Source organism: Pagrus pagrus, assembly GCF_965226575.1.
Source record: "Pagrus pagrus genome assembly, chromosome: 11".
Lineage (NCBI taxonomy): Eukaryota > Metazoa > Chordata > Actinopteri > Spariformes > Sparidae > Pagrus > Pagrus pagrus.
Genome location: NC_140195.1, coordinates 32,496,532 through 32,568,620, shown reverse-complemented (window position 1 = coordinate 32,568,620; position 72,089 = coordinate 32,496,532). Strand labels below are relative to the sequence as shown.

At 39.2% G+C, this 72,089-nt stretch overlaps 2 protein-coding genes across 4 annotated transcripts in view; both read right to left on the bottom strand.

Annotated features, from left to right (window-relative positions):
- LOC311264661 (serine/threonine-protein kinase 38) overlaps window positions 1-10,897 on the bottom strand; it is a 20,232-nt gene extending 9,335 nt beyond the window's left edge. Inside the window, exons 1-7 of one of the 2 annotated variants that reach the window (XM_084365718.1) lie at window positions 10,651-10,897; window positions 3,863-4,000; window positions 3,243-3,294; window positions 743-865; window positions 501-584; window positions 249-372; window positions 1-41 (exon numbers count right to left, since the gene is read on the bottom strand). The exon at window positions 1-41 is cut by the window's left edge and continues 114 nt beyond it. In XM_084365718.1, the coding sequence (XP_084221844.1) occupies window positions 1-41; window positions 249-372; window positions 501-584; window positions 743-865; window positions 3,243-3,294; window positions 3,863-3,993 (555 nt within the window). In that variant the 5' untranslated portion in view covers window positions 3,994-4,000; window positions 10,651-10,897. The remainder of the gene's footprint in view (window positions 42-248; window positions 373-500; window positions 585-742; window positions 866-3,242; window positions 3,295-3,862; window positions 4,001-10,650) is intronic. The other variant, XM_084365717.1, reaches the window with a different exon arrangement.
- Window positions 10,898-15,979: 5,082 nt separating this feature from the next.
- On the bottom strand, window positions 15,980-62,915 carry dennd2da (DENN/MADD domain containing 2Da). 2 transcript variants are annotated; one of them, XM_084366981.1, is made up of 18 exons: window positions 62,741-62,915; window positions 54,447-54,513; window positions 54,235-54,321; window positions 53,967-54,044; window positions 34,045-34,092; window positions 33,517-33,609; window positions 31,021-31,050; window positions 30,609-30,784; window positions 27,825-27,937; window positions 27,657-27,726; window positions 27,485-27,562; window positions 22,198-22,338; window positions 20,764-20,912; window positions 19,562-19,733; window positions 17,685-17,735; window positions 17,463-17,544; window positions 17,126-17,371; window positions 15,980-16,304 (listed from the first exon to the last, which is right to left on the bottom strand). In XM_084366981.1, exons 1-18 carry the CDS (start codon window positions 62,768-62,770, stop codon window positions 16,237-16,239), a joined length of 1,779 nt encoding a protein of 592 aa, XP_084223107.1. In that variant the 5' UTR covers window positions 62,771-62,915; the 3' UTR covers window positions 15,980-16,236. The 2 variants fall into 2 exon arrangements, with proteins under 2 accessions (XP_084223107.1, XP_084223108.1); XM_084366982.1 differs by lacking the exon at window positions 31,021-31,050 and having other exon boundaries at window positions 62,741-62,914.
- Between the last annotated feature and the right edge of the window lie 9,174 nt (window positions 62,916-72,089).

The following is a 72,089-nucleotide window of genomic DNA, read 5'->3' as shown; positions in this document are numbered from 1 at the left end:
TGTCAGAGTGTCCTTCTTCATCAGCAGAGTCATCATATCTCCTGTGCCACAACAGCAGAAACCACAGTCACACTGGCACTCATCATGTTGTAGAAAAAAACCCCTGCTCTGGAGTAAAATCTGCCTGATAGCTAAGGAACCTTAGGGGAAGTTTTGCAGGGCTGACCATCACTGACTGGTCAAACACAGAAGCCCTAGCTGCTTCAACTTTCCCCTTAGTATTGTGTTGTAGGGTTAGAGGGTCATACCTCCAGGCAGAAACTCCATGATGAGGTAGAGGTTCATCTTGTCCTGGAAGCTGTAGAACATTTTGACCACCCACAGGCTATCTGCCTCTACCAGAATGTCCCGCTCAGCACGGATATGACCAACCTAAAAGACAGGCAGGCAGGCAGGCAGGCAGGCAGGCAGACAGACACACCAGCCAACACAAATAGTTTGAAAGATGTCCAACAGATGCAACGGCAACATTTCAGTGTGTGTATGTTTTGCTGTCTAACCTGCTCTTTCTCCAGCATGTCAGCTTTGCGGAGGATCTTCATCGCATAGACATGACCGGTGTCTTTCTTCTGAACCAGACGAACCTAAAGGCAAACACAGCAACGTTCACACCAACCTGACAGAGTCCCGATCAATGGGGACAAACGACTTTTTAAATACTACTGAAAAACAGTCATATAAATTCTATAACAAAAAAGCATGTAGGAATCATGTTCCAAACAGTTATTTGTAAGGATTTTACCTCTCCAAAGGCCCCTCTGCCAATCACCTTCAGGGACTCAAAGTCCTCCAGGCCCAGTCGAGTGCGCTTTAGGCGCAGAAACTCTGTCTCTTTCCTTGCATGCTGAGAACGGCGCATACGTTTCTGCAGAGCACAGACAAGGAGGTGACTTTTTCATTTCTTTTCCATTCTGTGTGATTCACATCTGCCACTAATAATTCATAACTGTGTATTTCTAAATGAATAACTCTAAGCCACAATTATATAGTTCCCTTCAAGATTTTATGATCATGTGACAGCAGAGCAATAAGAGTTCTGTCCCATGTGTCAGTGACATTGGATCAAACACCTGTGAAGACAATCATTAAAAATGCTTACTGTTCACTCAAAGGAAATTAACATCAAGTTCTTTACAGCACTTTACTAGCAGATCTTAAGACGCCGTATAGTCTTTTTTTCCTTAAGTTCTTAACTGAGTTAAAAATAATACTAAAAGTTTTTATCCACATTTTTACTTCAACATGATGCGCAGCTATATATTCCAGTCTTACACATTATGCCTATCTTGCATAAATGCAACAATTATGTTCAAACAATCATGATGATCTGCCACTGTTAACTGTAAAGTAACATTAGGCTTCATGATTACAAATGTTTACAAACTCTGTCTTCTGCTGTGATACCCGGAGCTCTTTCACCAGAGAGGAGCTCATGAATATCAGGGGAACAACTTCAGCAGACTTGTTTCCCACTTTTTTTCTGTTCAACAGTGGAATTATTGGACATTCTGGTCAAAGGTGCGCTCACCTTTGTTAATGCAGTTAAACGCCGTAGGAGAGGAAGACTTGCTGGAGTGCTTGTACGTCTACGCAAGCTCGGACATCGGATTTTACTACCTGGAATAATCCTATCCAACGTATGCTCTCAGTGCAATAAACTGGACAAAGCGAAAGTTGGGGGGAATCTGTTTTTATATCAACACTGGCTGGTGCAATGATGTGACAGTGATCGTACAGCACTGTTCTCCTGTTCTGGAATCATTTTTCATCAACTGCAAACCCTTCTTCTCCCCCAGCAAGTTCACTTCATTCTCTCTGTTTGTGTTTACATTCCACCGCAAGCCACCGTGCAAGAGGCATAGCGCGTGCTCGCCGACCAGATACTGTGCATGGAGTGGACATACCTGGACTCTTTTGTTATTGTCCTCGGTAACTTTAACAAAAGGACACCTCAACCACAAACTTCCCAAATACAAACAGTTTATTAAATGTCCAACCAGAGAGAGGAATTTTTTGGATGACTGTTACACCACGGTCAGTGGTGCATATCATGCCATCCCCGCGCTGCACTGGGCCACTCTGACCACATCATGGTCCATCTGATTCCTGCATACAGACAGAAATTAAAACTCTGCAGACCCGTTGTGAGGACATCTAAGAAGTGGACCAGCAAGGTCGTGAAGGATCTTCAGGCATGCTTGGACTGTACTGACTTGGATGCTTTCAGGTCTGCATAAACAGTCTGGATGAGTACATGGAGGCTGTGATGTCATTCATCAGCTTCTGTCACTTTTGTGTACCATTATGCACCAGGGTGAGTTAGAACAATGACAAGCCTTGGCTCACAGCCAAACTCAGACAGTTAAGGTTAAAGAAGGAGGAAGCATTTAGGAGTGGGTACAGGGACAGTTTTAAAGACTCAAAGTACAAATTTAGCAAGGCGGTGAGAGAAGCTAAATGCCAGTACTCTGAGAAACTCCAACATCAGTTCTCAGCCAATGACTCTGCTACTGCTGTCTGGAGTGGGCTCAGGAAGATTACAAACTATAAACTTACAGCTGCAAAAAATGACCTGCAACTGGCCAACGAACTGAATGAGTTCTACTGCCGATTTGAAAGACAATGGAGCAGACTTGACACCATCCCCCGTGACACCCTTCATGAGCCCCAGCCCAGGACCTCACTGAAGACATGCCGCGTGCCAGCCAAGTCAATTCAAGTCCTCTACCATCATTCCCGTCCCCAAAAAACCAAGGACCACAGGACTTAATGACTACAGACCTGTCGCCCTGACCTCTGTGGTGATGAAGTCCTTTGATCGCCTTGATCTGTCCCACCTCAAAACAATCACCACCCACTGTTGGACCCCCTACATTTTGCCTACAGAGCCAACAGTTCCAGACCTGCCAACGTTGAAGAAATTTTATGCACACATTTTTTGCACTACTGGATAAATCTGGACATTCTTCCCCTACTTTAAAATCGGTCACACTCTGTTTATATACTATTATTATGTCTTTTAAGTATTTTTAGGCATGTTTGTTGTTTTGCACCTTCTGTTCACATTCACAATCCCTCTCTGTCGCTTGTCCACACTTCTCTGTCTCTCTTATTGTCTTGAGGTCAAGGAAATGTGGTTAGGAAAGGACATAGGATGTGACTATTGAACCCACTGAGTGAATTCTCCCTTACTATCACAAAGCATCCTGGGAAAACACTGTAGGTCTGTGTTTGTCACTCACCTCTTCATCAGCCAAGCCTTCCTGATCCATCACTTTCTCCAGCTTCTGCTGCCTGAAAAGACAATATGGCTGTTACCACTGTCTTATAGTAATAAAGTAGTGGATGCACATCCCGCCATGACAATAATGTTGGCAAGAAGGGAAAAACATGATCAAGAAAAAGGCACTTGCACACTTTACGTCTTCATCCAGGACAGTCCTACCATCAGTTAAATAAACATGTATCCATCTAGTTACTTACAATGTTGACGACATGCATCAAACTCAGATATCAGCTACATATCAAGCAAAAGGATCAAAGTGCTGAACCATTTTTTGTAGGAAGAAAAAAGAAAGAAAGAAAGAAAGAAAGAAAGCCAATCTCCTATCCTCCATACTAAACCAAACAGGAGTACACTGATGTAATTTGTCACAACAGGAAGTGTCCTTGCCTCAGCTTAATTTTGACATAAGCCACACAATGAAAAAAGTAAAATGTTCATAATGTTTAAATGTGTGTATCAAGTTACAAGCAGAAGCACTAATCAATTTTAAGTTTTACTAAGAATTAAATAGTCTGTAATGAAAACACGGTGGTCATCAAAAATCAGTGTGCAGCTACTCAAACATTTGGGTGTTACCTCATCTCTCTTTCCTCATGCTGGGCAATGAGATTACTATAAAAGTTTTCCAGGGTCACTTTAGCCATGGTGACCCGCTCCTTGGTGTGGTTACTCATGGAGGAGCACGAGCTCTGGCCAGTCATTGCCATGCTTTACCTGGAAAGACACAGTCACATAACAGAGCATACCTTGTTGTTACGATAAGGTTCAATGTAAGAACACTGAGATGAGTTCTTAAAAATTAAAACGATGCACGTAGATGACTGTTGGCCTAGAAAAGAAGGAAGGAAAGCTGCAAGCCCTGCTGTCTTCAGAGCAATGTTGATAACATTGTGTAAGTGCAGTTATGAAGAAATGATGAAGAAATCTCATTTGTGCAAGCACAAATCCATTGGAGATGGATGGGTTTGAGTTCCAAGTTTCTAGATTTACTTAAGGGTAGAGAAACAACATAGTCATGACACAAAGTCCTTCAGACAAATGGATTGTCTCACTTCATCAATTATTACCAGTGCTCAACAGTTGCAATGTCCCAGTTGTCTCAGGCAAGTAAAATGCCACATTGGGCTAGTGGAAATCTCCTCAAAATGCTGGTACTAGGCGACAGAATCAAATAGGGTTGCACAACATCAGACCGCTAAATTATCATAAGATATTGGGAAATTTATTAGGTATTTGTCGTATCTGTAAAATTCTAGCTAATAAATCGAGCCAATAATACAAGGCTAAATTGCTTTAATTTACAAACTCTGATACAGTAGGTGGCTGTTAGTTCCTTGAAAGTCGGCTTGTGATAAATAGAACAAATCTTTGCTCATTACATCTCAGCCTTTCTTACCCTCAGGTGTGCATAAACTTTTTTCAAATAAATTATTAATTACCTTAACAGTATTGCCATGAGAAACAAGTAATAATCGGTTATCTGCATCGGCTGAAAAAAATCCATATGGTACATCCCTAGAATCAAATAGCCTTGATGTCGATATTGTGACAATATTGTAGGGATTTCTATTGGTACTTTCACAAAATATTAAAACAATGACATTTTTGATTAATAATCACCACTAAATATGGGTATAATGACTAAGTGGGTAAGGGTAATCACTAGAACAAGTAGAACATCTATTAAGTTCAGAAAATTACATCACTTTACTTTAATGCAGTTTTTAAAACCAGGAAGAGACAACACTTTTGTCATATCACCATAACAATATTTAAAATCTAAGACGATATATAGTCTCATATCATAATATCGATATATTGCCCTGATCTACAGCCAGCTAGTAAATCTAGCAACTCATTTGCCTATCAGGTAAGTGGTAAAAAAGAATCATTTCATTAATGCCATCGTTTCTCTTGAGGTGATCAAGGAGTGAGCCATCTCACTTCCCTCTCATCTCTGTTGACAGTTGCACATGCACAGTACTGACTGGAAACAGGAGTTAACATTTTCAATATGCAAGAATGTTTGTTGCTTGTATCCATGACACACTGTATCCTTGTTCTGCATCATTTACTGAAATAAAGATTAAACGTGAAATTTATCTGTTGCCTTAGATTTTCTCATTGTCATTTTGACAGACAGTGTCGTAAAAAAATCAGGTATTACCCGCCATTTTAATTGTTTATGTTTTAAAAGTTTGAGACATTGCCTGTTTAATATGTGAGGGTGCTCTGACTGATCAGGCACCGACTGTTATCAGCCTCTTTAAAGCCTGATTAGAAGAACCGATCAGATAAACACGAAACAGCGCTGCTGAAAGGCCACACTGAAAGGACATCTGTTGTTCACTGGCTGCTAACAGCTACCTAGCTCCCCTCCTGTCAACATCTATACGGAATTAAAGTACCCACTTGATTTAAAAAGCACAACATATTTGCAATGTCCTACCAAGCAAGCCATCTGACTGTGGGCATACATGTACTGGTACTGCAGAACAATTCTTGTAACATTATATCTCGTACTGAGAAGCCAGCCCGTGACTGTAACTAATGCGAACACAGAGCTGTGAAGAGAGGTAACAGGAGTTATGATGGCAAGTATGGCTCTGTGAATTCCTGGATAAACTGATGCTGTGTTCAAACCAAACGTGAATTATTTGCACGACTACATTACATACAAATCAATGATAAGATGTGATAACGCGTCTAATCGCTCCAAGCAACAATCGCGTGAGTTGAAAACATTGAACTCAAGAGAAATTTTAACATGACGCTGTGTCGCGAAAGCCTATCGCCGCTGACATTCACACTGATGTCATGATGTTTACACTGCTGATGTCCGGACATTGAACAACAATGGAGGAGAGGATCGTAATCACTAATCATGGCCGTTGGACACCCAGAGCTGTACGATAATACATCTACTCGTACCGGGACAGGACAAATAAGGAGCTGCCATGGAGGGAAATGAGCAAGATGGACAGACTATCTGGCTAGTCTTGGAAATATGTCAGCACAGCATAGCTCTGATCGAGCCAAACTCCATTCAGGAAACAAGCATTTTAAAAGTTGATTGCTTGTCGTCTGGCTAACAGACCTGACGAAGCATGAATTCAGGCTTTTTAAAAGATGGCATTATGATGTTTTTATTTTAGTGTCCTTCTTATCCATTTATTGCAGTCAGGTCACAGAGAAATCTCTTTGTTTTGGGTTCATACCAATGTGCTGCATGTTCGCGTTATTTTAAAATCGAGCCACATGAGTCGATGCAATTAAAAATTAATAACCCTGCGATCAAACTCGTGCTAGTAACGCGACGTGAATGTTTTCTTCGTGTTTGGTCTGAACGCAGCATAAGAGGATATGTCTCGTCTCCATCCCCACTATAAATACCTACATCCGGCCTCTCAGAATCTTCTCACTCTGAAAGGTTCCGTGTGACCAGCATGATTGGCAGTCATCCAGGAATTCACAGAACCATAGTTACCTTTGTAACTTCTGTTCTGTTTCATTCCTTCCCAACTGCCCGTGGATAACTCATACCAGCAGTGTCTTCAGCAACCGACACCCACCTACTGGTCACTTGTAGAAGCTAATGGCAGAGTGGCCACATTAAGGCGATAGACCCTCAAGAATGTACAAGGCGCTGTCCAGGATGCTGCTGAACAGATTACGAATAGGGATGTCCCGATCAGGTTTTTTTTTACCCTGATCTCAATCCGAGTCATTTAATATTTAGTTTCTGCCGATACCGAGTCCCGATCCGATACTTAGCCCTAACTAATGTTTTCCTAGAAAATACAGCTGCATAAAGAAAAAATTACCTGCATCCAAGCTGTTCCTCAAAAGGTTTTTTTATTTTGTTGAAACAAAGTAAATACTTTCATGTGGTTCTTTCTTATTCTGCATATGCTATTGCAACATTGGTTTTCATTTGTTTGTTTTTTTTCAACAAAGTCAGTAACTAAACCCTGATCCTCTACCACGGAGATGGGCTCGTTATCCAGAGCGATGAATTCAATGACCTTCTCTGTAATATTTGTGTCCACGTCGCTGTCTCGAGGATATTCTCTTTCCTTTTGAAAGTATCCGCGAGTGTTTGTTGCTTCGGTGCCTTTGCCTGTATTGCTTGAGTGAACTTGTTGTGTTGCTTTGAGTGTTTGTTTTTTATGCACCGTATCATATGTATAGTATAAAATGCAGCTCTTTTGTTACCAGCTCGCGAAACGGTCGTACTGCAGATGTTACATGTTGCCGTTGGACCTCTTTCGCTTTCCAATTTAAAATATTTCCACACTGCAGATAATTTATCCACAGGGTTGCCAGACTAACGTTTCGCGCGTCCTTCCACAAATTGTGCTCCGTTTACAGCTGACGTAAAAATAATTGGGCTTGGGTCCACGTTCAAAATTGCTGATCCCGATCAGTGAAACAATGCCCATATCGACCCTGATCCTGATCCCGCAGATCGACTCGGGACATCCCTAATTACGAACACCCCTCTCTTTGCTTCCCAGGATGTGACCACACCCCTGATAGAATGGCAAATGACATGCCATCTCATAAGCCTGTTTGATTGCCTCAACAACCCAGTGGCTTAGTCAGTGCCCTTGTTCTTCCAGCTCTGTGGCCCTCTCCTCCAGCTCGGATCCAAATAGGGGAGGATGGTATACCCCAAGTTCTATAGCCTGATTAACATGGTTGGGGAATAGGGAGATTTTTTTGGTTACATTGTTGCCCCAGAGCCACCTGCCTTCGAAGGCACACAAGACTGATCAAAAGTGCGAGGATTACAATCACATATTTGGTTGTTGTAACTGCCAAAAGAAACAAAGTTTTCAGTGACATCTCTCTTTAAATACCCCTTTTTACTGGTCAAAAATCCCACTTAAACCCGCTAAGATCAGGCTTTTGTGTGCAATGGGAATGTGTAAACTCTACATTTACACCCGGGTCAATTGACTCTGCAGTAGACACGGGATTTTCTCACCTCGGCTCAGCTTTGATCTAAATGTAATACTCGGGTGAACACGCTAAATTCCCCTGCACAAAGTGATGATGTGTTATCAACATTGGGTGGTGGCGCATAAATAAGGAAGGGGTGGGATGCAGTCTACACGAAGATGTTTTATTACTGGACACAGTGTTGGAGGCAGAGCCCCGTTCATCAACACTCGAATTCCCAGCTATATCGGGATCGCTGACCAAGCCGGCCAACTTCTGGTTTAGCACCCGGCTAACTTGAAGGGGGATAAAATAATTTGATCGTGTGGGTCTTCTAGACTTTCAAGGTGTTACTGGACCGAAAGACTCAGATTTTGACAGTCAAATAAGTCATTTTGCGGGGGTCATGACACTCAAAATAATGTATCCACCCTTTACAGATGCTTCTTTCACACTGGGTCTATTGTTGTTTTCTCTTTTTTTACAGCTGTTTCTGGAGCATTTGTTACGTGAAACGTGACATACAACATAATGCTTCAGATAAAAATCACAGATGGGCTGCCTTGCCTGCGGGAAGTGGGAATGGGGTCAATAGGCGATTTTTAGCGGGTTGACCCGCGTTTAAAAAACCCATGAAGACCCACTAATTTTGGTGGAAAAGCAGTATTACAAACCATTGATGTTTGTGCATATTCCTCAGGCAAGGAGGAAGTGTGCAAGTTAAATTCATGAATGGATGGATAGTTACGTGGCTGGATTATTTGGAAGAGAGAACGGCACATTGGTAAGTACAGTATGAAGTAACGTAACATTAACAGAATGGTTTCTGTTCCTGCCTGCCTGGCTGCCTTCAGTGTCCTGTCCCTACCGTGGACAAGGTGATGTTGCTGCATTATATAACCAAGACTAGATAAACTGAAAACAGGTCAGATGAGAGGTCTGGCTATGGGAGACTAAATATGACTTGAATGCCACACTTGTCAGCCTCCGATAAAATCAGCTGTTCTAACGTTACAATGGGACCACAAAGATTAAACATTAGCCCATATTTTCTAACGCTATCGCCAGAGTAATGCATGGAAGGTATGTCATGGAGTGGAGAAATACTTTATGAAAAAAATATCTCTGACATAACGTCACCTCCATGCAAAATGGTGAGGTACTCCCCCAGGTGGTTGGTGGAAGCTGTGCAGCCAAGTTCAGCCAATAACAATAGTTTGTAAAAGGTCCTATTGGCGCCGATCAATCGGCCAAACCAATTAATCAGTCAACCTCTACGCTAAACTAAGCCACTATGCACTTTTTATATATTGTTTCATCTCAGTTCATGCCAGAATCTGTGAAAATGGCATCACAATGCCACAAATAAATCATTTCTAGACTTTGCCTTTTCAGGGGGAATTTCGTACTTCAGTTTGACAGATATCCTGATGCATCTTTAGATGATTGTCTTGCAATGTATCAGTTATCACAGAATGGCTGTATTGTCATACTGTCATTATTGTGGGCAGTGTATTGTAAATGATGTCCTATTAAGAGTTTAAGAGCTTTTCATCTTTCTCAGTGTACATTTAAACATAAGATACACATTTTAAAAAAAATAACCTTTGTATAACACTCGCATGCCTACGCTACATTTGTAGCTGCTATTGAATTTAAAGGAGAGCTCATCTGACGCCTTCCATTAAAAAGTAACATTTTATACAGTAACGTTGGCGATTCATAAAAAGTGAATGGTGAAATTTAGCTAACCCAGTTTAGTTCAGTCCTGGAAAAAACAGTCTGACCCAGCCTGAATCAACAACACGTAGCTTAGCTACCAAAGTTGTTAGTTTCAGCTACAACGCACCATACGTGCCACAAACTACCTAGAGTAAAGAGTAAAGGATTAAGACAGAGTAATTTAAATCAGTGTAATTAAATGTAACCTTGGTGTAAATTTCGATGGCGTGGTAAGTTAGCCAATAGCCTCATAAACAAATGCTTTAACCTGCTAACATTAGTTAGCTAGCAAGTTAGCCATTAAAGTTCCTGCCTTCGTCAAGTCAGCCAGCGAAAGCATGCGGGACATTGCATACGTCCTTTAAAATAAAGCTGTCGCGTTTATACAATCACTGTTTCATACCCTGTTCGTCATTCTGAATTTTATTCTGAAGGTTTTCACGGGAAACTACCCACTTCCTTTCCCAGCACTTAACAACTCGAAGTTACCCAAAGCGAATAGCTAAGGGAAAGTTAGCTAGTAAACGTTAGCTACTTATCTGCTAAATTGGTTAAGTCGCCTGTTCTGAAATAGAACATCGTAAGGTAGAAGATGCACACGATTCACTTAGTAGGACAATTAACTAAAGAAAATGTTCAGTATATTTCCTTCTAGGTCTTTCATTCTATATTTTTATAGTTGGTCTTTGTTCCCTTACCTTGGTCGAAGGTGCGGTAGCTGCCGTCTCTTCCTCTGCTTTACCGAGCGTTGCGTCACCATCGACTTGAACTCATCATGACACCTAGTGGCCAAACCTTCTTCGTCCTCCTACTCGGTTGAGTCCGCATGCCTCGACATCTATTATTAGAGCTTTCTGAGAGGAGTAAGCTTAAAACATGTGATAACGCCATTCAGTCGACTTATCTAGAAACATAGAAGTCTTCTGTACATAAAAGAGACATACGTTAACATATTATTTTGAATCTGATAACTTCTTCGAGTGGAACATTTCTCAAAACCGTTGATAGGCCTATTTAAAATGATATCGAGTGTCAAATAGGAGCACTGGAAAGCGCATACACGCATGCATACTGGAGTCGGTCTGTGAAAGGGCAGAGGCAGATCAGATCAGGTATGTGGCCAAAGAAACTACTAAAAAAAAGGCTACCGTCCACCCAGTTTTTATATTGCTGCGCTTTATGTTTAGGAAATGTATGTAAACAAAGTGACAAGCTAGTTAAAGGGGAGGAAAACAGTAACACAAGAAGTCATTAACAAGACTGTCAAATAGTTTTCAATTTTAAGCACTTTTTTCAGGTTTTTTAAAATGTATTTTTTTGCATGGAGGGAGGAAGAGATAAAGGAATGTTAATTGTTGAAATCTTTATCTTAAACCAGTTAAAAACATAAACCAGTGTCTTATATATGCGTTGTATCCTTAAGTGTTGCTTTTTAGAATTGTGGCTAAAATGCATGATGCACTTCTAAGTCTCTGCCTCATGATATAATATATGAATTATATTAAAACAATTTGTTGGCACAGACAATACCAGCATCTTCATATAGCCCATTATTACTGAGGCAGTTTATCTCAGCATTTAGACATACCACAACCTGCATGACTGAAAATCTTCCCCAACATACTGAGGCAGTTATGCCTCCTATGTAGAGGTGGTAAGAGATAAATAAGGAGGCAAGAGAGGCAGGCATATAACTAGAGGAAGTGTATCTTTGTCAGCAGCATTATGCTGAGCTTCTGCAAGTGAGAGGTCAGTCAGAGACCTCGGAAAGAGTTGGGCTACTTAACAAGGAGAATTTAAAGGTAACATTTTATTGTATTTGTTATTTTCAGTGGTAGAAAGAGTACTGAAAACCAAGTACAGGTATGGTTACATTACTGAAATATTACTCAGTTACAAGCAAAACTACTGGTATCAAAATAATACTTAAGTAAAAGTACAAAGTATTCTTCTCAAGTGCTACTCAGAGTATAGGTTACTTTTAAAATGTTGACGTTTAATGAGTTATCAATAGCAGACATTTAGTCATCTTTTGGGAATTGCCTCTGCCCCTCTTACATCCTCTGCATGCCCCTGTTAGAACGCACAGCACATTGACATTGACACATGCACACTATAAAGGACTGACACTGCCAAAATTAGTATGTCATTAAATTAGTGTGTGGGCCAGATGATTCTATGACATTAGCATGTAGATGTATTCAGGCCAGGATGCTTGTTAAACATGTGAAATTTGGGGCAGATTGGACGGTGTCCACCCAAATCACAATGACTCTGTTTCACAGTGAAACATTGAAATCTGCCGCATCGCCACTGACAGTTAAAGACAACCCCAAAAGTTTCTCAATTTAGCATTGCAAAGGTCTTTCTATTGCACTGACTCATTTTGAAGTTGATCTTGTTTACTCTCTTGGAGGAGTTTGTCATTTTGAATTGTTAATTTATTGTCATTTGCAGGTGCTGTACTTCAGACTTCCTGTTTTGTTAAGCTTATCGCCCCAAGAGGCTTTTTTAAGATCTAGAAGTGATACACGTGCCTTCCAGTTTTTGAAAATCTACGTGAAATGTACAAGTACTGTGTACTTGTAGTTAAACAAGGTCTTTTGCAGTTTAGCATCACAAGGATATCTAGATTTCACTGACCCAATTTGAAGTCGAAAATACAGCACTTGTATCCAAAATGGCCGACTTCCTTTTGGATTCAGGTCATGACACCAGGAGGCTTTTTGGGAGGTCTTGATTTAAGACACATATAGCACGAGGGCTACTTCATTTACATTTTGTAGGGTGCATATTGACACACCCAATCCAAAAAATCCCATCACATGTCGTCTGCTCGGGACTCTCACCAGCTATATGAAGTTTTGGGCAAATCTGACTGTGTATACTCAAATAACAACATCTTCCAGCTTCACAGCAAAACATGGAAATCCAACTCCAAGCGACAGATAATGACAACTGAAGGGTTTAGCATTTGGAGCTCAATGCTCTAAAAACAGTGGAGATGACTGCGGACTGCCACACCCACCACCATAACCCTGGGTGGTTCCATCGTCAACACAGTGGAGTCCTACCGCTTCCTGGGCACCATCATTTCCCAGGATCTGAAATAGGAGCTGAACATCAGCTCTCTCATCAAAAAAGCCCAGCAGGGGATGTACTTCCTGTGGCAGTTGAAGAAATTCAGCCTGCCAAAGACGATGATGGTGCACTTCCTCTATCACCATCTGGTATGCTGCTGCCAATGCCAGGGTCAAGGGCAGACTGCAGTGTATCATTTGCTCTGCTGAGAAGGTGATCGGCTGCAATCTGTCATCCCTCCAGGACCTGCACGCCTCAAGGACCCTGAGACGTGCAGGTAAAATTGCTGCCGACCCCTCCCATCCTGGACACAAACAGACCCCCACTGACACTGACCCCCCTCCCTCCCCGTTCACTTACATTACATTAATGTAAGTTTTAGTCACCAGACACTCTTATTTTGCACATTGCAATATCCACATCTACTGCGACCTTGCACAATCCAGGTCAAAGTTTTTGCACTACTGGATAAATCTGGACATTCTTCACCTACTATAAAATCACACTCTATTTATATTTATATTCACACTCTATTTATATACTACTATTATGTCTTTTAAGTGATGGACTGACAACATTTAAAGTAAATTGGGATAAATATGCCAGAGTTTGTTAAAGTACAATGCTTGTACATAGCAAAAAATGAGCACTAAATACCAAACCATGAATTTTGTCAACCATTACACTCCTACCTCCACCTGGTGCCCTGGTCATAGGGCACTGAGGTGGGTCTTCAGTGGGGTGAGCCAATACCTAAATCCATCAAATGGTTCCAGTGGCTCACAGAATGGAATACACTGTGATGAAGCACCAGCTCCCTCACTATTTGCTAAACCCTTTTTGTTCAGAAAGGTGGACATACACTCACAGTTTTGTTTTCTTTATTTAAATTATAGTTCCAGTATTTATTGATAAATTCAAATAATTGTACTCAGCATTAGAATTTAGGAAGGGGGGAGTTATATATATATCAAACTATATTAAAAGACATGCTGTAATCAAAGCAATAACCTGTCAAAGTTTGAGTCCTTTGTGGTGGCCATATTGTGCTGGTGCATAAAGAGGAAGCGCACCTCAACAGTAGCCTTTTTATGTGGTGGATGAGTAGGCATGTTCTCAGGTTTGATTGGATAGTGGATGTGTGATGTAATGACAGCTAATTAAGTTAAATACTGAATGATGTACAAATTATTTGTTTATAATGAATGTACAGTAGTTATCTTAACATATTGAAGAATGAATTAAGACCTTGTTGGTATGAATAAGTTAAGAACGATGTATATTTGTTATTAACCTTGTCAACTCTCCATTATAGAGATCTGCCCTGATAGGCCAGTTTGAACTGGAAAGGCGGACTCTTGTGCTATATATGTGAGTGGAAGGGGAGAGAATGGGCAGGTGGTTTTTTGAAGAGTAGTACCTGATCTGTCTTGAGCTGTGTGAAGAATATTTTTCTTTGTATCACTACAAATAAAAGTCTGCCTATTTTTTCTGCACAACTCCCTGCCAGTGTGATGTTTTATCTTCCACCATTCTATACTGCACCTCACCTTACGATACACACTATATGAATGTTACAATGTAAAAATGTTATTTTCCTCAACATGAAGTAGCAGCTCTCACCGAAAAATCACCAGTTTGCTCATTATTTAGAGTAATTGGATTCCCATTAGCTGAATCCTAAAAGTATGCTAACATATACTAGCTCACAGAAAAGTTTCATGCCATTTTTCTGACAGCCCATTTTACTGAGACCCCAATAGTTTGAAAAGTGTCCCAGCCTGTTATCCAAAAATGCAGCAAGAGCCTCACACCCTAACCCTTTTATAAAAATGTTTTTTGTTAACAAGCTTCAAGAGTGTCAGCTGCCAGTGTTTTCACCTTGTGAGTCATCATGGCAAAATGTGGTCCTGGGAACACCTATTTTAGTGGGAGCTACCGCAGAGGCAGTTTTGAGTAATCTGCCAGGTATTTATATGTCCGTCTGTCTGTCAATCAAATCTGTCCGTCTTGTCAGTCACATCAAAATCAAAATGAAGGCTGAGTTCGAAGATAGCCGCGCCTCATGTAATAACAGACTTTCTGAGTAGTCATAGGTCAGAGCATAACCATGTTGATTGGAGTTGCAGCTGGTGGGATCCCATTGCAAGGTGGTCTCTAGTCTTAAATTGTTGTTCTCCAATAGGCTTGATTTGATCAACTTTTCCATCAGTGTTTGTGATATTGCTGTTTTAGAACAGCCTACATCTAACATCATTATACCACAGTTTGGCCAAATTAAAGCACTCCCATATCCCTTGCTATTTGATCACATGTCCAACCAAAGCTTGTTGGTTGTGTCCTTTCCTTATCCCAACATGTTTGCAAAACACTTCTTGTCCGATGACTGATCTCCATGCCCCTTCAAATTGATCCATTAGTTGACTTTTCATTAATGACTAAAAGTCAACCTGAAGTACACTTCCTGATGTTCTTTCTACTATAAGATGTTGCCCCTGATCCATAGACAATTGTCTAATAAAATAACTTCAGTTTGATTAGTGGCCAAAACCTGTATCGTCCTGTGCCTTTAAAGATCATACTAGCCACACAAAGTTTTTTACAGCGGTGTCTCTTTCGCTATCGCCGTTGCTGTGGACAACACCCACCACATCCCACCACAACAGTATATCATTTGAACTTTATTTTGCCCTTTCATATTTGTATTGTTAAGTCTTTTGGCAATACATACCCAGTTAGAACGGAGACTCAGATACAGTTCTTGTACATCTTTTGAGAGAGATCTAGAGTTGATTACTCAGCTACATATGCTGCATTTTTGTTCATGGAAAGGAAGGTCGTCAGTCACAAGTAGAGCAATAGACAGATATACTGTAGCTAGATAGAAATAAACGCAAAAGGCTTCAAGCCACTGGGGCCAAGTTGCCTAAAATCACTGTTGGTATGTGGAGTTAAAAAAGTAGTCTTTATTTGAAATGATTTTCCTGCTCATCAGTGAAAGACTAGAACCAACACATAGAACTGTAGTCTCTCATTCTGCCAGTGTTTCACAGGGTAGCAGCAACATACAGCCATACAGTAATTCACACATTAGTACATAATGATTTAAAACGAAACTGACACAGGGAACAAAACACACAGCACAACATTCACATCATTTCCTATGTACTCCTTTATATACACCCAGGGTCCCACGCTCAGAGCTAGTGTTTCCTTGCCTTGTCCCTTTTCTTCTTCTCTTGGTATTCAAGGATCTTTGTGTGAAATATTCCTGCAGGACAAGGGACAGGACATTGAATCAGTGCACTGTGAAAAACATGAAGTTGTTTCAACATGAGCTCAAGTTAAAAGACTCAGCAACGAATCACAAATGCTGCACCAAATATTTTAGCATCAACATCACAATGTACACATGCGTCATAATTACATCATCACAAGGACATGCAATGTCAAGTAAGGCTAATTAGCTCAGCTTTTTCACAATTCAGATATTTAATCTGTGTTTTCGTGGCATTTCGTGGAGTTCAGCATAAATATTTTTTAACTTAAACTTGTTCTTTCTACAGGTGAGGTAGAGAAATAAAGAATGCATATGGTGTTAGTGGGTGTGGAGCTAGATGAACAAACAAGGGAGAATTTTAAACATACAGTCTGTTTATTTCTAACAGAGCTGTGTGAAAATTCAGTGTTATTTTTCACTGACTTTCAGGAATATCATATAGACATTGATTTACAAATGGGCCATTCCATGCCAACTCACTCAGAATTCTGAACTTTTCGGTCTCTTCCTCTAGTTTGAACATTGTCGGAAATATTTGAGATAATGCAAGTATACAATTCAACAAAACATATAACAATAAGATCTAGTTGTTTCTAGACATTTTAATGCAAAAATCGTACATATTATATCTTTAAATCTAAAAAAAGGAGCTCTCACAGATGATTCTGTGCGAAGCCAATTTACAGAAGTCACATCGCTGCACACATACCTCACAGCAGTCAATAAATCTGGAGCTGAATCATATCTTTTAAATTGGGCTTTGTGTGTGTATGTGTGTGTGTGTGTGTGTGTGTGTGATTCCTTATCCTCACCTTGCTGCGGCCCAGGATGCTGTTGCTCTACCTCCTGGATAAACAGGTCAAACATCTGCGTCTGGATAAATTTCTTGACAAAGTGCCGAGTGGTCTTGGACTCAATGGCCTTGTAGAAACTTCTCTTTTCAAACACTCCCTGCTCTCCAGCACGGCCGTATTTCACATACGAGGCATAGTGGCCGACCGTTTTCACAAAGAAATGCAGGAAAGCTTCCGACACTACCCGGTTCAGCTCCTCTGATGCTGAAAAGACAGGACAGAAAACATTTGTGATGGCAGAGCATTAGTTTTGTTTCTGACACTCCTGTGTTTACCATAGTTGTAGTTTACTTACATGGTGCTTCTTGTCTGTGACTTAGTGCCTCAAGTATTTCACTTTGGAGCTTCGGGGGCAGGATAGAGCTTTCATCACCAATCTGGAAAAGGAAGATTTTATAATTCATGTAAACACAAATGTTTTAACTTTGATAAAAATGTTATTTCATGTGAATTTCAAAATGGTTACTGATAACCAAAAGATTATTTACTCAAGCACTTTTGTTGATACATCACTTACGGACACAATGAAGGTTTCCTTCTTATCCACAGACAAGTCGACCACCAGCAGCTGTGTTATAGAAACAACAAGAGGACAGAGTAAGGAGGTCACTCCAATGTGCTTTAAAAGATGTTTTGTCTGTTCTCCATGATCCCAGTGAGCACCCACTGAGATTCCTGGGATCAATTTCATGATTTGTGAGATGATATTTATTCATGTGAAGCTATTTCTCCATAGTCATATCACACTGTATGTTGAAATGTGGTCAGCACAAAGATGGAAGTTCAACACATATAAAATGTCATAAATATGGAATTATATAGGCTGTAAGGTGCCAAGGATAAGCTTCCAGGACATTGTAATGGAAACAGTTTCATACATAAATATAAAATAGGAGATAACATTTAAATAAAGCTGTAAAGTAGCTCCACACTTCCCAAACTGGGAAGTGTGGAGGGCATAAGTGCATAAGCTGAAACTATGCTTCACGTTATTTAATACATGTGAAGGTATGTGGCTCAAAAGGGAAAACTGCTGTCCATCAACTGGAATTTTGGGCGCTTGACCCCTGATCCCTGTAGTCAAATTTATGATTACAGGTTTTTCTATGAAGACACATTTTATCAGTGCTTAATTTGTAAATCAAAAGGTCCTGGACCACAGATTGCATGCTGCGACTGAGGTCAGGAGGAGCAACAAAGTGAGAGAACACATCAAAAATTCATGTTGCCTAACGCACATTCGACAACACCTGGGGGCTAGCAGTTACCCAACCAAAAATTATTGTTAAAAACTGAGCATTATTTATTTTATCTTATTAATAAGGGCATTCAAAATCATTACTCAAAATCAGCAGGGAGAAGTGTGTAGTAACAGCTGAGTAACATTACTGTTTGCAAGAGCTCTCTCCCCCTTTTACTCTCTCTCCTTGACTGTCCCTACACCTCCCTGTCAACCCATCACCCCTTTGTTTGTGGACTGCAATGGACTGCACTCATTTTCATCCTTTCACATCACAAACATCGACTTAATTGTAGGGTTTACACATGCCAAAATATTTACTAAAAAGCATTAAACCACATGCAAGCTTAGCTCTTGTTTAATGCACAAAACTTATTACACTTCACGCGTCACTGTGTAATGTGACTGCTTTCTCTATCTCTTTTTAAAAATCATATTTAAAATGGCTGCAAAATTGACAAACAAGTGATTTTGGGAAACTTCAGTGGGAAATAAAAGGACAGGATAGATAACTAAATATTACACAAAATGTATCCGATAGCAACAAAGGAGGTGCTGGGTCCTATCAAATATATGCCGGTCCCAGTCTGGGAGGTCCTGGATCCTGTTCCGGCAGTATCACATCCAAATTTCTCAGTCGAATACCAGTGTTGCAGATCCTGGTGAGATATGGTCTAAATGTGAATTGTTTATTCATGTCTTCAAATAGAAACTGGTTTTGGAGGTCTTTTCCCCATGACCATAGCCATTTTTTAAATGTCTTTTCACATTTCCATTATGTGCATTTCATTATTATTGCTGTAATACCTCTTTATGTACTTTCATTCCTGTCAACCATCCATTATAATTGTATACATTGTGATCTCGTTGATCTGCTCTGTACATGCGACATCTATTGCACGTCTGTCCGTCCTGGGAGAGAGATCCCTCCTCTGTGGCTCTTCCGCATTTTTTTTTCCCTGTTAAAAGGGCTTTTTTTGGGGCAAGTTTTTCCTCACTCGAATCGAGGGTCGAAGGACAGAGGGTGTCGTCTCTGTACAGATTGTAAAGCCCTCTGAGGCAAACTGTGATTTGTGAATTTGGGCTATACAAATAAAATTTGATTTGAATTTGATTTGATTTGAACTGAAAAAATGCTCACTGGGATCACTTACATCACTCTGGTCAGTGACCAGGTCCAGCAGGCGTTTCTGAACTCCTAGCAGGTAGGGTGTGGGTGCCATCACTACATCGATCAGGATCTCTGGAACAATGGAGATGAAGGTGTGCTGCCAGGTGAAGGGGTAAAGGAGGGCTGCCACTGCATGAATGACCTGGGATAACGTGCTGTAGAGAGACAAGAGAGCTCAGATCAGAGCTGACCATAAACTAATTGTCCAGGTTTAGTTAAGTTACTGTCAACTAAGCTGAATACTTAGAGCCTACTAGGAAAGAGAGGGATTATGCCCTTTTATGAGCTGGATGGCTTTTGATGTGAAACATGCACAAACTGTGTCATCGTTTGAATTTCAAACATGAATGAAGTGAGTTTGCATTAAAGAGAAAATTAGTGTCTCCATCATAAGCCATAAAAATAAATGCCTTGTTCTTTCTGCTGTTGAGGTAGAGAAATAAAGAATGGATATGGAGTTAGTGGTTGTAGAGCTAGATGAACAAACAAGGGAGAATTTGAACCATACAGCCACATGACTCCACTTCACTCAACTTCTGTTTATTTGTAACAGAGCAGTGTGATAATTCAGTGTTATTTTTTACTGACTTTCAGGAATATCATATAGACATTGATTTACAAATGGGTCATTTTAATGCCAACTCACTCAGAATTCCGAACTTTTCCCAGTTCAATTCATGGATTTTCTCGGAAAAAAATCATGTTAAATTTCTATTAAATTCATGGGACCTTGCAAAAACTAAAACTTTACTCTAATACTTTTAAAATTATGACTGTGAAGTTTGGCCCTCTGAGCTAAACTTCATAATTATTGTGATTGTTAGTATATGTATTGTAATTCTCATTCATTGATTATTTTTTAATGGATTGGTCTGAAATTTGTCTCGAACATCCCTAAGGAAAATGTATAATGTGTATTCATTGAAATAGTTGCAACTAATCAAGCCACTACAGGCTGCAGCTCAAAAGGCTTAAAAGGTATCAAACAAAGATAGAAAACCTATCTACATATAATATAAAACCAAATAATTTCCTGATGGTTTTAGCGTGAGAATGACAACATCATCATCAATGATTTTGATGTTCTCATGTGTAATTTCTTGTATTAATTACTATATTTATTCACTGTTATATGATTTCTCTTTGTGTTTTGTAAATTATAATGTACAGGTTTGCGTATAGTACCCCAGTTCATCAGCAATGAAAATGATCCGCCTCTCCAGGACAGCGGCAGCAAACACCAGTAACACCTCCTCGTCTTTCAGGCAGCTGAAGAGTGTGGCAAAGTTAACGTGTTCCAGCCAGGAATCCAATGGCCGGGTCAGACTGATGATCTAGTGGAGAGTCACCACTGTCACTAATATGTCAACACTGGGGGCAGCATGTCATTATTAAACTGACAAGTGATTGACTTTCAACTCTCACCACACTGTCAGATTGTGAAGGCACTAAAGTTTTATTTAGCACTGAAGAAAGGCATGAGAAGCAGGTTTGTTTTAGTGTTTTCCAGGATTTATTTCCTCCATGTTACATTGTTGCACATATTTAAAACATCACCCTTACTGCCTCTTTTCATGGCCAAAGAACCATGTCTTTGTCCCTCCTTCACCCTGAGGGCTGGTCACAGTGACTGTAGCACAAACAATGGCCTGTGAATACTTGCGATGACTATGAGCTGTGCAAACATGGTAAGTGGCCTGATGGGACAAGTGTGATGGAGGCTGGGTAATACAGGACAGGTTCAGACACAACTCCACCAAAACACACCCACATGTTTGATCACGCTATATAAAGTCACCCTGTTACACTATAGTCATGCTGTGTGTGGGAGCAATATTTTTTAATTCTTTCAGTCTGTTTATTACATTCTTGTTCACCCTTTTCAGAGGAATAGAAGATTGTAAGTTCTAATGCATTTGTGTTTATCAATTCTGAAGAACTGGTTGTGGTTGGGGGGGTTTGTTGTATCACAGGATTTATTTCGACCAAACCAGAGGTGATTGTTGAAAGACAAACCAGGACTGTTTTGGTGAGTTTTTATTTTTTTATAGAGTTTGAATGAAGTACGTTTACGATGAGTTAACGAGGCAATTAAGCTCTTTGTTTGGTAAAATAGAGGAACTTGAATTCAGAAGGCAACAGTTGTGTTTGTCTGTTAAGTAAGGAAAGTAGATGTAAAAACATTTCCTTTCTTGACACATTGTGGGTATATTTTGTTTACTTATTAGACTAAGTAGTGAACTCACTGCTCTTATATTTCCCAGCTGAAACTACAGGGGCTATCAGATCATCGCCACCTAAGAAAAAAGTGATATTACGAGACAGGACGGGCCGGGGCTAGCTGGTTACCATGCTAACTTCACACTTCACTTGCTTTTTCACACATTGTTAATAAACTCTCATAATGTTAGTTCATTTTAAAATGTTTTACACTAAAATTCAGGCCAAATCTTAAAAGAACTACTCCTTTAAACTCTGATTCAAGTCATCACATTTCATGATAAGACAAGAATAGAGACTACTCTGTGGATCTTTGTTTATATAACCTGGACTTTTAATATCTGTATCATCAAACTTTAAGTGAACTCTTGTGAGCAGAAGACAGGGCTTTGGTCTGACCTCAGTGCCCGACTCAGGAATGAAGCTCTTAATCTCCACAGTGTTTCCGGGAGCTGGGAATGGAGCCTCCCTCAGCTTCTGCATGAATGGGTAGATCATGGCCATGGAGATCTGCCGCCGCTTCTCCACTTCATCAAATATCTGCACACACATGGGAGAACAACATATGTTCATAATACAGCACCAATAAATATCAATATAACCCAATTAATTCTTTAGAAATTGTCAAACTTAAAAAAAAAAAAGAAATTCCTTTTTATGATGTATTATACAGGTCACCAGTGGACTCTCTAAAGCAGTGAGTCCTTTTTTTTTTTTTTAAATGCCATACAAACCAATCTGCTGAGAACACTTTCACCCCATAAGCCACTAAAATGCTTTGCATGCATTGAGTTTCAGTGATGCTAATTACAGTGGCTGAAAAAGTGGAAATAAATGAATATAAACCTCAAACCAGCAGAGTGGTGAGTATGACATCATCTGTTGTACTGACAGAACAAGTGCTGTGAAATGTATATTATACTTACCCAGACAACAGGAAAACGTGTTGAATTTATAAAAAGATGTAGATCAGAAAACAAGGTGATGTCTTATTATAATACGATCAAATGTTCTTAGAAAATGGGGTAAAAAGCCATTTCCTCTGGGTTAAAAGGTTTCAACTTAAACTAATATTTTGCGGTTAAGAAAAGGGAGATTGTTTCATTGTCATCAAAAGTGCAACGGACAGCAGTTGTGAAGTCTGCCCTTCGAACAGAAAACTGCAATTTTAACTCAAAGTATGGCCTTTGTCAGAGAAGGAACGCAGTAACAATACCTTATTGTTCTTATTGCTATTGATTAAGTGTCTATCACAGGTATGTAAATGTTTGACCATTGACATCCATTTCTGTTTAATGACATTAAAGAATAAGGGCAAGGCAATAGCACACACTGTTATTGTTTCTCAATGTCTGTAGTCCACATTTCATATATTTACTGTACCAAGACACCATTTTCTGATGCCCTACTAGCCAAGTATGGAGTCAGATTAGTCTCATAAATAACAAATGCACAGAGAAAGACTCACAAATGTGTTTTGTGATTTATATATAAATGACTCTCCACACACAAATATATTTCAATGCACACACAAAAAGTTTTCAATATATATAAATGTAAAAAAGTTTCACAAATATTTTTCTGATCCACACATAAATGTTTCATGATTAAAAATGCAATATAAATCCACATATATATGTATTTAAAAGTATTTGTAATTTTCGTAAAAAATATATTTATATGTTGTTACATTCATATACAAACTGTTGAACTTGCATTTAAAAATCGTTTTTCATTTGTAAACTTGTCTCTATTTGTGTGTGAAGATTTTTGAGACTCCCCTGACCTCAGCTGATGCACAAATGCATTTTTTTTCAGATGGAACTGCCTTCAGCCAATGAGCTGTCGCCCTCATTTTCAGCCAATCACATGAGCTTAGCCACACGATGGGACGGTTATGCCCATTACATTTCATCTGCGCATTTTGCGGAGTCTGGACCACGTGACCATAGACCAGTGGCAGTCCTTCCTACAGGCGACATACGCGCTTGCCTAGGGCGCCACCTAGTGGAAGCATACCCGTCTGCAGCCTGCAGAAAGGGGTGGAACTAAAGGTTGATTTGTGATTGACTCTAATTCAATGGTGGGCGTGGCTAAAGGTTGCCAGTGATTGGCTGAAATTCGAATATTCCATCCATACCGGAACTCCCAACCGGAAGTTGCTCTTCTTCGTGTATATTATTCGCCGTTCCATACCGGTAGGCTTATATCCGAGACTCAACAAAATACAAAAGTTTTATTCTGTGCAAAGTGTCAGTCAAGTATGTTTAATGGTCCCATGAAAAACAATGAAGGGTTTCATTGAATTTCATGAATTTCATGAATTTATAAAACCTGCCCGGACGCCCCGGACAGGATGTAAAAAGTGGACATGTCCGGGGGGCAAAAGAGGACGTTGGTCACCTAGATGTTAGCACATTAGCATCCACCAGCTTGTTTACATTTAGGGACTGACCGCATAAAAGAGAAAGAAAAAGAAGAAATAGAAGAGATTTGCTGCTGTTGAAGTGTACTAAGAGGACATGTGAAACAGAAGTGTCACATTATGTTTTGTTCATATATTTTATCTTAGTTAAATTACGGCGGTTGGACGTGCAGGCTATATCACGGTGAGTCCCTAAATGTAAACAAGTTCCTCATTCCTCCTTCCTTTAGCCACGTCCACATTTGAATTTCAGTCAATCACTGGCGACCATTAGCCATGCCCACAATAGAATTCCAGCCAATCACAAATCGACCTTTAGTCCCGCCCCTTTCTGCAGGCTGCAGACGGGACCTAGTGAGGGGCACCAAATATGCGGTGAGAAAAAATTATAATTAAAATTATAATGTCAATTTATTTTTCAACAGTTTTTGCCATCCCTCTATCTACAACAATACTTTGACATGAAAAATAAATTAAACTTAAAGCTGGGGTCGGTAAGTTGGAAAACCGTCAAGCCCAGGCCAGATTTGAAAGTATCCAGCCAGTAAACTCCGCCCCCGCACACCGTCGGAGTCCGAGTCCTCACGAGCGGTGAGGAGGAGAGTATCAGTGCATCGTTTTCATCATAACCTCTAACGACAAGTAGCTACCTCATGTCTCATTCACCTGTAAGTAGACACCTAATATTATCATATTAAACGTAAACAACAAACATGGCCATTGCTAGCACTGATAGCTGTCAATCTAGCTTTGTTAGCATTCAGACATTGTTTTGAAAGTGTGTTTTGATGTTGTAACTCATTGCTGGTTAGCTAGCAGCAGCTGGTTATGGTAACATTAGATATGGAAAAGCTAAAACATCAAGATTAGTGGTGGGCCTGCTACATCATCATTTTTTCCTGATAAACACCACCTACAACTATTTGTGTTTGTACAGTATATTGACCAGGCATGTAACTTGGACACACAATAATCAGAATCACATTTTTTGCCAAGTAGCTTTTCACCATTTGAATTTGTGTTTTGGTGCATAACAATAAACACAGTAAGTAGAAACATGTAAAGAAAGATAAAGAGCTGGTGCTTCAAAAAATGTTATCTAAACTGGGACATCTGTACAGTTTTGTCCAGGAATGTCTAAAGTACTGACCATTGAAAGTGTATATGTTCACAGTATGCTGAGGACAGTCAAGCTCTGTTCCATAAAAATATCTAATCATGTTTCTCATCTGTTGCTTTAGAGGCCAGAAATCAATGACTACGTTTGGAGCAATCGCATCAAGTGCTGGAACTCTGCCTGACACCTATTTATTTGCTGTTCTGTATTTACTCGTTTTGCATTATCTCTAACTTGTTTGAATAAAGTCTTGAAAATGATAAATGCCTTTTCTTTACACTTCCAGCATACACAATTTTTTGTTTTGATTCTTTAGTGTGCACTTTTTGTTCTCAGATGTTGCACTACTGTTAAAAATATGTTTATTTTTTGTGTATTTATTATTGAACAGGTTTATTAATTTGCACATATTGTTTGGATTATCATTGTTTAAATAAATGTGCAATTCTTTGGACATGAGGTCTTTTCTTGTGGGGATGGGGCGCTATCAGTAAAGCTCGCCTAGGGCACCAAATGGTCTAGGACTGCCCCTGCCATGGACATATAAACTGACAAGTGACGGGTCAGAGGTCAGCTTCAAGATGGCGTCAGGAAGCAATTCTGCAGATTCAAGTGTAAGTAAAGGCATCTTGGCGTGCTTGATTAAATATATTTTGATTTATGAAACACTGATAAGTTCGTGATGTGGCACCATGTGTGTATTATACATTATGTGCCTTTTTTCTACTATCATTTGCTAACTAGTTAGCCATACAATGCTAAGAGACAGCCAAAGATCAAACCATAATGAGTAAATAGTAGCTCACAAAATTGGATTCAAAGATGTATGTCTATTACAGTCAGTACTGTACTGGCTAAGGTTTGATGGAGTCTTGTGACAATACATCATTGAATCCAATTTCGTGAGCTACTATTTACTCATGGTTTGCTAGCAACCTATTTGTATTGGATGTTTAAACAGGCAAGATATTAGCAAGCAAATTACCGATACCGTTATGTCGTCAATGTCTTATGTTACTTTCTAGTGTTATATTGCGGCAGATAAATTCGCTAATGATCCTTGGTTGTCTATTAGCATTGTATGGCTAACTAGTTAGCAAATGACAGTATAAAAATGCCACATAATGTATAATACACACATGATGCCACATCACGAACTTATCAATGTTTCATAACTCAAAAAAATATTTAATCAAGCACGCCAAGACGCCTTTACTTACAGTTGAATCTGCAGAATTGCTTCCTGGCGCCATCTTGAAGCTGACCTCTGACCCGTCACTTGTCAGTTTATATGTCCATGGTCACGTGGTCCAGACTCCGCAAAATGCGCAGATGAAATGTAATGGGCGTAACTGTCCCCTCGTGGGGCTAAGCTCATGTGATTGGCTGAAAATGAGGGCGACAGCTCATTGGCTGCAGACAGTTCCATCTGGAAAAAAAAATGTATTCGTGCATCGGCTGAGGTCAGGGGAGTCTCAAAAATCTTCACACACAAATAGAGACAAGTTTACAAATGAAAAACGATTTTTAAATGCAAGTTCAACAGTTTGTATATGAATGTAACAACATATAAATATATTTTTATTTATACTTTTAAATACATATATATGTGGATTTATATTACATTTTTAATCATGAAACATTTATGTGTGGATCAGAAAAATATTTGTGAAACTTTTTTACATTTATATATATTGAAAACGTTTTGTGTGTTCATTGAAATATATTTGTGTGTGGAGAGTCATTTATATATTAATCACAAAACACATTTGTGAGTCTTTCTCTGTGCATTTGTTATTTATGAGACTGATCTGACTCCATTAGCCAAGTACTGTACCAAGTATTGAACCTGTGAAGTAAAATATCATTGGTGATCAAGGACAGACTCCATATTTGGAAACGCACTGTCCAGAACGATTGAATCAGGTGATACATAAAGAAAGAGAGGCGGAGAACTGAATGGCTGAAAGGCATTTCTTGGAGTCAAGGTCAGCCCACAAACAACTTACACCTATTTGATATAATTCACAATTTGATATTTTGGAAATCCATATGTTTGTAGAGAAAGACAGCTAATTTGAGCTGCATTAAAAAAAGGACACTCAAAAAGATTCACTCTTTAGCAAATGTTCAGTTGAACTCACCTTGGAGAAGAGGCCGAAACAAGCCAGCGAGCTGATGATACAGTAAGCCTCAGGCGGTCGGGCTCCTTTCCCTCCAGGCTGCAGATTGGAGATTGTAAGGAGAGAATATTTAATAAACATAAGAAAATGAGATCAAATAATGACACAGTAAAGACACCTTCAGCCTACTGACCAGTAACCTCCTGCAGTATCCATTTCGTCTGCTGCCATCAATCTCAGTCAGAACAAAGGAGAAGGTCTCACTGGAATTAGACAAGTCAAACTCACAACGAGATGTATAGTGATGTACAATACACTGAACCCTAAATACAGGAACATTAAAGTGATAAACCAGCTGTACCTGTGGTATTCTGTAAGAGGAGCCCAGTTGATGCCCTCTGGGAAACAAAAGAGAGTGATTGCCTTAAGCGTCTTCTCCTCCTCCTCCTTCTGAAATCTCGCCATCCCATCTCTCTGAAGGTTAACAAACACACACCTCTGTTCTTTAAAATAATCAGTGTTTTCACACACACAGGCTCTCTCTCTCTCTCTCTCTCTCTCTCTCTCGGAAATCCAGTCCAAGTGGCTGTATCTTATTTTACACTTTTGGACAAATTATTTACTGAATGACAAGTTGATATCTTGTATAATTGTTTTTGGACTTGGTAATGACAAAAGTAAGAGCCAATAATGCTATGTCAATAGCTCTCAAATTCTGTGTCCTGTAGTATCAATGTCAGCTTGCAGTCTTCATTTGTTGCACTCATGCAGCACTACATGCAGTCAAAATCTCCACACTGTATTTTTACAGCAATGCTGTGAAACACTGTGAAAACCAGGTTGCAACAGTAGTAATGGTGTTCAGAAAACCTATACCTGTATGGGAAATGCCTCTGATGCAGCCTAAAATGTGTGTATGGGCTTGTATGTACATACATGCACCAATCTGAGGATGCTGTTACTTCCCAGCAGCTACTGTACATGCAACTTAACAGTTTTTTTTACTGCACAAATAGCCAATACACATAAATGTCAAGCGAGGCAATTTCAAGCAAATTTGCTGATATTTGTGATCTATTTCAGTTAGGACTGACGGTCAAATTGGATAAAAAAATAAAGTTCTATTCATATTTTCTATGTATTCATTTTTGAAATGGTATGTCTGTAAATATAAATCTCAACCTTGAATAAATCTGTAAATAGGACTGTAACGCCCGCCAATTTAATAATGTCCACAAACGTAATAAACCACAAACATAATAAATATCTGCAGCATTTAATGTAACAATGTAATACATTTTCCACAAACGTTATAGCCGCTGCCTACTACAAATGTAACGTGATTTCCCACAAATGTAATAATTATTACGTTTGCAGGGATTTATTACATTTGTGGGGACGTGAACATTTTTATTGTAATAACTTCCCACAAATGTAATAATACAATGAATAATGGTCGTTGTGGTTGTTGTTTGTTTGTTTGTTTGCCTATACACCTACTAAAACTACTGACCGTGGGTGCAAAATCCAGCTGCTGACTCTCCGCTCCGCTATCACATGTGTGTTTTTTTATGCGTAGTTATAATAATAATAATAATAATAATGATAATAATAATACTAACTTTGAACATTATCACAATTAAGTTATCAATTTGTGATGTAAATAAATAACAAAATGCAATCATTAAAGACTCCTTCTAGACATGTTTCAAGGTGTAGTCTATAAATACTTTTCTTTGAATAATAATGTGACTGATATAGTTTTTCACACACAAAAACTTAAAGTAGGCCCCTATCTTGTTAAAATCCTTTTCCCTCATTAAAACTTCTAGAATCAAGAAATATGCAAATATATGGCATCCCAAAAGCTTACATTTGTGGGAAATAGCGTGTTACGTTTGTAGTAGGCAGCGGCTATTACGTTTGTGGAAAATGTATTACATTTGTGGGTTTACCACATTAAATGCTGCAGATTTTTATTACGTTTGTGGTTTATTACGTTTGTGGACATGGCGGGCGTTACAAGGACTTTTTTCCAGTCATCAACAATGAAATTTCGCATTTCTGAGCCCAGACCAAGTGTTTAACCTTGTTTCTCCTCAAGAGAAGTGGTTTAGAAACTGCTACTCAGCCTCTAAGACACATGACAGCCTTCTGCTGACAAGACTGTTCCTGAGTAAAGTCTGCTGTTTTCTTAGTATTTAGTAAATTATATATCTGTGACGAAGTCATGGGTATGATTTGGGCATAACATTAATTAATTAAACAAATTAAACCAATCAGTGTCATCACCCATTCCCTTTGAGAGCCAGGTGTGCCAGGACCTGGTGCATTGCTATCAAACAGTGGCAAACCGCTCTGCCCCTGCTGTTTCACAATTATCTATCCCTTTAACAAGTGTTTGACTGCATATGAGAAACACACTGATATTTAGCTGAGGAGGAGGAGAAGGAGGAGACCAGTGTTAGCGACTGGAGCAGAGGGGAAAGTTTAGCAGAGAAGTTGTTTAGTTGCAGTAAATGTACAGTACAGGTCACAGTTTGACCATGAATAAACTCTGCAGTTACTCAATAACCATGGAAAACTATCTCTAATCCATGCCAATGATGTTGACCTTGCCAGTACAGCAGTTGATGGTAACAATTATGTATGACTATTATCCATACCCCAAAAAGTTTGAGGAGGAACATTGACCGTTAGACAGGAAGAAAAAGTGCCTGGAGGGGTGATTTAATGAGGAAAATATTAATGACATTACCTTCTGCAATCCTCCAGCAGCAGAAACGATATGTGTATCTCTTCATTGATTATTTAACTCCAGACTCACTGACAGGATCTGTGTTTCATGTTCATGTTCTGTGTTCTTCTAATACGTCAAAAGGTCACATAGAGTTTACATTTATACAGTACAATAGTTAGGCCTGAAGTCTGCCTTCTGTCATGCATTCCATTTTAATGTTGTTTATAGTAGTTTAAACTACCATTTCCTCCAACATCAATCAACCTGTGTAACTGTGGCAATAAACGTATATTAGACTAACAAGTGTATGTGCATAACTGTCATCTGTCTCACTCAAAAAACACTCCAGGTTTACTTTGTAAGGCTGACCTACTGAATATGTTTGCAGTCTATCATGAAACTGACCTTGGGAAACTGGTAGGTGATCTGAGGTTCGTAGCTGCTGGTGCCCTTGGCCTTCTTGAGACTGACCACCACCAGATACTCAAAGAAGTACTGACCGCTGACGTAGCGGTGCTGTCTGGATGTCTCGTTTGCCACGATTGGGCCTAGCGGCTCTGTTGGCTCAGTGTCTTTGACTCCTACACCAAGATGTAGAAATACATTATGCTTTAGCATGCAGGGTTAACCCTTGGATCCAGATGGAAAGGTTTACAGGCCTCATTAGATCAGCAATTGGTCCCTGAACTGTGATGGCTCACATCACAGTAGTGCAATGCCTTTCCACCTTGCCTGGTTACAGGCCTGTGACTTTACACTCACTGCTGTAGAGACCAGAAAGGTAAATAAATATGGTCTGAAAGACAGAAAATCTTACCTGGAGGCGAGAAAAAGTACTGCATGGGTACTGGATGAGAAGGTGGACAGAGCAATGTGACATTCAGATGTGTTGAATCATTGTCAAGAATACCCTCAATAAAAGGGAAACAAACAAATTTTTTCTGCTTGCTTTTTCAAGGAATGGTTTAACTCTTTCTTTCAGAGAGTGATATGTTCAGGTGGATCTCCATCTCATGCCTGTGTGTTAAGAACAGAGCTGGAGTTGCAACATTGCTAGCGTAGCTTAGCACAAGCTAAGCATTTACCAAATGTTGAACATTTTCTCAACTGTAACATAATTTCTCCTGCCCAGACATATGTTGATGACAGTCACAACTCAAATAAAAACAATCAAATACTTTTAAAATGTTCTGAGAATGATGGGCAGCAACCTGAGCAGAAAGCAAACAATTAGAATGAATGAAGACGATACACTCTATGATTTTAACTCCTGACTGTCAACATCCACTGATCTTGACTGGAATTGCTGTTATTAAACACAGCACAGCAGTTTGTAACTATGTTACAGTGTGGTTAGTAAGTTGAAGCAATTTTTGCAATGAGGTTACTATCATATAATATTTGTCTACGTTCCAGATAATAATTATGCTGTTTCTGATATTGAAAACTGTTGGGAAGACACTGACTCTTAAATATAATTATATTTATCTCCTCTTTGGACTGAACATGTTATTCTACTAAAATAATTATTTATTTTGTCTGCAACAAATGTTTGCCCACAGACATTGCCCTGATGCGACCTACAAAGCCATGTCTCCTGTTGACTGTACTGCTCTGTTCAGAGTCCATCATTCACTTCCATACAAACAGCCCTGTCTCCTTCACAGGCTGCCAGCCTGCTCATGTGTTCTCTGCTGCATTCCTCCCTTTTTGTCTCAAATAAAAGCACCCCAGCAAGAGGTTCTCAATGCTCAGGTTGACAGCCTTGTCTCTGTGTGTTTAAGGCCTGATGGTTCAAACCCAACTCCTAACCCTTAAAGCAAAAGTTCACCTAAAAAATTAAAACTGCTTTTAGCTTAGTTGCTACAGTGAAGATTTCATCTTAAAATCAATTTGAGATCTTGGGGCCTCCAAAAACTTAGGAAACTCAGTTGTGTTTTTAGGTTTTAAGTAGTCCCCATGCACTTCAGTTGTTCAGGAGAAGGCTGCAATCATAGGCGCCATCCATGGGTGGGCGTTGGTATATATCCCCCCAGTAGTCAGGTCAAAGTTTAGCCTGTCATAGCACATATCATTCTTAACAATAATTTTCTTTTTTGGGTAAACTGTTCCTTTAATACCTGAATAAATATTCATTAAGCTTAATTCGCCTTACAAAGGGTTTGGGATATGCAGATATATAGTAGGTTCAACCTGCAAAAACTTGTTCCTTCATTAATCCATGAAGTAGGGAGCTGATGCTCAGCTGCTCTTGAGATTGCTGCCACACTGACTAGAGATTGGTATTGCCACTGATTTCCTGAATTGATTGAATGATTGGGACAGCAGATGTAAATTAGCTTTTAGATAACTCTGGTACAGCTAAGAAGCTGTGCACTGTCCCTGTCAAATAAACAAATAAATATATAAACGGAAAAAATAATTTTTAATCAAACTACTGTGCAACAACAGAAAATCTACCCACATTTGGTGCTTGGAGGATTGGAGTTAATTTATAATTCATATTTTTTTAAAGGGCATATATTGAAAGATGAATTGAGATTTTATGAATCAATATTGGATCATTGAAATGAAGAAAGACTTCAATGGAAAAAAATGCTCTTTAAAACACAACCCTAACACTGACACAGCTGTTTGTGTACTCTGAGGAAAATACAAACAAAACATGCCGGGGGTCTTTCAGTGTAGAACAAATGACATCCATCATAATCCATATTTGAAACAGCTGCATATCTACTCATCAATCACTTTATTAGTACACCAGTTCAACTGCTTGCTCAGGCAAATATATTATCAACAAATCATCTGGCAGCAACACATTTGCAATGCAATTTACAGTAGGAATGTAGACATGGTCAAGATTATCTGCTGAAGTTGTGATGGACATCAGTGATAATGATATCTAATCCGAAAGCCCAGGTCACACTGAATCGAAAAATGTGTGTATCATGGCTATGTCATGTCTCTGAGAAGGAGTGAGATTTTGTGGTCTGCATTAGTACTCTTATCACAACAACCTACAGCAGCTCAATACAGTTTTGAAGGTCTGTTCAGTATGACTGCAGAACAGCAATTCTACACCCCCCTTGTGACTAGAAAATATCAGAAGTCGTGTAACCCCCAATGACCCCTAATGACAAAGTGACTAAAGATCCAGCTCTACCTTTTTCATGAGGATGCACAAATTAATTTCACAGGGCCACTTTCTGGTCTGACTGGGCATTAAGTGAAAAGTGAATGAGAAAGAGGAAGTACTTTTAATTTGAAAAAAACGTTCCTTTGATGTGCTAATGTAATGTAATGTCATACTCACTGTCTCGTTTGCCTCTGCGGAAGGAGGACCACATGGCACTAAACCTCTTGAGGGCCCCTTGTTGTTCACCTACATCATCACCTGATGGGATGCCTGATGGAGAAAGAAAACCAGCAGCTGCTCGATACTTAAACCTTCACACAACATTAACTTCCCCTGCTAGTTTAAAGGCAAGTGCTGCTGTATAATTCTGGCTGATTAGACCTCTGCTGTCTCTAGTCTACTCAGATTTATTTCACCAACATTCATACTGAGCGTAAGGATCAAATAAGTGGATTATGCTGCAAGTGTTTACAAATGTTTTGATATGTTCTGAAGCATTTTTTGTGATTGCAATCTATTTTAATAACTGCTCCTCAGCACAGGAAATAGCCACAAACTTTAGAGGCACCTTTTAGGGTATCAAAGTAATAGTCCAACGAAACTCTGTCTTCTATGAGTGGTTAGACATAAAATGACAAATAACATGGTTAAAAGGAAAAGGATAATGTAGAAGATAGTCCTTGTAACTCCTGCTACTGTACTCACTATGTTTCGCAGTGACATCAGGGATGTGGTTAGCTTTAGGCTGCTCACCTACACAACAGAGAGAACGTAGGGTCAATAGACAGTTGTGAGACTGCCTCCTTCCATTAGAAGCTGCATTAACTAAATACTGTTATCTACATCACATATAAAAATGCTCACTTGATGTTATGTAAATGTAAATGTAAATGTACTTTATTTATACAGCCCTTTACGACAATCCTTACGGTGTACCAAAGTGCTTTACAACAAGTAATAAATAAAAAGAAAAAGAAAAACAATAAAGACAATAAAATACAGTAAAAAATCATCAGTTATGTTTGCAACTACTAGCAATTTCAACCAAATTATACACTGTTACATTTTAGTTCCCGTGTGGTTCCTGTTCACACTGACTTTTTTACAAATTAACCAAAAGGAGTAAACTTATACAAGCCGATGGGTAACTTGTTGATTGGACAGTTTTCAATTGTCACCCTGCATCATCAGGACCCACATGGGGAAATCAAACTCAAACTAGCACTTTAATGCTTGTGATGTGTATAAACTAGGGATGTCCCGAGCCGATCTGCGGGATCGGGATCGGGGCCGATATGGGCATTGTTTCACTGATCAGGATCAGCATTTTTGAATGTGGACCCAAGCCCGATTATTTTTACGTCAGCTGTTGTAAATGGAGCACAATTTGTGGAAGAACGCAGACGCGCTAGTAACATTAGTCTGACAACCCTGTGGATGAAATGTCTGCAGTGTGGAAATATTTTAAATTAGAAAGCGAAAGCGGTCCAACGGCGACATGTAACATCTGCAGTACGACCGTTTCGCGAGCTGGAAAGAGCTGCATTTAATACTACACATTTGATACAGCGCATAAAAAACAAACACTCAAAGGACCACAAGTTCACTCAAGCAATACAGGCAAAGGCACCAAAGCAACAAACACTCGCGGATACTTTCAAAAGGAAAGAGAAATGTTCTCGAGACAGCGACATGGACACAAATATTACAGAGAAGGTAACTGAATTTATCGCCCCGGATAACGAGCCCATCTCCTTGGTAGAGGATCAGGGTTTAGTTACTGACTTTGTTTACTTGGTTGTTTTTGTTAAAAAACAAAAAACAAATGAAAACCAATATTGCAATAGCATATGCAGAATAAGAAAGAGACATATGAAAGTATTTACTTTGTTTCAACAAAATAAAAAAACCTATTGAGGAACAGCTTGGATGCAGGTATTTTTTTCTTAAGGGGGAATTGCCGTTTTTTACAACCTGGACCTTATTTCTAGCATAAAATACGATAATTTACTCACCCAGATAACTTTGGTGTCATTTGGAGTCGTTCGGACGAAATTAGATCCAGTGGAGCGCCGCGTATATCGATATAATGCGAGTGATTGGGGCACCGAAGTGCAGCCTCTATATCACGCATTATCTGCCGCGAAACTTATGATAAGCTGGTGCTATTCCCCTTTGAGTCCGGGGTTGCCTGTTATCAACATCAGGGGTTTGTAGGTTGCTTCCACTTGAGTATTCGGGTCCATTTTCAGCGCAACTAGCCAGAGCTTGAGTAAGTCCAGGTTGCGAAGAGGAAGCCTGTGAAAGCTGAACTTCGTCCAATTGGTCATTTTGTTCGGACAATTTGGAAATACGCAGTAACGAACCATAGCAGTGCCAAATTGCAGCTAAACGAGCCGACCGCCACAGAGTGGCTGTGGCTGCGCGCGGCGCTCAGAGATGACATCATCCAGGTCAGAGGTTAGTAGGTCAACCTACAGACCCTGGATGTTGATAACAGGCAACCCCGGACTCAGAGGGGAATAGCACTAGCGTATCATAACAAAATATTGGTGAAATGAAAAGCCAGGGAGAAGAGGTGGGTTTTGAGCAGGGATTTAAAATGTTCTAAATTTGGAGCTATTCTAATGCAGAATGGCGAGTTATTCCAAAGTTTTGGAGCAGCGACCGCGAAGGCTCGATCACCTCTTGTTTTTAGCCTAGATTTTGGTATGCTGAGGAGGAATCGGTCGGCCGTGATGTTCTACACGGAGTGTGGGCAACAAGCAGGTCACCTAGATAAGGGGGAGCCAAGCCATTCATGGCCTTGAAAGTCAATAATGAAATTCTAAAACTTATCCTCTGGCACACAGGAAGCCAGTGGAGAGATCTCAACACTGGGGTTATGTGCTCAGTTTTCCTGGTGCCTGTTAAAAGGCGAGCGGCCGCATTTTGGACCAGCTGGAGACGTTGGATAGAGGACTGGTTTAGGCCCACATACAGAGCGTTGCAGTAGTCCAGCCGGTTTGTAATAAAAGCATGTACCCCTTTCTCTAAGTCACCCGGGGGAAGGTAGGCTTTTATTTTGCTTATTAATCTCAATTGGAAGAAGCTTGGGCTGACCACAGATGAAATTTGTTTTCCAAATTTAAAATAACTATCATGGTGCACTCCCAGACTTTTCACAGTATTGAGCATATTTGAGGAGATAGGCCTGTAGCACCCTATAATGTAATAATTTCCTGATAATGTAATAACGCCTGAAAATGTAATAAAATTTGCACTTAACTCGATTGAAAATGTAATAAAACCCAATAATGTAATAACTTCACCAATAATGTAATAAAATAATCTGACTGATATTGTAATAACATTTTTACCGATAATGTAATACCTTATTACATTTTCAGGAGTTTTTTTTTTCTTCAAAACTGATAATGTAATACTTGACAGATAATGTAATATATATGTTCATCTTCAGTCCAGAGCTCTACATTTTGTGTTTTGAGAATCTAAGAATGTTATATACACTGGATTTGAAACAACAGAATAACTATTGGGTTAAACTGCAGACCTCGAGTACCATACAGCCATATGCTCATGTGCAAATACTCAGTAAGACCAGGATGTTGTTGCATGTCCCTGAGTGGGTGATGGACTTACCTCCTTGGGAGCCCAGAACTCCAGCTCAGATATACGCTTCTGAGTAGCACTGGAGACGCCAGGTAACTCTTCCCTAAAGGTACCTCTTCACTTCACATATTTCCAACAAATCACTACCTCATGAAAACAACCACAAACCAAAACCAAAGCAACTTTCAGTAACACTTCATTTGAAGAGAGTATACATAAGCATTCATAACACCTGCATAAACATTACATGACACCAGACATAAACATAGGCCTACAAATCCACTCATAAATGTTTATTAAATCAATTTCAATGTCAAATTGACATCTCTATGTCAAGTGACATAGTGGCCAGTTGACATACTGTCATATTGGTATACTGTATGCTATTTACTTGTATAAATAAAGATTAAATACAAATAAAAGAATGAAAATATATATGATTGTTTGTTTCCGCCTGTGCCTCTTCTCAGCACTGCGCAATTGACAGGCAAGTCTACAGGCGTAAAAGAGTAAAAAACAAGCGTCGCCGGGAAAGACTCAATAATGAGATGACAGAAGACCCAACGACTGCCAACAAAAGAAAGCTGTTTTAGAGAGACTCCGAGGAGTTTGCTTTTGGTAATAAAAGAGTCTCATATTAATGTGGATGAATCTACGTTACCCACTTGTTAATGAGTCCATTTTCAATAAATATATTGTTTTGTCTGTCTAGTTATTTTGATATTATTATTTAGTGGTCGGCTCGCCTAGCATTTCCTAGTTTTGGTTTCCCAGACGCTGCCCGGCGGGTCATGGGAATAACGCCGCCAGATCACCGTTTATGGTCGGAACTACGACAGTATCTGTTCGTCTTCGAACCTCCGACTTTCATTCTTGATTAATGAAAACATTCTTGGCAAATGTTTTTCACTTTAGTCCGTCTTGCGTCGGTCCAAAAATTTTACCGTATGCACAGAGGCTCATGGGAAATGTAGTGTGAAAACACTTGGCTTTCAGAAACTCCTCATAGTCACTTTAAAAGAAAAACCAGTCCTGTTTAAATAACGGGTTCATTGCAACAGGTGATTCACATGCTCCAAGCCCGCTGTGTATATTAAATGTGGCGACCGGCTCTGCACTGCTTCATCACTTCGCAGAAAACTTAAACTCTGCCTGCGTTCTGGGTTAAAGCAGATTATCCTGAGATGGCCACAAAAGCACTGAAAATCTGCTTCCATTACAAATATATTATCTTTGTGAAGCGAGGAGTTTTCCGAGGTGACGGCAGCAAAAATGAGATTACAGAGATATATTATGGTTAGTTGTAACAGAGATGTATTATTGAATTAAAAATGTCAGAAAACCATGTGACTGTCTGCAATCGTTTTTATATTATATGTGTAATGTAAACAGGTAAACGTATGTTAGTCTTTTCTAAAACAACTTTTTCACTTGAAAAAAAAAATTGTCCACCCGTGAACGGTCCACAGTGAAAAAATGCTGGGGAACCCCTGTCTTAAGCTATTTAGAGAAGTAGCCAAGCCTTGGCTAAAGTGTCAAGAAGTTAGCATCAGTAAGAACTAGCATGTAGCCACATGGACAATAAAAACTAGTCTAAAGCCTACAGTACACTATTCTACCATTATCAAACTTTTTCTGGTATCCTACAGAAATCTGAAGGTATTGATGCTGAAACGTTGCATACTCACTTACCAAGTGTTCACATAAAAGGAGATATGTCTTTATTGGCCGGTCATCAGAGAGACACTGATCATGTTCTACCTTGCAGGGCCTGCAAGGTAGAACACAATCTATCTGCTGGCAAGTGACATTACCAGCAGATGGCATTGCAGAAATGACGTCACTTCATAAAACAGGATTTAAATGGTTGTAATACCTTTAGACAATTACTTTCACCAAATTTGAATTGTACTATCATAGAAACATCATACAACTTCAAACCCTGTATAAACCCCAAAAAGGATGCCAGTTGTCATCAAGTTTTGTCATTTTGATGCTGACATTTTTATTAACCTTTATTTATACAGGTAAATCTCATAATATACTATCAGTATGACAGTATGTCAGCTGACCACTATGCCTACTACTTGACATAGAGTAAGATGTCCATTTGATATTGAAAGTGATTTTATAACCATTTACAAGTGGATATGTAGGCCTATGTTTATGTCAGGTGTCATGTAATGTGTATGCAGGTGTTACAGTATGAATGCTTATGTATACCCTCTTCAAATGAAGTGTTACTGAAAGTTATTTTGTTGGTTTGTGGTTGTTTTCATGAGGTAGTGATTTGTTGGAAATCTGTGAAGTGAAGAGGTACATATAGGGAAGCAATAGTCATTCTGTTGTTTCAAATCCAGTGTATATAACATTCTTAGATTCTCGAAACACAAAATGTAGAACTCTGGACTGAAATATTACATTATCTGTCAAGTATTACATTATCAGTTTTGAAGAAAAAAAAAACTCCTGAAAATGTAATAAATTCCCAATAATGTAATAAGGTATTACATTATCGGTAAAAATGTTATTACAATATCAGTCAGATTATTTTATTACATTATTGGTGAAGTTATTACATTATTGGGTTTTATTACATTTTCAATCGAGTTAAGTGCAAATTTTATTACATTTTCAGGCGTTATTACATTATCAGGAAATTATTACATTATAGGGTGCTACAAGGCCCAAGGATAGGTTCATCCCCCAATGGCAGCGGGGAGCCAAACACAATAACTTCTGTCTTGCTCTCATTTAATTTTAAAAAGTTTGAGGACAGCCGCAACTTAACTTTGTCCAGACAATCAAGCAGAGGTTGCAATGCACCGTTGCTTTTGATTTTTAAGGGCATGTATATCTGAACATCATCAGCAAAACAGTGGAAGGAGACATTATGCCTTTCGAATATAGAACCTAGGGGCAACATACATAATGAAAATAGGGTGGGGCCCAGAACCGAACCCAGGGGGACACCACATACGAGCAGAGCATATCCAGATGAATAATCTCCCAGGTGAATTGAAAAAGTCCTGTCCGTCAGGTGGGAGTTAAACCATTTTAGAGCAGTACCCCTGATCCCAACATAGCTCTCCAAGTGGGACAGGACGATATTGTGGTCGACTGTGTTGAAAGCAGCTGTTAAGTCGAGGAGAACAAGGGCCGCCGAGTGACCAGAGTCGACTGCTAAGATCAAATCATTAAAAATCTTTAATTAATTAAAGGGTCACCCTAGCACACATTTTGATTGACTTGAGGAGGACACAAGCAGTGAACAGTTCACAATCAGGAGACGGGTTAATTCAGAAATGTAGCCTTTAAAACAATGCTCACATCAAATATCTTCTATCAAAAATCATGTGGTTGGTCCCCCTGCCTTTACACCACAAACAAACTGTATAGTCTGCTTGGAAGTGGACCGAGACCCACCTTTTCAAACTGTCTTGGTCTGGTTGTTTCAGTTCACCCGACAGCGTTGACTCCAGCCCAAATGAACCACACTAACCAGGAAAATGCACTAGAGTCCATTTGTAACTGAATCAAACGGGTCAGATAAAGCAACTTTTTGCAGTGCATTAAACGTGGTCTCAGATACTGTGAAATTGAAAAAGGTCTGAATTTTGAATCATAGGTTATGAGCCCATGTGCTAAAATAAACTATGCTAAATGTCACATGTGCTTTGAGGGACTGCTTGGCAGGATTTTTTTTCTTTTTTACAAAGCGTTGTGTTTCAATCTGGCAGATTGTATTGCAGGATAAGCCTGACGTGAAGCTATGCCTGACAACTTGCTTGACCAGGACCAAGCTTGTGTGGAAGGTCACATTTCAATGGCAACTTAGATCAGACTCATTTAAATGTGCTTTATAAAACAGAATTTCCTGCATTACAGTGTGGCTCATGCTGCATTTTTCTGTCTGAACCAGACAAGTCTGAGAGAATAGTAACCCAGCCTAACACCAACTCAGCAGGCATGTGTGTGTGTTTTTAACGTCCAAACTGAGCCTGATACAGTTAATGTAAACTGAAGTACTGAGTTTGTCTTACCCTGTTACACAAAATCCCATATGAAAGTTTGCTGCAACAATACTCAGGTATCAAATAGCCTATGTCTTCAAAGCATTGTCACAAAAATAACAAGCACTTAACAGAACATATAGCCCCACCACAAACAGAAGGTCCATCATCGCTTATTAGCCTGTCAGTTATCACTTGATATAACTTATCACTTATTTGATAACCCAACAGGGTGGGGTCAGGTATCAGTGCTCTATCCTGCATACAGGCTTGGTTTACTGTGGTAGGTTTGACATACATCAGCAATCCTACTTTCTGAAACACCCCTCAGGTACACAATTACCCGAAACTGACCTGCTTCAACAAAGCAACTGAGACCACTTGGCCAACACAAAAGCAGAAACAAAAATGTGCTCCTTTTCAACAGTGATGGGCGGCGACTCCCCGGAGAAATATCAATGTGGACTTATATGACACATATAGTAGGTGCTCCAGAACAGAGAGCTGCAGAATAAACAAGGTTACATTCTGATCATGTCTGTGCTTTATATTTTAACATTAGATATATGATTTCTCTGCATGGCTCTGGTCATTGTCGAGCATATGATCTTTATTTTATCAGATTAAGCCACCCAGAGCTGCCCGATGTAAATAACAGTAAAAGTACAGTCTCATTTATTTGAATGGCAAATGTAATGTCCTAGAGCAACCATTATTAACATCTCCCTGTTGTCAACAACAGAGGTTTTGCTACACAGGTTGGTTTTCCTATTAATTCTTTGTGTATATTGCAGCACTAGCAGTCTAACAGCTGAATCATTTGTTTACTTCAGACTGTGACGAAATGAGTTTAATTCTTGTGTTGCATTCAAGTCATGTGGAAAAGTCAACTTTCAACAGAAAAATACTGCCAACCTCATCTTTCAGATGGTAAATAAATAGTTTAAGGAAAAAACATGACCAAACAATTTAAAGAATAAATTCTCTTCATCTTAGGGCTAACTTTGAGACAGTAAACCTCACTTGGGAACAACAGTTCAGTGATCGACTGATATCTCTCACTTTTTAATTTGCATTTTTCAAAATACTGCTCACTTAAAAGACTTGAGTATGACATTAAATAAATAAAGAGCAACAAATGTGAACTCTTAGATGTCACAGCAAAAAGGGAACTCAAAATAAAAGGAGAGAGATAAGGAACAGAAAGATACCTTTTTCTAAAATGGCTCAAGTAAAAGTGAAAGTCACAAGTTCCAGTGTTACTTGGAAGTGTTAAGGTATCTCATGTTAGGGGAACTTAGAGACCATATTATGTTCATTTTCACATTCACACTTTTATTGTAGGCATCTACTAGAATAGGTTTACATGCTTGAATGTTCAAAAAACAAATTACCTCTAGGCTTGAATTGTTCAGTTTATTTTGTAGTAAAGCAAAGGGATGCAACAATACCAAAAACTCCCGGTACGAAATCATCACAATAAATAGTCGACGATATGATAGTTATCACAATATTCAAAAAACCTAAGAAAAAGATGACTTATACAATGTCCTTCACTAATAATTCTTAAAGTGAAGCTTTCGTCAAAATGCAACCTAGGCTTTTTTTGTGAAGGAACCCGAGTCAAACCTTCGTGTAAAAGCATAATTACGACGAAAAAGCCACTTTTAAGATTTACCGTATTTTCGTTTTCGGGTCAAAATCATTTTCAATGGCGTGCTAGGGGCAGCTGTATGGTAGCATCAAAATTGCTATTTCTAAAACACTAAGAAGACTCGACACAACATGAAACTTTGCTCGTAGCATCACCAGGGTCTCTACACATGAACACAAGCAGCGAGAACATTGTTTGTGTACACAGAGTTTACTAAAAAGAAGGTTTTTGAACAACTCACGCTAGCAGTAGCTTGCTCCGCTCGCCACCGTCCTGCCAGTCGAGAAGCGTCGATCCCCGAGTGCAACGTAACATAGAGGAGAGTAAAGGTGGAAAGCTCCTAAAGCTTAGTTCTAGTTTAATTTAATTTAATGTAATTTAATTTAATTTAACTGGCACCCAGGGAGGTGTGGCATTGGAGGACAGCCACTCAGGCACTCGGCTGCCGACCCCACCGATCTCACTCCCTCTGGTTGTCCAGCAGACGACCAGGACCACAAAAATCATTGTCAACATAACTGACACGTTATTATTCATTGTATGCTCAGTGTTTGTCTCGTGTTAATGGGCTGATGTTGTGTTTTTCTTGCAATAGGTTTGTAAAAGCAAACAGCCAGTGGAGGAGCTGATGCAGTGGCAGCGGCTGGCAGGAGCCCGCCCTGCGGACTGCCAGCCTGTTTGCTCCACATAACGAGCCTAGAGACACTCTTGCAGCGAAGAGCAGTTCTGGAAGATAAGTGACAGGAGCAGCAGAAGACCGGGAAAGTCGATATCTGCAAAGACTTTTTATCAAAGAAAGAGTCCTTTTGAAAACTGAGGACAGTGTCTCATGTGGATTATCCAGAGTAGCTGTGACTTTGTGTCTCATACAATACATTTTTTTTTATGTTATGCCAAACCTCTCAAACATTTTATGTAGATGTAATAATATTTGCAATTGTTTAAACATTTTTAATAATTTTAGAGTTTTCGTATTGGCAATATGACAATATATTTTGATACTGAAATATCTGTGATATATCACTATTGGCCAATAATATCAGCCAACAACTATATTGGTCAGGCTCTAAAAAAGTTATTTGCTAGTGTACATAGAAATAAAAGCCCATTTATATTTTTCTTGATACAAGATAATGAATTTCTGTTTCTGTTGAAGAGAAAATCGCTACACAGAAACTGGAGCTGTAAACTCAAGTCAATCAGTTTAAGACAAAACTGGTTACACTTGACCACAAACGGCATTCTTGTTGGTTTGTGGTTGTCACTGCAATGTTTGGTTTGCTGCCAAAGAGGATTTCATATTTATCATCCATTAAACGTTGATCTGCTCTGTACATGCAACATCTATTGCACGTCTGTCCGTCCTGGGAGAGGGATCCCTCCTCTGTGGCTCTTCCGCATTTTTTTTTCCCTGTTAAAAGGGCTTTTTTTGGGGCAAGTTTTTCCTCACTCGAATCGAGGGTCGAAGGACAGAGGGTGTCGTCTCTGTACAGATTGTAAAGCCCTCTGAGGCAAACTGTGATTTGTGAATTTGGGCTATACAAATAAAATTTGATTTGATTTGATTAAATGTACGTGTCAAGTTAAAAAGCTTGACACGTGATAGGTTTGTGATAATAACTTTCACGAAAGCCTCAAGTCTGCAATTCTAGGTGCTGTATCGTAGGCAACTGGACTCGTTTAAGTTTCTTGAAGACGTTTCACTTCTCATTCAACAGGCTTCTTCAAGTCTGCAATACACAACTTCTGTTGAAAGGGCATGGTTGTTCTACTGTGTCAATAGCAATGGCAGTGTTTCCACACCCAATGGCTTGCTGTTGCACAGCATTAATTCAATTAGCCACAGAAAAACATAAAAAACATACAGCAAAATTATCCTAGCTTGAAGTGTCATTTTTATTCTTGATATAGACAACTATATCAGAGTTTAAGCCTACACTCTTTGCCTAGTTGTGCTACTGTTGTTCAGCTATGATGTGGGTGGAAGTTTAACAGCCTCGTGCCCTGAGGCTCCTGAACATGTTTCAACACCAGTCAGTTCTTTAAGAAAAGGAATGGCGCCATCACAAAAGCACAACTAAAACTGCTTGAATCTTGCTCTGATATTTGCAGTGAGAAAACCTGCAAACCTACAGATTTAAAAAAAAAATCTGTTAACCTACCTGTTTATCTACTTTACAAGTTATAGCCAAAACATAGCAGTTTTTAGCTTCTAAATTATGTTTCATAAATGGCCACATTCTTGCATTAATGCTTTGCCTGGAGTTTGATGTGTTAAAAAGATGTTATTAGCCTACTAACGTGCTGCAACAAGAGAGCTTTTTTGGACTGTAATCTCAGTTCCTGAGGCTTTTTCCCAATTTTACAGTTTAATAAAAAACAAAACAAAGAGATGATGGAATAAAACGCTTAGTTATTAAGTTAGGAAACATGCTTAAGTATAGTAGGTGCCACTTGTCACAGCCAATAGACACAGTGAACCGGTTGTTAATAGTTTGTTTTATTAGGGTACGGGAATACATCAATCTAAATTAAAATATGCACCTGCCGCCAATCGATTAATCTTAGCCTACCGAACTGTCAATCAGCAGCCTCATAAGTGAATTCGTGTTGACGTCCTAGTCGTTTGAGGTAGCATTCATTAATCGCAGGACTACAACGCAAATCATTGGCGTGCTTTATTCAATTCGGCAGGTTTACATTTCACCATGCTGCACTTTATTTCAATGCATTTGCCCACAGTATTCAACTACAAAAACATAGTACGGAGGGTCGTATGTTAAGGACTAATGCAAACTATTAACTTTAAGTCTGACTAGCTTCCTATTTACATTAAGGGTTGACTCCTACCTGGAACCCGGATATACAAGTAGGCACAACCTGCTCGAGACAGGTCAACATTGCACATTCCAACAGGTATGCGACGGTAAGAGACCTTTGTCAATAAACAAAACACGGTTCAGTAGTAACGTAAGATTTTATGTCCATATGTTACGGTTTACTGTTTTTCGTGGGCTTTAAATCGTAATTTCACACAACTGGTCCAAATCTACGTAAATAAATGAATGTTGATAGCTTCGGCTGTGTCAGTTGTTCACTACTCACTCCATCTGCTCCTAAAGTTCGTCAGTCCGGGCCCCTTTCTTCTCCTCGTTACCGCTTCACTCATTGCTGCTTTCCTCCACAAACACTGTAGTACTCTCAGCTGTTTCTGTAAGGGTACTCAGTAACACGACAGCAGAACTTTATCGTCTCCATTCCCGTACAGACATAGCATCCAGGCTCGCGCTCACCGCGGTCCGCGTGCTACACAGAGTGAAACAGCTCAGCTGGGAGCGTGCCCGAGCGGTCCGCGGCTGTGCTGCGTTCAAGTCATGAGCGAAAAACGGCCACTATGCTGTTATCAGTCAACTGCAGCACACAAGTTAAAGACAATTAGACGAAGACAAACCAACACGAACACAACGAATATGAAAATTTGTTGGAGTAGGTCAGCGACACCACCACCGCAGCAGACTCACAGTTTAACTGTCCAGGTCAACAAGAGGACAGAAGCTCAACAGGCCAACAACAACAAAGTCCTTGAGGAAGTGCAGACAAGAACAGCTTTTACTTTCCAAGGGACCTGTTAAATGTCATCTGCGTCTGCTGACACTGTGAACTAATGCTGAGCAACGGCCTACAACACGCACAGGAAAACTGTTATTCATTGGATCTCCTCATCACATTACTTAATCACATATGTTGAAGCCAATTTGTGCCTGTCCCCACCACTTTTCAGCACAAAGTGACGCCCTTACCTGTGTATGATTTCTTTGATCTAAAAATCTGAGTTAGCAGATGTATACCTTTCATCTTAGTATTGAAATACAGTTCTTATTTTTTGTGGTCTTATTCTTTTACAAAAGGACCAATATGTCTTTCCATCTTAAAAATGTATCGGTGTATTTCCATTGTATTCTTTTATTCTCTTATCTTACTATTCATCCGGTGTCTTGTTGGCTCAGTTTAGTCTCCTAATTAGATTTTGTGGCGATTTAATAGAGACGACAAAATGGAAAATTACCTCCAGAGTCAGGACCACAGGAGAAAGGCTGGAAATGTGTGCAGCCTCTGCTTGTACCTGTATTCAAGTGAGAAATTATGTTGTGTATTTATATTAGGATAAAATATATGCACTGTTTTTACAGCCCTGTCTCTCAGATTTTAGGTTCATGTAGGCCTACTTCTCCCAGTCCACAGGAAGTGTTGGGTCACCTGAGATTAGGGGATCACGATTCTCCAAATCCTCAATTCGATTCAATTTTCGATTCTAAGGTCACGATTCGATTCGATTCTCGATTTTTACATTTATTTTTTTAAAGCACAGGTTGCTATGCCATTTTTAGACTAGCCTTTTATGCAATATAATATCTGACCTTTGTTAGCAAGGTAATAAAAAAACATTTATTAAGAACATAATGTAGCAATAACTTATATCTTCAGTCAATTGGAAACTTAAACAAAATAACCTGCCATCTAGTTTCTCTTTTGTAACTGCAGTCTTCTTCACAGAAGATGACATTCAAGTTCACAACAAAACAAACAAAAAAATAAAACAGCCATGTCCATAGTCTGCTTTACGGAAGCCCTAAAGGGCCATGCATAAATAAATTTTTTTTCCCTCCGTTTTCCCGTGATAACGAGTTAATTTCATTTGTTTTCTCAAGATCTCGAGTTATTATTTTGAAATAACAACTGCCGTTTTCCTGAGATAACGGGATAATTTTCTCGAGATCTCGAGATAACGAAACTTTGTTTTCCCAAGATAACGATATAATTAATTCGAGATCTCGTCATTAACTACATAGCTGGTCAGCTATGTAGTTAATGACGACATCAGGCTCACTTAGATTGCACCCCCGATATAGCTGAAGCCTTGCTAACTGTCTTTTTAGATTATGCACACTAATGTGTATATTATCTGTAATAGCAAGGCATAATGCTATTTCAGCCTGTGTCAGGCCTTGATTGAAAAGATATGTGACGCTGTGATCAATATGCTCCTGCTCCTCTGACATTGCTACACTGAATGATGTTTGCTGCAATTATTTAATATACTACACTATCGTTTTGTTTTCTCGAGATTTCAAGAAAATTATCCCGTTATCTCAGGAAAACGGCAGTTGTTATTTCAAGATAATAACTCGAGATCTCGAGAAAACAAATGAAATTATAGCTGCTGCGCAGCGATGGGTCGGGTCCGGGCTATTTTTGGCAAATTTAGGCAACTCTGAGGCTGAGCAACAAAGTGTAGAACAGGAAGACAGACAGTTGACATCATAATGTTCATTTTGTATTAGTTGAGGCTTGAACTTACAACCTTTGACACCTAAGTCCATCTTCTATCTCACTTAGTTAACTGGCTAGTGACAGATCATGTGAGGCTTCACAAAGTGAGTAAGCTATACACTGTCATGCAGGCATATTTGTAACCACTGTAAAAATAAAAATCTCTGCCTCCACATTTCCTGTCTCTCACTGTATTATCCATATAGGCAAAAATGCCCCCCAAAAGATTGGTTTGAAATACTGCTCTCTTGATTTAATCTTTGTTTTGCTGTGATTTTTTTACATATTTGTTTCCCACTCACTGAACTAGATCACTGATCCTGTCTCCTACTCTCAGCTGGATCAACTTTAAGTGATTCTCCTTCTTCAGTTTAAATGGAGGGTGTCAATCAGCATTAAAGCACATTACCGCCACCTATGTTTGGACTGGAATTACATCACCACAAAACAAACACAAAGTAATAAAAAATTCAGTTATTAGGAAAAAAATCTGAAAATACACATATTGCATCTAGACAGCATGGAGATGTTGGTAATTTGTTTTTAAAAATGATTGATTTGCTCCATAAGTGAATAACTGATGTTTAGCTATGTCATTACTGCATTGACTCCAATTGTTCACATGAAAGAAACATTTTAAATGCTGTGAAAAATTCAGTTTTTTGAGGCTCAATTTTTCATAAATCAAAGGAGGAGAGAGGAAATAGGTTCAAGAAGTTTTACAGTTTTTGAAAAAAAACAGCGATGTACTTCATGATTTTTATTAGGTTTAAATGTACAAAAGTTTCTTCAATATTGAATTCTGAAGCTGCATGAAGTATGGTTGATTTGTTATGATTTTTCAAAGTTTTGAACTTTAGACGCTTGCACCACTTGCACCACCATCAGGACTATTGGCTTGGGTTTACAGCTGAGGTAATCTGGCATGAGACTGGACCTTTGTGCAAAATCTAGTTAGCTTTCGTCCATGGTCCAGTCCAAGCTATTTGTTTTTATTTAATTTAGAGGCTTGCTGTGATGCCACTGTCAGGACAATTGTCTTGTGTTTCATGTTGAGGACATATTTTGATCTGTCGTCATCCTCATCATCATCCTTGCTGGGTCTTGAACCCACAACCCCTGACACCAAGCACCAGCTCCTAACTCACTGAGCTAATTGGCTGGAAGTGGGGCCTGCTGTGTGGCCTCATTTGTCGACTCAGGGAGTCACTGTCCGGGCAGCTGTTGTCAAGGCAGATTTCAAAAATGGTCAAACTGTCAGAAATTCTGTTACCTGAACAAAAATCTGATAATACATAAATTGCATCTTGACAGCATGGAAATGTTGGTGATTTGTTTTTAACTTAAAGTGTTTTGCTTCATAAGAGAAAATTTGATGTTTAAAAATGCCACTCTTACATTGACTCCAGTCGTTCCCATGAGAGCAGAATTCAAAATGTTCTCAAAAATTAATTTTTTGAGATAAAATTCTGATATTTGCCAAACTCCATCAACCATGACTGCAAAATATTCTCAATTTTTTTCAGGAAGATTGAAAATGTATTTAGCAAGAATTTGATAGTATATGTTTACAGTACTGTTTACAGTCAAACATTTTGATGCACTGTAGGCTTAATTTTTGATAAATTAAAAATCCGAGAAACAAGTTTTGTGGAGGACGGTCTGAAGATGCTCTCTAGCAAGTTTGGTGACAATTGGGCAAAAATTGTGGGAGGAGATAGGTTTTATAAGTTTTACAGGTTTTGAAAAAAACTGAGTGTTGGACTTCATAATTTGTAATGAGTTTAAGTGGACTAAAGTTTCAGCAGTATTGGGGCTACAGTTTGGTGAAAGTCTCAAAACTGTAGCATGTACTGTTGATTTTGTAGGTATTTTCTAAAGTTTTTAAATTTAAACGCTTATTGTGCCCCCCCCCCCAGGAGGAATATTGACATGTCCTTGGAATTAAGTAAATCTGGCATGGGGCCGGACATTTCTGTAAAGTTTGGTGAGTTTTCGCCCATGGGAAGTATGACTTCCTCGGAAGAAGAAGAAGAAAGAAAGAAAGAATTATAGCTGCTGCGCAGCAATGGGTCGGGTCCGGGCTATTTTGGGCAAATTTAGGCAATTCTGAGCAACAAACAGGAGAATAGGAAGACAAGACAGTTGACAACAATGTTCATTTTGGACCACTTAAGTATTGAACCCACAACTTCTGGAACCAAAGACTGTCATCTATTGCTCTGAGCTAATTGGCAAGTGGCAATACAACAGTGGCTTCACAAATTGAGTAAGCCATTCACTGTTGTGCAGGCAGATTTGAAACCACTGTAAAAAATTCAGTTATCGAGACAAAAATCTGAAAATACACATATTGCAGCATGGAGATGTTGGTAATTTTAAAAATGATTGATTTGCTCCATAAGTGAATAACTGATGTTTAGCTATGTCATCATTGCATTGACTCCAGTTGTTCCCATGAAAGAAAAATTTAAAATGCTGTGAAAAATTCAGTTTTTGAGGGTCAATTTTTGATAAATCAAAGGAGGAGAGAGGAAATAGGTTTAAGAAGTTTTACAGTTTTTGAAAAAAAACTGAGTGATGTACTTCATAATTTTTAATAGGTTTAAATGTACAAAAGTTTCTTCAATATTGGGGCTACAGTTTGATGAAAGTTCTGAAGCTGTAGCAAGTATGGTTGATTTGTTATGAATTTTCAAAGGTTTGAACTTTAGACGCTTGCTGTAGCACCACCATCAGGACTATTGGCTTGGGTTTACAGCTGAGGTAATCTGGCATGAGACTGGACCTTTGTGCAAAATTTGGTTAGCTTTCATCCATGGTCCAGTTCAAGCTATTTGTTTTTATTTAATTTAGAGGCTTGCTGTGATGCCACCGTCAGGACAATGGTCTTGTGTTTTATGTTGAGGACATCTGACATTTTGATCTGTCATCATCATCATCTTTGCTGGGTCTTGAACCCACAACCCCTGACACGAAGCACCAGCTCCTAACTCACTGAGCTAATTGGCTGGAAGTGGGGCCTGCTGTGTAGCTTCATTTGTCGACTCAGGGAGTCACCGTCTGGGCAGCTGTTGTCAAGGCAGATTTCAAAAATGGTCAAAATGTCAGAAATTCTGTTACCTGAACAAAAATCTGATAATACATAAATTGCATCTTGACAGCATGGAAATGTTGGTGATTTGTTTTTAACTTAAAGTGTTTTGCTTCATAAGAGAAAATCTGATGTTTAAAAATGCCACTCTTCCATTGACTCCAGTTGTTCCCATGAGAGCAGAATTCAAAATGTTCTCAAAAATTAATTTTTTGAGATAAAATTCTGATATTTGCCAAACTCCATCAACCATGACTGCAAAATATTCTCAATTTTTTTCAGGAAGATTGAAAATGTATTTAGCAAGAATTTGATAGTATATGTTTACAGTACTGTTTACAGTCAAACATTTTGATGCACTGTAGGCTTAATTTTTGATAAATCAAAAATCCGAGAAACAAGTTTTGTGGAGGACGGTCTGAAGATGCTCTCTAGCAAGTTTGGTGACAATTGGGCAAAAATTGTGGGAGGAGATAGGTTTTATAAGTTTTACAGGTTTTGAAAAAAACTGAGTGATGGACTTCATAATTTGTAATGAGTTTAAGTGGACTAAAGTTTCAGCAGTATTGTGGCTACAGTTTGGTGAAAGTCTCCAAACTGTAGCATGTACTGTTGATTTTGTAGGTATTTTTAAAGTTTTTAAATTTAAACGCTTATTGTGCCCCCCCCCCAGGAGGAATATTGACATGTCCTTGGAATTAAGTAAATCTGGCATGGGGCCGGACATTTCTGTAAAGTTTGGTGAGTTTTCGCCCATGGGAAGTATGACTTCCTCGGAAGAAGAAGAAGAAAGAAAGAAAGAAAGAAAGAAAGGAAGAAAGAAAGAATTCCTAGGAATACAATAGGTTCCTGGCAGCTTAGCTGCCCGGACCCTAATAATTAACTTGTTATCACGGAAAACGGAGGAAATAAAATGTATGAATGCATGGCCCTTTAGGGCTTCCTTACTTCTCTGAACAATTAAGTGTCTTAACAAACTATTTCCGAACAGTTGGACATATTCAAGGTGCGTAAGGTGTGAGTGGGCGAGCGAGAGTGAGGGAGCGTGTGTACGTGCAGACAGTGAATGAATGGGAGAGGAAGGAGAAGCGAAAGGAGCAGCAGTAGCAGCGACAGCAGCAATAAAGTGAACAATATAGGCTGCAGTTTGGCTGTGAATAAAGGCGACGGCTCCACAAGATACAGCAAAGCTCCCTGGTATTATTTCCCGACCAGTTTAACACGTGAAAGGGGGTTCACCCCGAAGGTAAACAGAAACTTTGGCCCTGGAGGAAATCATCTCCCCTGTGCTTCCCGACCACGGTCCGGGAGCGAATAGGAATGGTGCATGCTATGTTTAACTGGCTGTAGCTAATAGTCAGAGGCGATTCTAGAGTCTGTTGGGGCCCTAAGCAAACATTTCCATAACATAATAAGTTTGCTTCTTTACTTTCTTCTACCCTAATAGCTAGCAATGAATACTATTAATTTGCTAGCTCTATTAATTTAATAGAGTGCTGCTACTTCCTGCCAAGGAGGACAGGACAGCAACTAACGTTAGGTGACACTTTTTTTTGTAACTTGTTGCTGACCATAACCGCGTCCATGGCAGTGGCCAGGCAGAGCCGCACTCGAGTCGGTCACGGCCAATGGAGTGCGGGTCCGGCTCAGCTTGCAAACTAACCGATGTTACCGTTTTTACATTTCAAAGGGATCAGCCAGCGGCGGCTTCGCGCATGCGTGACTCGCTGTCTGGACGCGAGGGGCGAACTTCTCCTAATCTGACTGCAGCCGGGAGGGACTGTTGTATGAGGACAGTCCCTCCCGGCTGCAGTTCCTAATCTTGACCGTGCCAAAGCACCCACAGACGGCTCAGTCCTCAGAGGACACCCGCAGACTGGGCCGTCTGTTGATGCTTTGGCACGGTCCCACAGCAGCACAGAAGCACCCGCTGCTCGTTGAACGATACGTGTTTTCACGTCAGAGTCTCCACAAGTCTCCAAATAGCCTACACCAGAAAAAGTCGGTAGATTTGTCGCTAGTCGCTTTTATGAAAAAGAGTCGCTAGAGGGGTCTGAAAACTCGCTATATGGCAAAAAAAGGCCCCACTCTTGGAAGAACCTAAACAGCAATGAGGATTCTGCTGGAGAACTAATCCCCGCCTAAAACATGAACATTAAATCTTAGTTTAATTAGCAATACAAAAAACAAAGCACATAAAGAGGAGACTGGGATATTGGAGGGAGCTGCAGCAGCAAATGATATAGGCTATGCATGAGTGTATCAGCGTTATACTTTATGATACATGTTTTGTGCAGCAAGATAGTCTCTACCGATAAACAGGATTTTTGAAGCGCAAATATGATCGTCAGAAGTAAAAAGCTAACTTTAGGCTATGAACAAACTACATTGAGGTCACATGACTTTAACATCAACCACTAAGCTGTGTGAGTAGATGAGTGTCTGTGTTCGGCATGATGACGTTTGTCCCAGACAATCTCTGTAGTCTCATTTAGCCATTTGTTAGCAGCTGCCCTTTTTAAGACAAGTAAACTCTTTAAAATTAACAAGTGGGGTATTTACTGATGTATTTCATGTCGTAGAGCAAAATGTGAAAATATCTTAAGCATGTGTTAACGACAGATGTTATTTTAGTCGTATAACTTAAAATCTTTTCCAAAAATCCTCAGACTGCAAAAAGACCTGCGGCACTCTATAGTGAGAAGCATCAGGTTCAAGAGTTTGTCAAGTTGTACTGTACACCTGTATGAATACGATTGGTCGACCGGCAGCCAAGCAGCTGTCGGTAATTGTGATGCATTAATGAAAAAGCCGACACCGTTCACCTAATGCAAGCGTGACTTAAATGCTGTGCCTTAAAGTTTGCTATGCTCCATTTAGTATTTAGTCGTGCTTTGGCATGTCCACTTGATGCTCATGTTACCTTCATCCATGCCTGTCTTCTTCACCTGGTCCTGAGAGTTGCATAGCTGTGAGGCACCCGCTTCATCTGGGGCTATCTCTAGGAATAAGAATTAAAAAGAAACGGAGGTTTCAAAAGTTTGCATCTAAAGCTGTGACCAGCTAGTGTTTATCATAATAAACTGAATAAACTGATTTATCAGGTTATTTTATTGTCATCAACTTGGCAGATCAAAGACAGTATGAGAAGCTGACTGACTTGACGGGAATTATGAAAATGTCATTTTTACCCTTTCTCGATGCTTCTCGCACTGATGAAAAAGACAGTAACCCTCTCCGCCGCGTAAACCCACCACCGTCATAACTGTTGTGCCTTTCTGTGGAAATTTCACATTGACATAATGAAAGAGTTATTAATAATTAAAATGCTAATTGAGATGCAGGCAGTGTCTCTAACTAAATTAGGACATTTTACATCACAATTACCCTATGATCCACTTACTTTTGATACGAAGAGATGAGAAGCTGAAACTCCTCCTCGTGTTTAGAGACAGTGGCTGCGCTGAGCTCTGAAAGAAAAGAGAATACATACACATTTAGAGATATGAAAACTAAGAAGTAAATTATACAAATAGATTGGCATCTGGAAAGAAAGCTTAGTCTAATTTCCTGAGTTGCTTGCGAAAGAAATAAGGATGTTAGATCATCTTCCTGTCAGTGTCTCAACAGCTGCTGGCAATGACTTTTGATATTCAGAGGATGATTCCAAAAAATTATGACCCTTTGACCTTTCATCTAGTGCTACTGTCAGGTCAGAATGATCAGTTTTGGTCCAATGTGGACTTCATTTTATCATTTCAGCAACTTACATTTACATTTACCTTTAGGGCATTTAGCAGACACTTTCGTCCAAAGCGACTTACAAAGTACATTTGTCACAAGAAAGAAACCACAACATATCACCGTCAATAAAGTAAGAATGAAAACACAGAAACAATTTTCAAGCCCTCGTCTGAGCATAGTAGCTGCTATCTATCAAGGATATCTTAAGTACATAAGTGCTATGATTTAAGTGCTAAGGGTTAGAACATACAAGTGCAAATACGTTTTTTTAATTTTTTCAACTTCATACACAATTTTTTTTAGTAGCTGGATTGTTATGACTTTTGCTGTGGGTCTGATGTGGAGGATCAATCTTCATGTAATTTTTCCCCTTTCCCCAAAATAATTTTTAACTGTACAAGTTCTCCAAAAAAGAAAGGCACATAAAAGCTTTTTTTCTGATCTGGCACCGCCACTAGCAGGACAACACTGTCTCAGGTCTAAGGTTTGCTTAGGTTTAGGCACCTAAACAAACAAGGAAAAAATAAACTGATGACTAAAAAAGATTAAGTTGACAAAAAAGACTAAAAGACTAATGGTTTTCATTGACTAAAGCCACACTAAAAGGTTAGTTTTCTTTGACCAAGATAAGACCTGAATGCCCAGACTCATTACTTATTATAAAACTACTACTTAAAACTCATCTAAATAAAAAAAACAGGATGAGGTTGACTAGTTTGAGTGCTCTGCTGTGGCCTTAGAATGTCAAGTTACACCAGTTTATAGATACCATTCCTTTATTTTTACTAAGACACTGTTGTTGTGGTTTGTTGCTGCAGCTTCGACAGTAAGAATTTGTTTAAATACTCATACTGCATGTACTGTATTTATGTGAGCATTATTGGTTCTGCATGGGAATACACGGCCACTATTTATAGCCAGGCAAAATGACAGGACATGATAATGTCCTATGGGGAAACTCCCCAGCAACTTAAACCATGAGTATATAAGTGGGATGCCTCAAAGTAGTTTTAGCAGAGCATAACACAAAGTATTTGTAATATTAGTTTGTTGAACTAGTAAAACATTGTTTGTTTTCTGCCTGTGTCATTAGTGCAGTTTCCATATTTTAGTTTCTGAAGCCTAAACGCTTGCTTTTTAGTCAGTCATTTTCTGCCTTTAACAGAAAAAAATCCTCTGTCACAGGAAGTGATGAGTTTTGTGTCTTGTTTGTTGGGTAACTGGGTAATGAGCATGAGCTGCAACTGAAAGCCAAGCAAAGAGCACCACCAATATTAAAGGAACAGTTCACCCAAAAAATGAAATTTCAGTCCGTATCTACTCACCCCCATGCAGATTGAAAAGTCTGAAGAAGTTTCATGGTCTACAAAACATTTCTGGAGCTTCCCAGCAAAACAGCGTTGCAGCATTCTTCTAAAAAACTGAAGTAGATGGGCACCAAACAGCTTGTCTGGTGTAATGCAAGTGTCTGGAAGCCCCACGATTCCAAATAGATTTGAAAAAAAGGTTATTTACACCCTCTGCGCATGGTTGAGCTTGTGCACCCACTTCAGGTGGGGTGTGCGCTAATGCTTTTATCTACAGTGAAGTAGTTACAGTGAATTTTTCAGCTCATAAAGGGTGTAAAGAACATATTTCTTTTTTATTATTTCAGTTCTTGAGAACTGAATTTCAAACAAGTCCCTATCTACTTCAGTTGTTTAGGAGATAGTCATTGATTTTCATTAAATGTTTATTTGAGTCAAACTTTGTTACTGATACGTCAAAACGAAACAAGATGCTACAGTACACTTACTGGGACTGATTGTCAGACCATCAGTAGATATGTGAAAGGTCAGTACAAAGCAGCACCACTATTGCTGCTCATCATATAAAGATGAAAGATACTCTTTCTATCTTTTGAAAGATACAGTCACTACTAAAAATGTGGCCAAAAAAAGTTGCCATTTGGAAGTGAGCAAACAGCTCCTGAATCAGATGATGATCACAATGCTGAAATCAATCCCCATTAGTTAGTATAAAGGATGTCCATATTCAGTTAAATGGTAGATGGACTTCTATTGCGCTTTTCCAGTCTACTGACTGCTCAAAGTGCTTTACAACACTTGTCACATTCACCCATTCACACACACATTCACACACTGATGGCAGAGGCTGCCATGCAAGGTGCCAACTGCTCATAAGGAGCAATTTGGGGTTCAGTATCTTGCTCATTGATACTTCGACATGCAGCCAGGGGAGCTGGGAATTGTTACAGTCGTGACTTTGATATGCTGCAGAAATTGTTTTTACTACCAAACAAACTTTATTATTTTATCACTTTACCTGGTAAAAATCTGTTCGTAAAAATGGTGATGTCAGTTTGTAAAAATGAGTTTGTGGTTTAAGGGGGAGTTACAGTGTGTGTTGGGACTATTGATTGACCTGTCTATTCATCCATCCAGCACTTATCAGCCCTGAAGATACGTAGAACTCATCCTCATAGCAGGCAGTAAACAGTGGAAACAACCAAACAACACGGTATCCATCTTCAGGTCCAGACCAGGTTTTGTGTGTAGGCATAATGGTACCAAACCTGACAACCCCACTGTGATGACAAGACTTCAAGAAACTGTGCACAATTACTGCGACAGACTGTTATCCATCTGCCATTTTTATATTGTTTGTGTAACAGAAAAACATAATGAACTGCCTGGCTCTTTCATGAACTTTACCAGGTTAGTCCCCCGAGTTTTTACAGGGGCAGTATGTAAGATTATCAACAGTGTTGATGTTATGTCAAAGACTTCTATATACTGTGTTGCAGAGATGTCTACTGAAGCTAGCCCCAGCCTGTCCTGTCTCATAATACCACTTCGCACCTCGAGAGGCATTTGATAGTGTAACCCTCTGTAGATCCAGCTCTAAATGTGGCATATTCGGTTTTGACACCTATTTTCTGTACTAAACAGAAAAATACAACCAAAAAAAAAATTTGAATTCAAGTTTCTTTCTCTTTGTACAGCACACTTCATTCAAACTCAACATAAACACAATAAAACCCATCAAAAAAGTCTTGGTGTGTCTTTCAACAGTCACATGAAAATATTCCGGCTCTACACACTCGCCTCTCTGATTCTTCATCTCTCTCGTCCCCATCTGCCGTGCCTCCTCGGCCCCAGAATCATGGTCCTGGTCAAGGCCTCTATACTCTATTCTGCAGTGACTGGGGGCACTAACTTAACAGCTAACTGAGTCATGTGTTAATTAGCTAATGGTAGTTAGCTAAAGCCAAGGATAGCTAGCAAAGAGCAGCAACTTTTTTTTTAAGTGGCGTCCACATGAATGCCAGGTCCCAAGGTTTCCTAGCAGAACATTGCATTGTAACAAGATGATGACTGTTATTCACATGGTTTTAATGTTGTGGTGTAAATCAGACCAGATCCTGCTGTTGCCTGTAAAAAGCTTACTCCAGCTCTGAAAAAGCACATGATACCATCAAAATGCACCTGTGGCTAGTGGCTGTTGGGCTGCTTTTCTACCTGTGCACACTTGTCTTTTCTCTGGCTTATCATTGACTTGTAAGAACAGATGGCTTCGGGTGGTTATAGTGACCACCAAGGGCGTAGAATTGAGTAGGGACGCTAGGGACACGTCCCTACCAATATTCGGCCGCTACTGTGTAGTCACTATCAATACAACCGCTGTCCGTAGTGTTTAGTCAATGATTATGGCACACAAAGGGTTAAATGTCGGTGTCTGCTAGAAGTCCCGCCTCTAACCTAAATACCACTCCCTGATCGGCTGCCGGTTTCTCGCTAACTTACACGTGATTGGCTGTCCCCACGGTCACTCCTTCTGCTTGTACCTGCAATCTGCTAGTTGGACCGGAGGAGGAGGAGAGGCAGTGCGTGTTATCTGCAACTGTGTAAGTTGTCAACATGTTCGGCATTTGTTCTTCCTGGGTCACGTCAGCTAGATGTATTTTAATATCAGTGGTGTCATTTACATTTGTGTTTGTGTCTTTTTGCGTCTGTGTACGTGTGTGTGTGCGTGCGTGTGTGCTGTATAGGATTTGAAGGATGTCAAAGAAAAGAAAACTGGATATAAGAGACTTCTTTAGGAGTCAAAGTGTAAGTTACTTCAAGGGTGTATAGGTAGAGGCTCAACAATACAGCTATTGAATAAAAGAGAATATTTAATGCCAAAGAGATACACTTTTTTAAAGTTATTTTTAATTCTTATTTTCATGTATTTGTGTAGAAGAGAGCAACGGTTTAAAATAAATAAAGAAAATTTGTGGTGGAAATACAATAAAACCTCAGATTCTAGATGATCGTGTGATTTTATAATTATAAAATATAATTAATTAATATTAAGTAATCTTAATATTTAGTAAAAGCCTTTTTTGCCCAGGCAATAACTACCATCAAGCTCTATGATCATTGTATCCCTAATGTATCTGTTAATGAGGCAGGAGGAGGTAGAGAAGGAGAGGCTGGAGATGATGGAGGAGGAGAGGCCAGAGAAGGTAGAGGAAGAGAGGCAGGAGGAGGTAGAGAAGGAGAGGCTGGAGCAGATTAAGGAAGAGAGGCAGGAGGAGGTAGAGAAGGAGAGGCTGGAAGAGATGGAGGAGGAGAGGCCAGAGAAGGTAGAGGAAGAGAGGCAGGAGGAGGTAGAGAAGGAGAGGCTGGAAGAGATGGAGGAGGAGAGGCCAGAGAAGGTAGAGGAAGAGAGGCAGGAGGAGATAGAGGAGGAGAAGCTGGAGGAGATGGAGGAGGAGAAGCTGAAAGAGAGGCTGGAAATTCACAGGTGAGGTTAAATAATGATGGATATGTTAGTCATGAGATTCAGCACTGTGACAAATGTTAGTGTGATGATGATCTGAATAGCAATGCTTCACCCATGTGGCTTTAAAATCAGAGCTTTATATCAAGTCTGGTGTTCAAAGAGGCCTCATCATGTATTACTAGTGTGTATGTGTTTACAGTAGTTGCTATACAGTTGTCAAATTTATATTGTGGTTTATTCCTCGTATGTTCCTTATTTAACCTATAACATCTGCATGACGTGAAATTATGATTGCTAATGCAAAAAAACGTCAACTTTCAGGAGTGCTGCCTTGGAGCACTTTTGTGTCCCCACCAATCTCAAAATCAAACCTACTCCCTTGGTGACCACACCTGTAAGTACACAATACATTCACAGATTCCGTCACAGACACACGCATTTATTTACAAAATTGCAGTGTTTCTTTTTCTTTAGCTTATCTCTGCAACTAAAATAAAGTAGGTCATTGGAATCTCTGTTATATTACTGCCCATATTATACCTTCCTTGACATGCACAAATCACATGGAATCGGATTCTTTCCATTCTGATTTGGACCATGTTCATAAATTGTCCTAAATCCAGGGGCAGTTCCTCATATGGGCAATAGGTGCATGAGTGCCTGCAAAAAAAAAAGAAAAAAAGTTTGCTGCGCTGAAGTTGAGGTTCGCCCAGGGTGTCATGCAAGCTAGGACCGCCACTGCCTAAATCCGATATAGATCTAATTTTCTGCAATGTGACCTCAGTCATCAGAGTTCATGTGACTTTTACATCTCTCTAGATCAACATTTGTCACAATTCTGCACTGCTATCTTTCTGTGCGTGTTCGCTGATATTAAAAGTAGTCCTTGACATCCTGAAAGTTTGGATGAAATCTTGTCTGCCACAATCCCACCACACACCTAGCAACCATTGCACCACAAAAAGCTAATTAAAAAATGTGGCTCCTTTTCTCCTTGTCCTTGTTATCATCTGCTCACAAATGTGCAGGCTTCCAAAGCACATGGACTGAGAATGAAACCATAAATTCTGACTTCAGTGGCCTCTATGTATAGGCCTACGACCACACAACAGCGTTGTGTGTCTGTCATCTTTGTTATTGTTCTTTTGTGCATGTTGGTCATTTCAGGACCATGAGAGTTCACACTGCAATCTGATAATGAATGAATGAATGAATGAATGAATGAATGAATGAAATGAAGATTCAGATTTTCCTACTTTCCCCATTGTGTTTGCACACTTTATCCCACTTCCCTCAGCATTGTTTTGTAAGAAAAATAATCTACAAAAAATGGAAAGTAGCCAGTATCTATAGATGTCATTGCAAAATGTAGTCAAGTAAAAATTACAATGTTTCTAATTGAAATGTAGTAGAGTAGAAGTATAAAGTAGCAGAAATGAAAGTATAAGTAAAGTAAGAAAAGTACTATTATCTCAGAACTGTAAAGTGCTTTGTTCACTCAATATATTAACTTATACTATACTGTAGATACATATGGCCGTCACCTTTCTTTTTCCACAAATCATATAAAAATTCAACCATACATACTTTCATCTTTACATTTACGTTTTCACTTGATGTATTGAAATACACAACTACTTTAATGTAGTAAGTGAATTTAGACTTTGAAATTATTTTTTTCCTTCTGTGATCCTATCCCATGGATCTTAATATACTCTCAATATTAAAAACTAATATAATTTCAGGTAATAGTGTATTTCTGGCTTTACACACAACTAATAACCAAATCTTAACACATTTCCACATGTGACTTGATAAATAGTCTGCTAGTATGTTTTCTTACATCCACCTTGTTTAGGTCTTATTTCTCTTTTCTGTAATACATACACAGGTGTAAGAGACATACAGGTTGAAGATGAGAAGCACGGTGTGCTTGAGTGTGTGTGTGTGTTGCAGAGGGGGTGGTTCACGTGGGAGTAGGCGTGTGTGCGTGTGGAAGTGTGTGTGCGTAAAGGTGTGCACTCACCGGTGACACAGATGAGAGAGAGTCAGGGTTGGGTAGTAGCCGTAATTTTTGTTGACCGCTACTCATTCATTCATTCATTCATTACCCCTTTTATCTGTTTAATTCATTGGTCTCGTTTTCCCATTCATCCATCTTTGCTGCGCTGTGATAGCTCTGTGCTGTTTGTTCACAATAAATGCACCAAGAGCATATTTGGATCTCAGCGTATCTGTCATCACAACCTCCTATAGCGCGTCACAAATCTGCGAACCTGAGGAGCCAACCTTATACTCTCAGCGGCTAAAAGGATTGTGTTGGAAGCCGCAACAACAGGTTTAGTAATAGTCATATGCATATTGCCCCAAACCTCTATGCAGTAAAGGTAAAGAAGAAGAAGAGAACAGTACAAAATATGAAGACAAGCAAAATTGAAACTGTCCTTTGCTTTGTTTAAGGAATAGTTCACTCTAGATACTAAATACATAAATAACTTAGTAGTACTTAAGTAATATACTTCTCTTCGTATATTCTATATGAGGTTTCGTGACACTTTGGTATCACTATTTTACAGGTCTGCAAATTGGTAAGTGGGTGGTAATTACAATGTAACATACTTGAGATTTCTTTGACCCTTGTGGGACTCCACATTTAACCTTCTTAACATCATTACCAGCAAACGGCACAAACCCTGTGTTTTTGTTTCACTCTCCCACTGATGGCATAATGTAGATAGTGAACAGGAGTGGACCCTGGCAATAAGGATACTATTTGAGGTACATGATGCAACTTTCGCACTATAATACCCCCCCCCCCACCACCCAGAGAATCAACATCAAAGTGGTGTGCGCTTGTAATTCTTACACAGGAAGTAAAAGTGAACTTGTTGAGATCAAAGTTCTCCATTCTCCTGTCATGTGATATTTACAGGAAATGTCAGTGTGTCAAATGTATAACGTCTTTATACTACACTGTTCAATGTTTATGTTCTGGTATACTAATTGCCACTGACTGCACAGAATATTGCGCCTTCATTCCCGATATACATTACATCTGATCTCAACAAATACATAAAGTGGGCAAAGAAATGGCAGGTACACACAGTTGAGTCTCTTTTAACAAGTGTTGCAGTCTTGAACTCAAAACACAAAGAGCATGGTTAATGGACAGTACACACTCACCGCCTGTGCTTGTTGTGATGTCTTGTCCATTTGTCTTGGCTGAGAAGATGAAAAAAATGTATTTATCCACTGGTTCCAGTGCTAATGTTATGCCTTTTACTTTATTTCTTAATCAATAAACTCCAGCTTAAAGTGTTCTCATCCACAGCTTATCAGTGTGGCCGTTAATCTTAGCACTGAAGTAGCAAGTGCACATGTATGAGGAAGTGCACTGTTCAAATGTGCGGTTGGCGGACTTCAGTCTCAGGCTGGGATTTCCTCTTTCAATGTTAAACCAAGGTGCAATGACGCAGCTGACACAATGTGGGTGTGTTTATGTGTGTCACTGTATATGTGTGTATTGTGCAGTGAAAGCTGTTTAACAGTTGTATTTTTACAAATTGGATATATTCATTTTACAAACCTGAGTCAGTGTGTGTTAGCAGTCAAACCACGGGCCGAACTTGATTTTGATATTTAATTTGTCTGAAATGTGTGACCCAGATGTTTCACCACGGCCGAACTGGAACCATACGCTAATATGATAAAGACTTATTTGAAACTGGCAAGACACATGCAGAGATTTCCACCACACTGCAACAGATGACGCTGAAGTAAGCGTCAGATTCACAGCTTATTGGAATTTTCCAGCCCACCTTAAAAGTGGCATACCACCTATAGATGGTGTTGTTCAGTCATTTTCAGGCCAGTTCACGGACTGAAAAACGTAATAAATACGGTGAAAATGAAATGACAATGACACGGTCTGTAATTGGTTTACAAGCCTAAATCTTGATCATTTTAACTCTCATGTCATTTAGGTGGACATGAGGGATAAAATCAGTTAGAAACAGCATCCACAAGACATCAGGTCATCTCCCTCAAACTGTGATACAAAAGGCAAACAAAGTTGTTTCCAATATATGAGATTTTAATTTTAGGTGGAAAATATCATGGTCTTCTGCTACTGTGTTCTGGGGGAAATACGTTGAATGAAGGGTTAAGATGACTTATTCATTTCTCTCAAAATAATAATATAGCGATTAAAGGTGTCGCCATATACTGATATTGACGTAACCTTGATATTAAAAATGAAATATTGATATTGTGTTAATAATATGGTGTGAATAATCTAGAACAGATGTGAGGCTGTGTGACTCTTTGTTGATCAGTTCATCTGGTTGCCTTTTTACTGTTCAGTTACTGTTCATTTTCTGTGTAACTGTAGTGTAAGTGTAGCAGAGATGGTGAAGCAGCAGTAAAAAGTGAGGTGTTTACAAAGGAAAAGTATTGCTTACTGAGTAGATTCTGGACAGAGAAAACAGAGCAAGTTAGATTGAACGATTTAAGGTTTTACAGGTCTAGTGTGTAGGATTTGGCAGATTGAAACCAACTGAACACCCCTCATCTCACCCTCCCCAACAGTGGCTGCTCATGAGCCAGTGTTTAATTCATCTGTTCGTGGCGTAGAAACATGGCAGACTCCATGGAAGTGAACCTGCTCTCTCTATTAAAGGCTCACTCTAAGGTAACGAGTACTTAGAGTGACTCGAATCGAGGGTCCAAAAACATAGGAGGGTGTGGTATGCTGTTTTGCAATTTGTGATTTGTGATACTGGACTATATAAATAAAATTCACTCATACCCACACAGAACATACAGTGGTTGCACTGATTAAGGATCAGATAAATGATACACCACCAGTTCAAGTATGTTGTCTTGGTGTAAAACCGGTTGGACCTCTGAACACTAGTAGTAGTTGGGTGTTGAAGACCCTTCAGGCCACAAGGGTGCAGGGCACACTAACAGGATGTGCTGGCATTGAGTGGAAGTAGAAGCAATTAATTACCCATTCAAAATGTTAAACTGATATGAAATCATAGTGTTCTGACATACTGCAGTCACCTGGAATTGTTTTCAATTAATAGGTGTGCCTTGTCAAGAGTTAATTTGTGGAATTTCTTGCCTTCTTAATGTGTCCAATGAGACCATCAGTTGTGTTGTGCAGAGCTAGGGTTGGTACACAGTTCAATACAGTGAATAGCCCTATTCGACTACTGTTGGACACTGGTTGGACACTGATAGCACTGGACATTAGACCAGTGGAAATCTGAACTTTGGTCTGATGTGTTTGAGATTTTTGGTTCCTACCGCCATGTCTTTGTGGGATGCAGAAAAGGTGAGCGGATGACATCTATGTTAAACACTTCATGCTGTTATTTTATATACTTAAGAAATGTTCGAAACAAAGGTTACAAAAATAGTTTGTGTCTTAACAAGCAATGGAAATAGTACCATTGCAAAGTATCCCACAATGGCCTATCATCAGATATTATATATCACACCATATTACATACATGTACAATCAAGGCTAGAACCACAATAATAACTATATTTTTTTTATTAGCAGTGCAGTAAAAAAGTGACACATATGCGCAAAAGCAGGCAGACATGCACTCAAAAATACTACTCTGACATTCCTCCAATACTAAAAGCGTTCCTCCTGCCAAGGAACACAACCTACAGATGAGACAAAATAATTGCAGAGATGTTATGTTGCACTTTTTTGTATAGTCCCGATCCCTTAATTCCTCCAGGCTCCCTCAACTAATTTGAGGTCAGCATTCTCTCAATCTACAAAGGCTGGAGTTATGCCTCAGACCTGTGCTCGCAGAGGGAGATATGGATGCAATAGAGCTCATATCTTAACCACCTTGTCTATCCCCAAGCATATGGTGGACCAGAAAACCCTGAATCTGTTGTGCCAAAATAAAATGCCAAATACGCCAAAAGAGTTCATTCCCCGTTGACTGTGGTCCATCTGCCTGTATAAATACAGCTTCATAAGGTCAGGTCTCAACTGTTTTCTACAGCACACCAATTACACAAGCATAAAAGACCACTAACTACAAGATATAATTATCATAACATCAAAAATTATGAAAAAAAGAACACATACAATATGTGCAACTCACATTAATGTGCTTTCAGAGGTTAGAAGAGTCAGTGTTTTTCGGGAGGCATGGCAAACACTTCATCATTTTTAGATTTTGGGATAAAGTGTGTGGCAAGATGTGACCACGGATTGTGACTGGAAGCTGCCTCTTCCTCTGGGTTTTGCCATTATTACATTGTAGTCAAAAGTGAGGTGGTGCCCTTTTTTCTTCCAGGCTACTGGCAAGTTGGCATCTGCAGAAAGAGGAACAGAACTTGTTCCTAAAAACAAAAACAAAAAAACGTTCTTTTTCTACCCATCCCTTAAAAATGATTTCCTTTCATTCTCTTTGGCGACACCAATGGCGTTAAGCGACAATAGCAGGTATATTTTTGCTAGCTCGCTAAAAGACATAATAAATTAGCCCTGAAATGGTCCCGTTCGTTGTTCACAAACCTAATGTCTTCTACAATGTTTCATGAAAATCAGGCCAAATCTATAATCCAGCAATGGCACCAAAAATATAACCTCCTTGGCAGAGGTAACAAACTCAACCTGTGTGGTGACTAACGTTACCCCAAAACAAGGCCCACAATTTAGGTAGAGTAGATTTAAATTTGACATTATAAACTTTAGCAGTACCTACCAATCCACGAGAAAGAGAGTCACATCTGTATCTCCCCTCGGTCCCTTTTCTTCTTTTAGCACTCTCCACCATGGCAAGGCAACACCGATACAAACTCCGGTTCTTACTCACTGATGGTCACTTTCCTTTGTGCTGTTTGCCTTTTTCTGAAGATCTAATTGCTTTCTTTTTCTTTGGAGTTGCACCTTTTTTTTAAAAGTTTCATCGTACATCGTATTTACATGAAAAATCTTCGAGATTATTACTTCTACACACAAACATGGAGATCCATTGATGCATTCTTTATCAATAAATTAAAACCAAACAGGTTCACAGCAAACACTGTAAATATTTGACATAGCTGTCTGTCATATAACTTGCCTCGACTTTGGACTTAATCATATCTACAGAGTCTGAACAGTTTGTCTGTCATTTTACTCCATAAGTTCAGTGATACAAACTCATCATGTCCTTTCTGATAAGCCTTTACAAACTGGCTAAGGTCACATCAGCAATGTAATCTTGTACAGTATGTTATATAATGGCTAGCCTGAAGACAGTTTCTTATACTATTTATTTTGTGTTAACAGTTACTTGGAGCTATTTTGTCATGATGTTAAAGTGAATGGTGCTGCAAAGTAAGAGGAAGTTATCAAACTCAGAACAGTCTTACTGTATTGATATCCATATTTCTACTCATGCTAATTTCAGGTGAACTGGATTAGGACACACAGCTCACATGTGAGCTAATATGGCTGATTTCTGTTGCTGAGGAAAACATTCAAATAATATGATTATGTCTCCCTGTGTCATATCTCTTCAGACTGATGTGTTCCTGCCTGTCACTCATCCTGTGCTGTAAAATGTGATAATGCACAGACTGGCGCAGGACGTCATTTAGAGCCACACAGTCTGCACATGTTAGAGAAGGTCTAATCATAAAGTCCTTGTCCCACATGTTAGTGTTTCATCATGTCTCTTGTGCAAAAGCACGTCAAGGATAAATCACACAATGCTTGTTGAAATTTAAATATAAGATCCCATCAGACTGCAGAGCTAAAGAGAGCTCCTGAAGAGCCAAGTTTCTGCTCATTTTCCACACTGTTATCATTTTACATCACTGCCGATTGTTTTTGCCACGTTATCAGATATTTTCTAAATGTCATAGTATATAAATAATCGTAATACCTGTGGTACAAGTCCTTTAAATTTAACAACAAAAGAACAATACATAGTGTCAGTGTCAAAAGTGTTTTTTTTTTTATCTGGCACCCCTATCAGCAGGACATTAGTTGTCTGTGCTTTCCAAAACTTTAACAAACTGTTATTGCACATGGTTTTAAAGGGCAGTTACAAACGACAGATTTTATTATTTTAAAGCAAGGGTTGTTAATTGATTCCAGAAGCATTTATATAGTAGTATGTATTTGTAGAAAATGTCCTCACATCTCCACAGCAAGCAATAAATCAAATGCTCTGACAAAACAAAAAACTTATTCTATGTCTATACCTGGGAAGTCAAGTTTATTTGGCTTTATGTGCCGATGCTGTATCCAGATTTCCCTTGTTAGATCCATGGGATATAATGTTAAAGCTATTAGTGAGGTATTTGCACATGAATGGAGGAGAAAGTGCAGCATACATTTCCTAATACTAACATACTACCTTGACAGTGTTGAGTACAATAGCCATGTTTGTTGTTCATGTTTATTTTGATAATGTTTGTTTCTCTTACATGTGAGTGAGAAAGGGCTGTGGCAGTAACAGACTTGTTCAGCTGCTCAGTCAGCACAAAGCACACACCTGCAGCAGTGAGGAGTAATTGTCAGGGAAGCCTTTTTGGACTGAGGTATACTTGTGACGGCTATTTTGCTTGTATAATGATCCTTAACAGAGTTGTTTATTTCTGTATTACTTAGAGCAAAAAAACTAAGAGAGCTTGTTCAATGTAGCTAACTACAGGGGAAGTCTTTGTCTGTATAGTCAGACAGTGTGTGTTGATGTGTTTTAGAGGAGTGGCTTTGGAGAGAGGCCTGAAGGGACGGTGTAGGATTCTTTCGGTTGGAGACTTTCAAAACTTAGATGCTCTTGCTGGTTTCTCCAGTTTAACAAACCCGAACTTTAAGGCTTCACAAAAATAAATAAAAGAGATTTAAGACAAGAATACAAATAACTCCTTACATGAGTATGAATCTTTAATTTTCATTTTATTTATTAGAGATATCTGGCGGAAGTTGTCAAAGCAAAAGATAAAAGGTCAAAGACTGCAGAATTAAAAAATGTTTTGCCAAGACATTACACACTTAGTAATCTGTGTGTTTACATCCTTACTAATCTTAACAGTGTACCCAAACACTTACCACTATCTACTGTACACTTGTTTCATCATCATATTTACTCCTTGTAGCTTGTAGCTTGTTGTTATTAACTTCAAACTCATTGACACCTTTGTCCTACAGACCACAGAGAATATACTAAAGTCACAAATGTAGACGCTCATGTAGCTTCTAACACATATATTCCTGCCTCACTGAGTTTTGATGACTTAATTGCAGGTCCAATAATAGCAACTCATTCTAGGTTAAGAATTTCCATATTAAGGGCTCCAAAAAATCCTGTTCCCTGGACAGAGACTTTTCTGTGCCTAAAATGTTAGATTTAAATCTTAAACTGTGTGTAGTTTAATGGAATATTTGTTGTTTGCTTTCTGTTAATAAGTAAGACAGTTGTGTCGGACTAAACCGAAGTTGAAGTAAAAATCCTGCTAATTTCAGAACAATCATTACACACATAGTTCTGGTACTTTAAGTGAAATGTATGTTTATAATTAACAGGAAATGTAATTTTGCAATCTTTGAATCTCTTATTCTCTGTTCAATTGTAACTAGTGTGAGACGACACAAAAAAACTGAGCCCCTGGGTTTACTTCAGGCACCACTTATTCCAACATCGCTAACATCGATGGTATTGCTCCTGGAACATCATAATTAGTCATTGCAACTGACCAATCACATTTGTAGCTTTGCAACTTGGGAAAAATATACACATGGGAGTCATTCTTCTATTTTTACCCACACCATGTTTTACTCAACCTAACAGCAACAGAAAAGTGAAAAGAAAAGAAAATATTAACACAGTAACTCAGTGGCGGTTCTAGCTTGCATGATGCCCTGGGTGAACCTTACAGTCAGCGCCAAAACACACATTCTGCATCAAATTGGACTCACTCATAGATACCAGCCACCTAAATACTCATTTTTTTCTTCCAGATCCATGCATTATTCCTTGAGAAATTAACAAATTGTGAAAATAACCTTATCTTGCAATTTGTAAGGAAGTGGAAAAAATGTTTTGTGTTATTTTGCTGACAAACCAACCCAATGGGTGAAAACATAACCTCCTGGGTGGAGGTAATAATGGCAGCCTAGTAAGAAAGGCCACTGAAAAAGTAATTAGTAAATAATAATTAAGCATTATAAAAATATGTTCCCATCACAATACACACTTTGTCTCTTGGATGAGAGGATGATGGTCCTGAAGCAGCACTAATGATGATTTTCCAAGAGCAATCACTTTTTGGTATGGCATTCTACCTAAAGAAATCTAAACACTAAAGATAGATGAACACTATAGAACTGCTATAGCAGCTTGGTGCGCCTAATACGTGCTTGTACAGTATGTGTAGAAATCACTGGAGCTGTTTTAGCTTGTTGGTTTAACCCTTAAACGCACAACAAGATGTTGCCTCTATGTGACCTAAGCAAAGGAGACCATCACCGAGAAGATTGGGTGTATAAGTGTTGTTTATGCCTGTCACCAGGTTAGTTTCCAACATATCCAGGTCAGAGAAGTCATACAATTAAAACTACTTTTTACGGTGGAGTGCTGAAGATGACTTGAGGAGTCTCAGCCTGAAGAAAGACACTGCTCTGTAGTCTGGTACGATAAGGCACTTAAACGCTTACTTTGTTTCACCATCATCATAGAGCTTCCAAAACAAATGCATGTGCCAGTCTGATCAAGATCCAATGACAGGAGGGTGTGGTGCTCATACTGCTTTTGTCCACAGGGGCAAGTTCCCTGTAGCTGCTTTAAGCAGGAGATCTGTCATGATTTTCTGTTTGTTGTTCCTGGCTTTATCTTTCTGCTTAGCTCTCGTCATTACTGGTTTGTACTTTGCTCTTGCTTTGTTCTTGTGTTAGTTTTTTGTTTGCTACTTTTTATTTTGGCATTTGTGCACTTCTTTGTTTTCTTGGTTTTTGGATTTGACTTTGTGGATTATTTCTGCTTTTTTTTAATAAAGCTTGCCTTTTGTTCCCCATCCTGCCTCCCCTTGGTGTTTTACATTTGGGTCCTACTTAACATCCACCTCCTAGACATATGTATGATCTTGTTACATTTAGGAGTCCTAACTGTAACAAGATCGTACATATGTCTATTCTTCAAATGTATCATGTTGTCATACTTAAATCCCAACAGGATAATGTATCCATAAGTGTCTGATCATACTTCAAGGATGAATATTTTTAGCGTTGTCTGAATACTATGCAGTGTAATGGTTCTCCCTTAATATAAAAAATGTGTTCTTCTTGGGTTTGTCATGTGAGTGTTGGCAGAGCTAGAGGGGTGGCCGGGGTAGCGCTGGCCACCTCTGGAACCCGATTGGACACCTCAGGTGCCACACCAGTTGATTGAGAGGTCACTGCACGTCTCGTTTGAAGAAGCGCGATTATGCACTGTAAATTCTAACAAGTTGAGTTTACTTAAAGAAATTTAGGAAACCGATTACCTTGGGAAAAGTAAGTAAACGAACTTAATTGTGTGAAGTAGCGTGAAATTATTATATTTAAGTGAGCTGTACTTTTTTTGAAGTTGTGAGAACTTAATGTATCTTAGTAAAGTTAAATTCAAATCAAGTTGTTACAACTCAAATACTTTGAGTCATTGACTTAATATATTCTGCCAAAACAAGTGGGCATCACTTGAAATTTGTATTACACTTTACTTGAGGTATCTTAGTGTAATCCACTTCAATAAAGTTGACAGGAACTCAATAAAGATAAGTCACATTAAGTTAATATACCATGCCAAAGTAAGTGGGCAGTACTTAAATTTAAGTAAATACACTTTAGGGCTGCAGCTATCGAATATTTTAGTAATTGAGTACTCTACTGAAAATGACATCGATTAATCGAGTAATCGGATAAAACGTATTTTATACATTAACGTTGATCACACTGATTTGCTACGTTAATATTACCTTGTCTCCGGTCCTCCGCTGGAGTCCGGGTGTTTTCTGCGGAGATGCTGCAACATGGAAGACGTGCTGTTGTGGTATGCAAGGGCCGTGTTACAACGAATACACGTCACGGTGTTCTCCTTTCTTTTCAGTCGGAAATGCTCCCACACTTTCGACATTTTCTGTCTTTTTTTATCGCCTTTTTCTTCTGTTTCATCGTCGCTATTTCTCCTCGCCTCTGCCATTTTCCCGCTCCCTCAGTCGAACACCTGTACGTCCGCTTCCTCCTCCTCCTCCTTTCTTCCCCGGTCTTCCCTTGCGTACGTGACGTAAGCACGTTGTGCCACATTGAAAGTAGTCCGTGCGGCCGCTTGAACTACAATTAAATTAACGATTCCTCGAGGCAGAAAAAAATCCTCGGACGATTTTTTGTATTCGAGGTACTCGAATTACTCGAGGAATCGTTTCAGCCCTAATACACTTAACATACCTTAGTTTAGCTAACTTTAAAATAAGAATTCACAAAATGGCATTATGAACATGTTTTTTTTATTTCAGTATTTGTAAACAA

Excerpts from the sequence above, each read along its gene's own strand:
- dennd2da (XM_084366981.1), bottom strand. The coding sequence starts at position 62,770 with ATGGACAAGACATCACAACAAGCACAGGCG. Across the intron at positions 34,093-53,966 it reads GAAGACAGGCATGGATGAAG|GTGAGCAGCCTAAAGCTAAC; the intron begins GTAACATGAGCA and ends TCTGTTGTGTAG. Across the intron at positions 27,938-30,608 it reads TCACCTACCAGTTTCCCAAG|AGAGATGGGATGGCGAGATT; the intron begins GTCAGTTTCATG and ends GTTAACCTTCAG.